This window comes from Saccopteryx bilineata, chromosome 3 (genome assembly GCF_036850765.1).
Source record: "Saccopteryx bilineata isolate mSacBil1 chromosome 3, mSacBil1_pri_phased_curated, whole genome shotgun sequence".
NCBI classification, from domain to species: domain Eukaryota; kingdom Metazoa; phylum Chordata; class Mammalia; order Chiroptera; family Emballonuridae; genus Saccopteryx; species Saccopteryx bilineata.
The window spans coordinates 4,435,701-4,507,086 of NC_089492.1; the positions used below are offsets into that span (position 1 = coordinate 4,435,701).

Genomic DNA, 71,386 nt, shown 5'->3' on the forward strand with positions numbered 1-71,386 from the left:
AGGTAAATTAAATAATAAGCTTTGGTTTATTAAATACAGTTATACATCACAATTATACATTTTTGTTATTTAAACTATAAATATCGCGAAATTACGGTTTTTTTCTCGAAGTGACACACCACCCGAGTTATACTTGTTTTTTTGGTGAATTTTGACACACCAAGCTCAAAAGATTGCCCGTCACTGCATACATGGTCTGGACACTGTATTGTTAGTAACGCAAGCTACAGTTCTTTTAATGTTTTGAAAATTACATCACACCCCTTGACCATATATAGATATCAATGCATTCTATCTATCTATCTATCTATCTATCTATCAATTTTCTATCTACCTATATATCTATCTACCTATATATCTATCTAGGTATCTATATATCTATCTAATCTTCTTTCTTCCTCTTATGTTTGAAATGTTGTTTGTTTGTTTTTTAACAGAGACAGAGAGAGAGAGTCAGAGAGAGGTTTAGACAGGGACAGACAGACAGGAACGGAGAGATGAGAAGCATCAATCATTAGTTTTTCGTTGCCCATTGCGACACCTTAGTTGTTCATTGATTGCTTTCTCATATGTGCCTTGATTGCGGGCCTTCAGCAGACCGAGTAACCCCTTGCTTGAGCCAGGGACCTTGGGTCCAAGCTGGTGAGCTTTTTTTTTTTTTGCTCAAACCAGATGAGCCCATGCTCAAGCTGGCGACCTCGGGGTCTTGGACCTGGGTCCTTCCGCATCCCAGTCCGAAGCTCTATCCACTGTGCCACCGCCTGGTCAGGCTGAAATGTTTGATATTAGAGACGCTGTCTCTCTTGCCTGCTAGTTTATGTCCAGAGCACAGAACATCAACTTTTTTTTTTTAAATTGTATCCCAGATGGAAAGTGATGCTTCCTTCTAAAATGACTTTAAAAGCCACATCTCATAATTCCCAGTGTAAGAGAAAATTATTTCAAGTAATCTTTATTCTTGCCTCTGCCTATATTGGACTCTCTCTCTCTCTCTCTCTCTCTCTATCTCCCTCCCTTCCTCCTTCCCTCCCACTGACACTGAAAGTATAGTCTTGTTTCTATGTATAGACAGCCCTCTGCTTATTCCGTGGCTTTTGTCTGCTCTTATCTCCATGGCACTGCTTCTGGAATGATCTCTTCTCTCCCGAACAACTCATTTTTTCCATCTCTTTCGGATCAGCATGCAAACAGGCAGACGTGACATTCTATCAGCGTGATGTTAGTTGTTCGTTATTCTTGTCCTCCTCATGTATGCAAAGTCTCCCAGATCACTTATCCACTCTCCTGTCCCCTCTTACCTACACCTCACTCCTTCCTCCATCCCTCTCCGTCCGACTTTACCCTGCCTTCCTGTGACACCCTCCTCGTCAGGGACACCAGTGACCCCTGCTTTGAAAAATCTAATGGAGATTTGAAGTTCTCATTTTAGTTCAATTCTAGAAAGTCTTCTGCGCGAGGACTCGCCACATCTTCCACGAAACATGGTCTTCAGGGGTCTGGGATGCTCTCGTATTCTCTTACCTGCCTGGACATGTCCTCTAAGCCTCGGCAAACTTTACACTCACTGTAGGATTTTGAACCCAGCCGATTATCAAGTAAGAATAAAAACAGGTGTATCTCACCCTCCAATCAAGCCAAGAATCATCGTTCCTTCTGGACCCCACATTGTGTCCCCCTTTCGTGTCACGTGTGGGGGGTACCTTTCAGGCAAAGGCACGGTGGGGCCCCAGCAGGAGAAGGAGGTGCCTGACCTGGGTGAGCTCCCCCTTTATCTCTGCCACCGGCATGGTCTCTTCTGGTCCCGGAAAGCCTACGGAGCAGGAATGTCTCGAGGTTGCTCCACGTGTCCTGGCTGCACGTGCATTCCTCCCAGAGACAGCTGGGGACCGGGGACCATTGCTGGGAGCATGGTCCCGACATGCTCAGCTTGCTGGTTAACCGGGAGAGGGACCCGCCTTAAAAACAGGCTCCCAGAGGCCACGCAGGTCCCCTCCTTCCCCCTTTCTGGAAAAAGTGTGTGTTGAGTATCAGAGTGATAGTTGACCGCATTTCTAAAGTTCACGTGCTGTCACATGAACACCGTATTGAAGGAGTTAGTGAGTAAAGTAACCGAGGAATGCAGGATGAAGGCCTTGCCCCCCTCCCCCCCCCTCCCCCCCCCCCGCAGGAGTGCAGCTGGAGTTTGTTCCTTAAGTGCAGGTGGACTCCAGAAACGATGAGACTGCACATTCTTCCCCAGTCACTTTCCGACGTCCAACATCTGACTAAGCAGAAAAGTAAATAGTCTATCAGGAGTCCAAATTATTCCTGAACAGGATGGGCAGAGGGGGTTGGCTAATTTCATTTCTAACCTGAAGCTGCCATCCAAAATTTCATCAACGCGAAGAAAATCTAATAGATCACGCACCGCACTCTCAGATTCAGAGACGCAGCCAGGAAATCCATACCGCCCGTCCCTGCGGCCCATGACCCTGGGCGTGGGCGCCGCCGCCCTCGATGGGAGTTTATAGACCCTCCTCTCAGAGGTGGGCGGGGCGCGCGCAGTCCATTGTGTGGTCAGGCTGAAGCGTCTCGGTTTGAACAGAATTTCAGAAATAGAGTGTTCTGTTCTTTTCTGTTTTGTTTTGTTTAACGAAGCTGCAAACACGAAGTCCTTCTGACAAGAGAGGCAATCGCGAGGCAACGGAGAGAAGGCTAGACACGGAGACGTCAGCCACAGTCCCCAGTGGGGGGTCCTTGTTCCTTTTCCTGTTTCCGTGGCTGCTTCCAAATCGGCAGAGGTGACAGTCGTCCTTGGCTCTCGGGCCGGTTGTGAAGAGCAGTGAGGTCTACAATCACTGGATTATCCATTCAGTAACGATTTTTTTAAATTAAATATATTCAGGTGACATTGGTTAATAGGTTTCAAGTATACATTTCTTTCTTTTTCTTCTTTTTACAGAGACAGAGAGAGAGAGGGGGTAGACAGGGACAGACAGACAGAAATGGAGAGATGAGAAGCATCAATCATTAGTTTTTCATTGCGACACCTTAATTGTTCATTGATTGCTTTCTCATATGTGTCTTAACCGTGGGGCTACAGCAGACTGAGTAACCCCTTGCTTGAGCCAGCGACCTTGGGTCCAAGCTGGTGAGCTTTGCTCAAACCAGATGAGCCCACGCTAAAGCTGGCGACCTCGGGGTCTCGAACCTGGGTCCTCCACATCCCAGTCCGACGCTCTATCCACTGTGCCACTGCCTGGTCAGGCCAGTAACAATTTTTAAGTACCAGGCACTAGACCACAGTCTGCCGTTATCATGCCCATGGGAGGGGGCAAGAGGCGTGGCGCCCTTCACAATGCCTGGAGGACATCACAGAGGAGGCATCGGTCTCAGTTTGGTCAGAAGTATCAGTGGTGGATAAGAAATGGGCCTCTCTGGACACAGAGGTTACTTTTTTTCCAGGAATATTTGTTAGAAGAAAATTATTACTGTATTTTCTACATGTTGTGATTTAGAGTCCCCACAGATTGAAGGGGAGGGTTCTGATGTACGGGGAGCATGGGGGGGGGAGAGGAAGGGAGAGACAAAGAGAGAGTCAGAGAGGTGAGCTGGGACGATGGCTCCAGACTCTCATTTTCACCTGCCTTCATGTATAAGGAAAGGAAAGGAAGAGGCTGCATGAAGAAGGAAGGAGACAGATAAGATGTTGTGAAGCCCAGTTTCCAGCCCCGGGATTGCTTTAACTAAATATGGCCAATAGCCAACTTTCTCCCCATGACATCTGGTCTGTACTCTCCCAACACCCTGCATCCCACATCTCTGTGCAAGGTGCTCCAGAGCGTCCTTCCCCTCCTTAGAATTGCTCAGCCTTGACCCCTCTGCCTTTACAGCCTGCTCACTGCCTTGTCACACAGAATTGGCCACCAGGTGGCTTTCCTAATAACTATTTGCATCTCAAATTGGTCTTCAAAACCTTATCCAAAGAAATGACTGTGGGGAGAAATCATGGCCGGAAGCCGGGGCTGGGATGCCCTCCTCATTCTGCAGGGGCTTGGACAGGCAGCGTCAACACGGCCCTGTGTGATGCCTTCTTCCCCTGCCCCGGATCCCACACTCTGTGCGGGACCACTTGCCCCGCCCGCCTCCTTCCACGGAAGCTGCCTGCCGAGCACAGCCTCTGCCAGCTGTCCAGTGGACAGGCCTGCCAGGCGTCCTGCAAAGCACGGGATCTGTGTGAGAACCCTCCGTCCCTGGACAACTCAGAACCACGGGTCACGTGGCAGGAGGACATGGAGTCGAACGCAGCTTCGCTTGGATGCTATCCAACCACGTGGCACATAAACTGAGTCTTCCCCGGAGGAAGCCCCCCAAACTGGGGGAGGGACATCCTCCCAAACCCCTGACCCATGGACCTTCAACAATGTCAGTCAAGGATGTCAGAGGAAGACGGAGAAACTGTTCCAGGTGCAAGGAAGTTAGAGACGGGACAAGGACATGCTGTGCCTGATTCTCGGCTGGGCACTCTTACTTCAAAGGACATTATTGGGAGGATTGGCAGAACGCAGGGTCGAGGCTAAGCTATGTCAGATAGACGTGCAAACAGGTCAAGGCTACTTTCTTGATTTTGAGCGTTGGTAGGAAATCCACGCGAAAGAATTCAGATTACGGAAGCATCAGATTTAGGGGGGAATATATTTGCACTTCACCTGCAAATCTTCTGTGAGTTTGAGGTTGCTTCAAAGTACATTAAAAAGTATAAACTTGTATTCTAATTTGGTAAATCGTGCTTTGCATTTTTGTGTTTGTAGACAACCTTGAATATTTTAAGAATAAAGGTACATTTTGAAAGCACGTGTTTAAATTTATATTTTGAATTCCATTTAATTCAGATTTATACTGTTTCCGATCTATACTGTTTCCATATCATTAGATTTTATTTTTTGATCCCTAGGTAATTAATAATGGGAAGAGTTTTTGATCCTGATAAAAATAGATATACCAAAGTGACTTGAGAAAAGAAAAATTAACAGTTAAAAGCAAAAGAATATCCTCAGGAGAATTCCGATTACATAGTTAAGAAATTTAGAACAGTGATAATGAGTAGACCTCGTTCAGCATGAGTCACATAAAATCTACCATCAGGATATTACAGATCCTTAATGAAGATTTAACTACTGATTAAAAACCATGAGGCTATAAAGGAGAATTATTCATATCACAAGTCTGGCTTCCCCCATTATAAGAGGAAGAAAATTAGACTCCGTTTGGACAAGGAAATCAACACCTTGAACTTCGCTGTTCTAATGAATGAGGGTTTCAGAGACTGGCCTTCCCACCTTCTAGAAGCCGGAGGAAAGGTCAGAAAAACACGATTTAATTCTTCTTTAAATTAGCGAGAAATTTTTTTTTCACTTGGAGGACCTGCCAAAAAGTCAAGTACTTAATTTTACAGAAAATATATATTTTTTTCAAATAGAGAAAGTAGGGGGCTTTTGTACACTAAGTTGAAAGAAAACATTTATTACCGCTCAAATATGTTTCCCAATAGATCTTCAGGGTAGATGTTCATCAGTGCAGATTTTGTGACGGGACACCCTTACAGAGTTGTGCAAAATAAAGCGCCCACAGGATTGATGGAATAGAAAAACAAAAGGCGGCCCTGGCCGGTTGGCTCAACGGTAGAGCGTCGGCCTAGCGTGCGGGGGACCCGGGTTCGATTCCCGGCCAGGGCACACGGGAGAGGCGCCCATTTGCTTCTCCACCCCTCCGCCGCGCTTTCCTCTCTGTCTCTCTCTTCCTCTCCCGCAGCCAAGGCTCCATTGGAGCAAAGATGGCCCGGGCGCTGGGGATGGCTCTGTGGCCTCTGCCTCAGGCGCTAGAGTGGCTCTGGTCGCAACATGGCGATGCCCAGGATGGGCAGAGCATCACCCCCTGGTGGGCAGAGCGTCGCCCCATGGTGGGCATGCCGGGTGGATCCCGTTCGGGAGCATGCGGGAGTCTGTCTGACTGTCTCTCCCTGTTTCCAGCTTCAGAAAAAAAAAAAAAAAAAAAAAGAAATGTGTTAGAAAAACAAAAGGCAGATAAATCGCAAATAATAATAACATGATTCAACCAAGACCCGTAAACACTGACCCAGAACACGGAGGGATTCAAAGACGAACAGTCACCAGGAAAGCAGAGCGAGCCCACTGTGCGTGGCACGGCCTGCCCCGCTATGTACAGAAAACAATGTCAGCTTTCTGGATTCGGTAGAATTGCTTTTGAAATCCCCCTCCCCAGTTTCCCTCCTTCCTGCCTCCCTTTCTCCCCACTTCCCCTCTTCTTCCATTTCTTCTTCTGCCCTGGCCTGGAGGCAACAAGTTAGCTCAGTTAAATCACCTGCCATCTACTCCCGGAAAGAATATGCACGACGGACAGTGGGGATGAGCTGGACCGATTTGAGGACATTGCTGTTGGGAAACCCTGAGGCTCTCTGACGGGGGTCAGCACTCATCCAGGAATGGGTCTGAGCGTGCCAGCTGACATCCACCATCGAAACATGGCCGGGCCTCTGCTCTCCGTCCTCGTCCAACGCTGACGTCTGCGCATGAAGAGATTTCGTTGGCAAAACGACCCCGGCCGTAATGCGGCGGAAATACATGCTCCATGTCCTGCCCGCCTCAAACAGACGTCCCCGGTGAATCTGAGACTCACTTAGGAAGTTGCTGCGTGGAGCAACCAAGGCGCATGGATTGAAAAAGGGGGTTTCTGCCTCATTCCCCGAACTTTTGCTTTAGTTATTAGTGTTTGTCGTGAGATGGCTGCACATGTAAAAATAATTAAAATGTGGAAATTTGCTCCAGGTCAAAAGAAATAAAGCGAGGTACACATATGCACCCGGGCAGGGTGCTGACAGCCTGCACTGAGGTCCCGGAGGCCCTGTCGGGGAGACTCCACCCTCCTCCCCGCTAACCCTTCTCGCCTCGGCGTGAGTGCTCCCATGCCACCTTCTCCAGGAAGCCCACTCAGATGCTCAAGCCGATGTGGCTTCGTGCCTTTTGGAAACCAGTTACCTGTAGAGCATGTTGCTCTGTACCGTGCCTCTGTACTTAGCCGGATATGGGGGCTAAGGTGATGAGAAGTCCGTGGTAAGAAGAGTCAGTAATGTGCAGGGATGTTTAGTGGGCAGGTGTCTTTCCCCTGTGCCTCTGACAGAGGACAGCAGATGCCTCGGTAAGGAGAGGAGCTCTGTGGAAACTGTCTTGTGAAGTCCCCAGAGAAATGCTTACCAGCCAGGAACATGACCCGGAGCAGAGAGGCCCTGACCAGGTAGCTCAGTTGGCTAGAGCCTTGTCCCAATACGCCAAAGTTGCGGGTTCGATCCCCAGTCAGGGCACAGACAGGAACAGATTGATGTTTCTCTCTGTCTCTCTCCCTTCCTCTCTCTCTAAAATAAATACATTTAAAAGAATAGAGCAGAGAGGATGATTATTCTGCCCTTCCTTCCCGAAGCCCTTTTCTCCTTTGCTTGTTGGGCCCCGTCTTCCTTTCCCAGGCCCTGCTCGCTCCTTAAATGTTGGCAACCTACACCCAGCCCAGCCCCTGACCGCGGGGACCTGCTGGCTTCTTACTCTTCTCTGTCCCTTCTCCCGGGGCGAACCCGCTAGCTGAGATCCATCTCTGAGTCCCAACGACTCCCCTCCTGAACTTCAGACACTCCCGGGAGAGATGAGGTGAGGGCAGACGCCCAGGCCCAGAACCTGGAGGCACCGTAGCCCCAGCGGAGCCAGCCGAGTGTCCGCTGAAGCGTGCTGACACCAGGTCCGAACCGAAGGGATGGAGAAGAAGGTGAGAAGGATGACCCACGGAGCCAGGTAGCCGGGGGCAGTGGTTCAGAAGGAGGCCCGTGGGTGTCAAGGGTGGACTGGGTCCTCCTCTTATAAGAAGTGCCCTTCCACGTGCTGGGTGGAAACTTCCTATCTGTGAACGCCCCCCTCGGTGTTGCCTGCTTGGTAGACAATGAGTCAGGGATGGTCAGGGAGGCCTTCTGGGGGGCGGAGGCGCTTGTAAACTCACCGGTTTGCATTCAGATGCATTCTTAAGGGAAATGCCAACTGCTGAGAAAACAGAAGTTGAGATTCTGTGCCTCAGGGAGTGCTGGAGGCCCCACAATGGGCTCACTCACCGCCCCCCTTCTCCCCACAAGGGTCACGGAGGAACGTGGTGGCATCCCACAGCTCCCGAGAAGCCCAGGGAAATCCTTCGCTTTAGAGTCGGCTTTATTACCAAGATGGTAACATTTCCTGAAAACAACAAGGTGAGCCCATCTCACTGCTCTGAAGGCCTCCAGCCCCAAAACAGTCTCCCCAACAAGGACCGAGGGGAACAGCTGTGTCGGTTACAGTCAGCTCTGCCAGCAGCATCTGAACACCTACTGGGTGCTCCACACCAGGCTAACGTGTGCACCTGCTCTTTCTTTCTTTTTATTCTTGTTTTTTGTTTGTTTTTTTATTTATTTATTTGAGAGACAGATAGAGACAGACAGGAAGGGAGAGAGATGAGAAGCATCAACTCACAGTTGCAGCACCTTAGTTGTTCACTGATTGCTTTCTCATATGTGCCTTGACCGGATGCTCCAGCAGAGCGAGTGACCCCATGCTCAAGCCAGTGACCTAGGGCTTAAGCCAGTGACCATGGGGTCATCCCTATGATCCCACGCTCCAGCTGATGACCTTGGGGTTTCTAACCTGGGTCCTCGGCATCCCAGGCTGACGTTCTATCCACTGTCCCACCACCTGGTCAGGTTGCATGAACTATTTCATTGACTCCTTATCACAGACTTGTAAGAAAGACTGTTCATATTTCCAGCACAGAGATGAGAAAACGGCTCAGAGAGCACAAGCCACTTGCGAGCGTTTCTGCAGCTTGAAGGGCAGGTTGGGGGTGGCTGGAGAGGGAGCCCGTGACTGCACATACACGGAGCGACAGGGGTCAAGGTGAAGGCGATTCTTCCTCTTCTTAATGATCTGCTCCTCAGAAAAAGGCTTCCCTTCTTACCTACCACCCCCACCTCCCCAAGTCCCTGAGGGGCCACCCCCAAACAGCTGGCATGTTCTAGAAGAGATAGATGATTAAGAAATCAGACAGAGATGCCTAACCTTCACTGTATGGCCTGGGGGTCGGCAAACTCATCAGTCAACAGAGCCAAATATCAACAGTACAACGATCGACATTTCTTTTGAGAGCCAAATTGTTTAAACTTAAACTCTATAGATAGGTACATTCCTTATCGAGGTAGCGCCTGCACGTGGTACTTTGTGGAAGAGCCACACTCAAGGGGCCAGAGAGCCACACGTGGCTCGCGAGCCGCAGCTTGCCGACCAGGAGCCTGGAGGAACGGAGCCAAGCTCCCTGCATCTCAGTTCTTCACCCTTACATGCCCCCAGTCTGGGCTGTTGGGACTCTAAATGGGACGGCTGCTCCCAATGCCCAGCTCATCACAGCCCCCATCAGCGGACTAGACCCCCCCCCCCGGCCCCTGGCTCTCCTCCAGGGCAGCCCATTCTGTGTGATTAGCAACCAGTTCATCCGGGGGCCACCACCCCAGATCCGGTAATAAGCTGCACACCCAGGCTCCATCGCCCCCTGAGCTGCTGGAAGTCACAGGCACAGTCTGTCCCATTAAGTTCAGTAGACGCTGACGTCGTCACGTGGCTCTGCCGTTTGCCTGATTTAGAGGGGAGAGAAAAGACAGGGAGCCATCCTGACGTGAGGACACCAGCAGGAGGCTGCTTCACGGAGCAGACACTCGTTCACAGCTCTCCGGTGGCCTTGAGGGTCGGTCCTGCAAGCCCCTTCCGGGCACCAGCCCTGACTCTGAACTCTTGGAAACCGGGATAATGAAAACAGCCACCACGGGGGACTCTGCGGGGGCCACCAGGGTCCGCAGGGGTCCCCGTGTACGTTCTCCGTCGGCCCCCAGGGGGGTCTGTGTGAAGCAGCTCTTCACACTCTTGTTCACAGCCACCGTGGCTCAGCCCTTTGCTGGTGCGGCGGCCAGAGCTGTCCTGGGGACGGGACAAGCTGCACTGCAGGGTTCACCAGGGCAGGCACTCACTGGACAGTCTTAGGGAAGCTGTCACACTGTTCTGAACATCGGTCTTCCTTTGCAAAAATGGCCGTGACCACTGTCAATCTTCACCTTGGACTTAGGCGAAGGTCAGATTACACAATGCACGTGACACCGCTTTGCAAATTGAGACGCGTCAGGCACGTGTGTTTGCTCTTTATTGTTTTCTTCTAAAATAGGGGGTTGACATCCAAAAGGGAGTGTGGGATCTGAGTTGCCACTGTGACAGATTGGCACTGACTTGGTGGCTGAAAACCACGTGAGTGGATCCCCTTATTAGTCTGGAGGCTGGGAGCCAGAGCGAGGACTCCATGGCCCCCGTCGCGGGGTCTGCAGACCCATGTGTCTTCCCAGAGCATCCGGGGAGGGTCTGTTTTCCCGCCTTTTCCCAGGTCCGAGGCCCCCACGTCCCCTGGCTTCTGGCCGCATTCCTCCCTCTTCAAAACCGGCCACATCGGGCCAAGTCCTCCCCACGCTGCCTCCTCTCTGGTTCCCTGTCTTCTGCTTCCCTCCTCCGCTGGTCTGGAATGGCCCTTGTCCGTACATGTGGCCCACCCACGAGATCTCACAGACAGCTGCTAGTGAACCTGAACCCACCTGCAATCTTAATTCCCCTGATGTGTCCACGCATTCTGTGGACGAGGGCACGGGCATTCTTCCCCGGGGGTGTTACTCTGCCTAGCACGAGGGTTACTGCGTGAGGTTACAAGCACGAGGCAGAACTACGTTCATTAAAAATTGCAGTCCTTTGTGGTTTGAGTCCTGGGCTTGACTCGGGTTCACTATTTCTTAGCTGTGTGGCCTTGAGCAGGTAACTTACCCTCTTTGAGCCTCAGTGTCTTCACCTGTGAAATGGGGTCATGACTCGAGTGTCTCTTTCCTATGGTTGCTGCTGGGCTTAAGGAAGTTATTACATGGAAGAGGTCGGGGTTGAGAACAGAGGCCCAGTGTAAATGCTCAGTGCTTGGTGGCTGTCATGACTGGTAAAGAGTGTATCTGTTGAGTGAGTGAATAGAGAGAGAAGAGTGTTCCCTAAGACAGGCTTTGGACGGCACGTCCTCAAAATTCAAATTCCGTTCTATGTGGGAACGAGAGTCCATTTAGACAGAATTAGAGAGGGCTCCTTAGAGAAATGGAAGTAAGTGGTGTGCGTAGACCCTGGACCCACTCTACAAAGGACTTTAGGGGCCTTCTCTCAAGGGATCTTTCTGTAAACCATCTGCCCGGGAACCGGAAGTTCAGAGCAGTTAAGAATGCTGGAAGTCCTGCAGCTGGTCAGTCTCACGTTCAAGGTTGCCAGCCCAGTTGTGTGAAACTCGAAAGCTCACCTTACCCATCAGTCCCTCCTCACTGAGAAACTCAGTATGGCCACTGTGATGGTTCATTGTCGGGGTCTCTTGGCTAGAGTATGGTGTCTTAGGTATTTGGCCAAACACAAGTCTGGATGTTGCTGCGAAGGCATTTTTACGATGTGATTGACATTTAGCTTAGTAGACTTTGAGTAAAGCAGATTGCCCTCCACAGTGTGGCGGGCCTTACCCAATCAGTTGAAGGCCTTAAAGAAAAAGACTGATGCTTCCCGAAAGACAATGGAACATGGAATTATTCTGAAGATGGCAATGTAGACACAACTGCCTGAGTTTCCAGCTGCTGCCCTGTGGGATTCCGACTTAAGGCTGTGATATCCGCTCTTCCCTGGGTCCCCGGCCTGCCAGCCTGCCCTGCACAGTTCAGACGAGTCTCAGCCCCACAGCTGGGTGAGCCAACCCTTAACATCCCCACTCTCTCTCTCTTTCTCTGGAGATCCCTGACTTTTTTGATGGTCAGACTGTCAATGCAGAGCCACATACTGAAGGTCAGCTTTAACAAGAGGAGGAAGAACCAGCAGATGAGCATCATTTGGAGAAGTGTGGACTGGCCTCTTGTCAGGATGCTTCCCACTGTCCTCACCGTGCAGTCCACCCCCTGTGTCCCCAGCAGGCCCCTGACCCCGGGAGGCCCCAGCATCCCTGAAGGCCATGTACCTTATCCAAGTTTGAGGAACCAGTGAAGCGGATTATCGAGCAGCACTGTGCACTGTGGCGAGAAATCACTCACACATTCCAGGTGCTTTGGAGTGTGGCACTACCCTGGATGTGACCTTTAGAACATTCCAGAGCCTGGATGATGAAGAAGTCTGTGGACTTAGGAAGAAGCTGACTGTTACTGCTCAAGTGATACCAGTGACCATCACTGCCCCCCAACTCTCTGTGTCGTATGTGAGCACTGGGAACCCAGAGGGCAAGTGACAGACCAGGGTCACCGGGAGCTGGTGGCAGTGGGTCAGAGCGGCTCGGCGCCCGCCGTCCCAGCGCACGCCCTTTAGGAGTTCCGCCGTGACAAATGAGGCCACTTCTCCAGCGCGGCAGGCAGGGCAACCTTTCATGTTGGTGCTGCTCCCACCTCCAGACTGGACATCTTCCAGGGAGACGGCCAGGAGGCTTCTTTCACGAGAGCTGGACATTCCCGGGAAATGCCAAGTGCTGACTCGTCTGCACGTGGAACCCGGTGCGGCACCTTCCAAATGTCAGCAGCTCAGGGAAGGACGGTGCCCAGCTCCATAAATCCAAGGCCCACTTCCCCGAATGGTCATTGTGCAGAAGGAGCCCCTTCATGAAAACGGGAGTTGAAGCTGACTTTCTTGACAAGTTTTTCCTTTAAATTCCTGCTTGCCGGGATGCTCGCTGCTGCACCTCGGTGTGGCTCCTTCGGAGGCCGGTTCCGCCGTGCCCGTCAGGACCGGGATGCTCGCTGCTGCACCTCGGTGTGGCTCCTTCGGAGGCCGGTTCCGCCGTGCCCGTCAGGACCGGGGCGCTTGCCGTCAGCAAATGCTGAGGGTCCGTGGGATCCGGCAGAAGGCTGACGGGTGCCCAGCCGGGCTCACGGTGGCAGGGACTGCTCCTGGAAACGCCTGACGGTGGGGCTTGACAAGAAGATACGGTGTCCCTGGGTCAGGCTGACAGGACTCTGAGGTGCAGATGTACGGTTTAGACAGTGGAGAAAGCGGGAGATGTGGGAGATAGGACGTCAGGGCGGGGTCTGAGGTGGCCACGCAAGTGCTAACTGTGAGGTCAGAGCAAGAGCGAGCCATCCATGAAAAGGGGGAACATCTGTCTCCGTGAGGCTTGTGCGTGGGTGCCGATTGCCTCAGGCATGTTCAGGATCCATTAAGGGCTTCTTCTTAGATGTGCAGCCAATGTTGCTGTCTGTTGTGTTTGGGGGTCTTTGTGAGGGGGGGGAAGGCTCCCAGACTAGTCCCTCCAACTGATAAGGAGGTGCTGTCTGAACCGTCTGGCCTCGCTTCATGGGTAGGGGGGGGCACTTTGACCACAAAGACCTGCAGAATGGTGAGGTTAATATAAATATTGGAAAACCGCCGCTATTAAGATTGTTCTGGATGTGTCGGTCCCAGGTTACGGGAAAACAACGGGCTGAGACCTGGGGGTCCCTCTAGGGCAGGGGTAGTCAACCTTTTTACACCTACCGCCCACTTTTATATCTCTGTTAGTAGTAACATTTTCTAACCGCCCACTGGTTCCACAGTAATGGTGATTTATAACGTAGGGATTTTATAAGTAATTTTATAAAATTTATAAAGCAGAGTTACAGCAAGTTAAAGCATATAATAATAATTACTTACCAAGTACTTTATGTCAGATTTCTGCTAAGTTTGGCAGCATAAATCTTTATAAAACAACTTACGATAGTTAAATCTATCTTTTTATTTATACTTGGGTTGCACCGCTACCGCCCACCATGAAAGCTGGAACGCCCACTAAGGGGCGGTAGGGACCAGGTTGACTACCACTAAGGGGCGGTAGGGACCAGGTTGACTACCACTAGTGGGCGGTAGGGACCAGGTTGACTACCACTAGGGGGCGGTAGGGACCAGGTTGACCACCACTAGTGGGCGGTAGGGACCAGGTTGACCACCGCTGCTCTAGGGCATGGCCAGTTGTTGTCATAGGAGGTCCTAGGATCGCATGCAGGTGTGTTGTGGAAAGTACAGTCCGAGGTTCCGGGTAGACAATTTGGGGTGGCATTATTCAATCCAGTACTGTGACTTTCTCTTTAATGTAGGTGAAGTTGGTGGGAGTTTGTGGAGTTGGTGAGATTTGTGGGGTTTTGAATGAGAAAGACAGAGACGAGAGTTTAGAATTCACCTGATTTTAGCCATATCCAGATCTTATCTTCGGGGGGGGCAGATAGTAGACAGCTAATTTCTACTTTGCTTTTGTTTTCATTTCTATCAATATAACAGAGATGTGATACAGTGCTGTCCAAATACGGGCACTTTGAGAGTCACATAAGAAGTCAGCTTGGCAAATGTCAGAGACTGTTTTGCAGGACGGACACACAGGTGCCGCTGAGGTACTAACATGACCAGGGCCCACTGACAGTATGTTTCATGTGACTTTGGGACACAGATGTGTATCATGTACGCAAAAGCTCCTGTGATGTCCGTTTAGTTATTGGCCAGGTTCATAGTAAACAGATACGCAGAGGCCACCAACTACAGCAGGGGTCAAGAAACTTTTTGGCTGAGAGAGCTATGAACGCCACATATTTTGAAATGTAATTCCATGAGAGCCATACAATGACCCGTGTACATTATGCATTATCCAATAAATATTTGATGTCTGGAGGACAGCTGTGATTGGCTCCAGCCACCTGCAACCATGAACATGAGCGGTAGGAAATGAATGGATTGTAATACATGAGAATGTTTTATATTTTTTTTTCTTTTCTTTTTTTTTTTTTTTTTTGTATTTTTCTGAAGCTGGAAATGGGGAGAGACAGTCAGACAGACTCCCGCATGCGCCCAACCGGGATCCACCTGGCACACCCACGAGGGGCGACGCTCTGCCCACCAGGGGGTGATGCTCTGCCCCTCCGGGGCGTCGTCCTGCCGCAACCAGAGCCACTCTAGCGCCTGAGGCAGAGGCCAAGGAGCCATCCCCAGCGCCCGGGCCATCTTTGCTCCAATGGAGCCTTGGGTGCGGGAGGGGAAGAGAGGGACAGAGAGGAAGGAGGGGGGGGTGGAGAAGCAAATGGGCGCTTCTCCTATGTGCCCTGGCTGGGAATCGAATCTGGGTCCCCCGCACGCCAGGCCGACGCTCTACCGCTGAGCCAACCGGCCAGGGCCGAGAATGTTTTATATTTTTAATGTTATTATTTTTTTTATTAAAGATTTGTCTGCGAGCCAGATGCAGCCATCAAAAGAGCCACATCCGGCTCGCGAGCCATAGGTTCCCGACCCCTGAGCTACAGTCTTCATTTCCTTTCATCTTTGCTTCTCTTTGCCTTGTTCCCGGTATTTTGGTATTGCGTGAGGCAGTTTCCCATGGTTCACACAGCCTGAGAGAGTCCGGCAGCCTCCAGATGTGCGCAGGTGGATGTTAGCAACGTACCTGTCAGAATACTTTAGATTGGGACTATGAAAAAGCTGCTAAATGATCCTTACCACACCTGACCTTGAAACTTAATTGTTATATGACAAAACAGGAAGGCTGGCTTTTATTTTTAAACAAAGAATTTGAAAGGAACATTTTTAAATGTCTGGTTTATTTTCAAGAAAAGTATTATCTGACAGATTTGCTATAACTTCTCCAAAAACAGGTGAAGACAAAATTATATACATATATATATACATATATATGTGTATATATATAATATGTGTGTATATATATATACATAATATTATATATTTTTTTAATTGAGAGCAGGAGAGGCAGAGAGACAAACTCTCAGATGCGCCCCTACCATGAGTCACCCAGCAAGCCCCCTATGGTGCGATGATTTGCCCATCTGGGGTCTTGCTTCATTGCTCAGCAACCGACTATTTTTAGCACATGAGGCAGAGGCCAGGGAGCCATACTCTGCCAGGGAGCACCCGGGACCACTGAAGCCAGTCAAGCCATGCCGTAGGAGAGAGGAGAGAGAGGAGGAAGAATGGAGAAGTGACAGTCACTTCTCCTGTGTGCCCTGACAGGGAATCGAACCCAGGACATCCACATGCTGGGCCAATGTTCTACCGCCGAGCCAACCTGCCAGGGCTAGAGTTAGACATTTTAATTTCTTATCTTTCCCATCGCTTCCCCAAAGTATTCATTTGTTCCTAGAAATCTACCAAGAGATAGTAATGACAACATCTGGCTTATATTGTAGAATGATTGAGAGCTGAATAGGTCTAGTTAGATCAGTGCCTAATACAGTGAGGCTCAGAAGGAAGGAAGGGATGGAAAGAGGGAGGACAGGAGAGAAGGAGGGACAGAGGGAGGGAGGGAGGGCTGGGGGGAGGGAGGGAGGTTAGATGTGCTACAGTTGAGAGAGAATAGATTTTGGTGCCAGGAAGACCTGGTTTCATGTGCTGTGCTGCGTGTGTGGAGCGGGGAGACTGGCATCCCTCTACAGCGCTTGTTCTGAGAATGGTCTAACACCAAGACTGGCTGTAGCCCTACCAATAGGACAGAAACACGGACAGCAAGCTCTCAGGGCAGCGAGGAGGAGACCCCCCCCCCCCAGGGAAAGTCAGGACCGGTGGGGCCGCGACAGGGCTAACTCGGAAAGGAGGAAGAGCTGTTCGCCAGGTAGAGGAGGGGAGACACATCCCAGATGGAGACCCCAGGTTAGGACCACGACGGGCAAAGCGCAGGGCACGTGTGGGAAAGGGCGTCGGGAAGAGAAGGGGTCGGGAACAAGGGTGCAGACTGTTCCCAGCGGCACTCGGACTTACTGTGTCAATGCGTCCTGGTCGGGCTGTAAGCACGGGTTGCGTGCATCCTTACCCCTTCGTCTTTCATTCGTTTATTCTCTGTGTTTCCTGGGTTGCTGTTAAGTTCCAGGTGTTTTCAAGGATGAAGATAATATTTAGAAAATGAAGTGGAATAATTCTAATAATTATTAATACCTAACATTGCTGGAAGGCACTCAAGGGCGAGTTATTGGGTAAGATCTCGTTGAAGTAACACAACAGAGCAAGAAGCAGTGTCAGCGGTCAGCCCTGGGAACAAGGAAAGGCCGGTGCAGAGAGAGAGGTGAGCGAGCCAACCAGACATCACGTCTCCGCGAGAGGAGGATCCAGGACTCGAACAGAGATCACGTGACACCAGCGCCTAAGATCTCAGCGGCCCCGTGGGAGAGAACGTGGGGGGAGGGATTATAGGTAGGGAAGGACTTCTGCTAAGGATTACTGCTTTAGTTCAACTTTAGTTCGCTGTTATCTTTTTGGTGGGAGGAGAGAACCGGAATGAAATAAGAGAGTGATCAGTAAAAATGCCTAGGTGGACTATCTTAGGAATAGTTCATAGTTCTCTTTGGCTGATACATGTGGTCTCTGGCTGGAAATGGTTCAGTCTCCTCAGTGGGAAAATCTAGACCCCTGTACACAGGGCTCTCAGAGAACCTGGGGTCAGCTGAAGAGGGAGGGAGAGAAGAAGGAAGGGAGGGAAGGAGGGAGGGAGGGAGGGAGAGAGGGAGGGAGGGAGGGATGGAGACAGGGAGGGAGAGAGGGAGAGAGGGAGGGAGAGAGGGAGGGAGGGGGAGAGGGAGAGGAAAAAAACACTATTTCATCTCTGGCAGTTTCATGCAGCTCATTTTAAATAAGGACTTTCAAAAGAGAGTGGCTAGCGAGTTTATACCAACAGATAAATTGAGATTGCACTTACAGGTTATGGGGGTTAGGAAGGCCAGTTTGAAAGCTTGTCGTGTGTGTGTTCTTGTAACTGGAGCTAATAAAATTGACATAAATCAAGAGTAAAGGGTCTTCTCTGGGGTGCACTTTCGCAGATTAAAATAGTGCTCAAGCAATATTGGTCTTCATTTCTAAAGGGCTTTGAAGATGAAACGCGCTGTACCTTTTAAGCTGTGTTTCTAATGAGAAAAAGGAAGATCTGTTTCTCATAGCGTTCTCGTGATAAGTTAAAATGAGGTGGTGTAACTATTAGTTAAAATTCTTCAGATTGGCTCTGGTCGGTTGGCTCAGCGGTAGAGTGTTGGCCCTGTGTGTGGATGTCCCGGGTTCGATTCTCGGGCAGGGCACACAGGAGAAGCGCCCATCTGCTTCTCCACCCCTCCCCCTCTCCTTCCTCTCTGTGTCTCTCTTACCCTCCAGCAGCCAAGGCTCCATTGGAGCAAAGTTGATCCGAGCGCTGAGGATGGCTCCATGGCCTCCACTTCAGGCGCTAGAATGGCTCCAATTGCAACAAAGCAATGCCACAGAGGGGCCAAGCATCTGCATGGATCCCAGTTGGGTGCATATGGGAGTCTGTTTCTCTGCTTCCCTACTTCTCACTTCGGAAAAATACAAACAACAACAGCAAACCCCGTCTCCTGGCTTTAAATTTTCTAAAATGAAGCAATGTCAAGTTTCTTACTCAGAGCACATTACTAATCAGCTTGCACATATATGTATGAGTCCTACTACAGGTTTGTTAATGATCTATGTGGGGAGACAAACGAACAAGGTCAATAAGTGATTGTTCATTGGAGAGCTCGTATCTAAAAGCAAAGTTTGTTAGAGAAAATTTATTGGATGAGAGAGCATGTTACATATTTGAGAATGATTTTCAAAACTGAAGGATGAAACTTAGGCAACTGATGAAAACTTACTGCTCAGTAAATTTATATTATCCATTTCAAGTACCTCCGTTCTGCCTGTCACTCTAAGAATGATGATTTTTAACTCTCAGCGCAGTTTCTCCTTTCTAATAATTAGGGACTTGTGCATTAAATATAGACTCCTATGTCTTTGTAGGACTTACCTTTATATTCCACTGCAAATGCTCTTTATCCAATCGAATATTAGTTAGTGAATGACCTTTTATGATTAGAGTCCCTAGTTTAATTATTATTCTTCCAAGATTTTAGATCTGTATCTTAAGTCTCTCTAAGCTATTGGCATATATATATATATATATATATATATATATATATATATATATATATATTATAGCAGAATACTGCTAAATTCCTTAAACTCCTACTAATTTTATGAAGATTATCAGAAGAGAAATATTAATAACAATGCACTGACTTAGCTCTCTGTTTTACAGAGCACTTGAACTCTCCCTATTTCATTCGAGGACATTCTTTTTGCTTACATTTTTCTTATGTTGTAATTTAGATACCTTTACAAAGTCTTCAAATAAAATCTAAATCATTTACTACTATATATTTAAGGGAGGGTATAAAATATATTGCATACCTATCTAACATAAATGAGTAAAAAATAGACACAAAATTAAATCTACTAAGTGGACAGGTAGAGAACTGATGAATTTCTTGTGCACTCAATGGCGCACTATTTGCAGAGACAGTCAAAAGTTACCCATAATCAAAAGGAGTCAAAGTTATACAATGTGCCTATTAAAACCTAGAGGTAATCTAATTTTAAAATGTGTTGGTGCTTGCTATTAATAAGGGTGTAATGAAATGTCAAATAAACATGCCAAGTAACTGAAAGAACGATGCATCCAGGAAAAATTGTTGATAGGATGCTGACACTTAATATGAGTTTGGTAAGAAAAGTTGGGATAGAAAATAAAACATGCATGTATAAGACAGTCATGTAAATTGTCATTTTGTTTATCTTTGTTTCTTCCCACATAACACAAAGAAGTAAACATAGACACCTGAGACAATGTGTATGCTAACAGACATGCAGGGGAAGCAGCATTTTACCTCTCCTCTCTTAGGCTTCTTAGGCTGAGCCTGAGAGTTAAACTGATATAAGAGTAACAGGAGAAATGTATCCAAATGTATCTACCTTTTACATGACACGGAGCCCTGGTAAGAAAATGAAGACCTCCCCCCAAAGGATGAAACCTCCAGGCTTTTATGTTCTTTTGAACAAAGAGAAATAACTGTAGAAAAGTCACTAAACCACGTGGGGAGGTGACAGGGCAACAGGAATTGTTTCACCGAGGTCTGTTTGGGGAGCATCCTTGTGGTCTCAGTTTCTCCTTTTTAATGATAAGAATGCCATTTTCCTTATGGTGTGGGGAGGACATCTTTTATGTGTGAGAGAGGTTTATCTCCTGTTTCCAGGAAGGAAAGGGGAGATTAGAATGCCCTTCCTGTAGCTTCTGTTTTTCAAGGTCTTTTAGCTCAGAGCAATCATCTTTTGGGGAACAGTTTCTGTCACCCTTCAGCATTACCTAGATGGCTAACAGAAAGCAAGGAAAATGATGGCATGATGTGAATTATTATGATACATTGTCCAGGTAAAATATTATAAAAACATGAAACATATTACAGTAGTGAAAATAGGACAGGAGAATGCTTTGAATAACCCTGTGCCCACAAATTTGATAAATTAGATTTAATGGACGAATGTCGTGAAAGACTGATACTTCCAAAGCTTGCACAAAGAGAAAGACATAATCGAAATTTACTTATGTCTATTAAATTGAACAACAGACTTTTAAAAATTTTTTTTTTATTTTTTACAGAGACAGAGAGTGAGTCAGAGAGAGGGATAGACAGGGACAGACAGACAGGAATGGAGAGAGATGAGAACCATCAATCATCAGTTTTTCATTGCGTGTTGCAACACCTTAGTGAACAACAGACTTTTAAAAAATCTTACAATACAGAAAACATCTAGTCCAACCGGTTCCACTAATGAATTTTGTCGAATATTTAAGGAAGAAATAATATTAGCTTAGCTGCAATCTATTTCAGAATATGAGGAGAGAAGGAATACTGCTTAATTCACGTGGGACCATAATTATTTGAAAACTGGCCAGTACATCCAGATAAAGATGTTACAAGGAAAAGGAACTAAAAGACCAAGGTTGCTCACAAATGCAAACAAAAAAAGTCCTCAACGAGATATTGGCAAATTGATTTGGCAAAGTTTTAGGACCCCCATGACCCAATATCAAGAATTATTACAAATCTGTGGTGTTCAGGACAACGTCCTATTGATGAAAGAGTAGGAACAAAGGTCAATGAAACAAAATACAGACATTAGAAATGGACCCCCTGATGCTTAGTAATGACACCATCCAGCTGTAGTCCACCGAAACGTACCAAAGGCACGAAGGCCGTTCGGTGGGGAAAGGACAGTCTTTTCAACAAATATGCTTTGACCAATTGGACATCTCTATGCAAATGAAACAAAGTAAAATAAAAGCCTCAGACCATGACCCGGCATCTTGCATGAGCATGATGCACCGTGAGCCTACATGTATGTAACATAAAAGCAAGCAGCGTGCACACTTGGGCGGGGAGGGCGTGGTGGGCGTGGTGGGCGTGGTGGGCGTGGTGGGCGTGTTAAACAGAAGTCTAGAAAAGAGCGGTGCTTACTGGGAATAATCGGTCCGTGCAGTCATTCTCAGTTCTTTCCAAATGTGCGCATCTTGCAGACTTTCTGTAATGAGTTTGTGTTATTATTATAAGGAGGAAATTATGCCAGACCTTTAAAAACAATATAATAAAAATCTTTAATTAAAACAAGGATGGAGAGTGTCGGAGCAAGCTGGTTCCTTACAGAGAGAGGTTTCCCAGGGTCAGCCGAGGCCTCAGAAACAGGAAGCGGATAATTGTGGATCCAGCAGGCAGCGGGACTGTGGGTCTTTCTCATCTTTTATGGCTGTTTTCTTTGCCAAGAAATGAAAGCGGGGTGCCAGTGATGATGGTGTTGTAAAAACTCCACATTTGTCCCTTTCCTAAAAGCAATGATAAAATGGCTGGGGGGGGGGGGTGATGCAGTCAGAATCAACGTTTTTGTTACTCTGGAAATGAATCAGAGGCTTGCGGCCACCCAAGGAGCCTCTAGTTAATTCTATTTTTCTCAAGGCTGATTCTTAGTAAGAACAGTGAGCTTTGTGGCATTTTGACTCACCCTACCCTGTCTTCCGCAGTCAAGGTCAGAGACAGCCTGCACTTCCTGCGCTCTAGGGAGGGGGATGGGCCTCATTCCGAAAGAGTCCTCATTCACTGTTGGCTCTGACCTGTCTGGTGGCGCCTTGTCAGGCTGGCTCGAATGGCTTGTCACGACTCGCACTAACTTGAAACTATCCTGGTGCTAAAGTCAACAGGAAGGCACCCGTGGACATGTCCACGGGCTCCTGCCCAAGCTGCCGTTGCCTTCACCGCCAGGAACCAGGAAGCTGGGGAGGAAAGCTTAGGGGATGAGATGGCCACAAGGGTTTTGAGAAAAACTCCGGGCTCTTCCAGGTTTATCTGGAAAACCACACGCATGCCCAGGAAGGACCTGAGCAGACCCCAGATGGATTGACTTATTCTAGCCCTCAGGGAGGCTGGCCAATGGGAAGGGTCTTTCTGGGTGCACAGAACCCTGGCTACCTATCAGAGAAGCACCACGGATTCCTAGGGAGTTAGGAATGAGGCAGGGCGGCCATCCTGCCCCGTCTGCGAAGGTCTTTGATTTTCCACATTCAGTGCTGGAAAGAAAGCCACGATACACCTGTTACAGGACACTCCGGTGAATGCGAAAGTGAGGCGTAGTTTTGAGGTCTGCCAGTGGTTGGCAAACTCATCAGTCAACAGAGCCAAACATCAACAGTACAACGACTGAAATTTCTTCTGAGAGCCAAATGTTTTAAACTTAAACTATATAGGTAGGTACATTCCTTATCGAGGTAGTGCCCACACGTGGTACTTTGTGGAAGAGCCACACTCAAGAGGCCAAAGAGCTGCATGTGGCTCACAAGCCACAGTTTGCCAACCAGGGCTTCATATCCATGAATAAATAGCACTGGAAATGATAACTAGGTCAGTAATTATAAAATCAGTATGAGAGCTTTTCTGTTTGTGAGTTTGTTGTTTTGTTTGTTTGTTTGTTTTGTTCCTTCGCCTCTCACACTCAGAGTTTCAAATTTGGTGCAGACTTTGTTTCAATCCATTACACGTTCCAAACATCATGGCTCGTCCCTGAGAAGACTCAAGAGCCCTCCCACAAATTCTGTGCCCCAGGTAATTTTAACGACCTGTTTCCTTCATATATCTTTGATGGTCTTGTTTCTCACTGCTCATGACTTGTCTATCAGTAGAGTGGATCTAATAGGCTCATTTGGGAAGTATAATTTGCATTGTTAGCTCAAGAAGAATGCTAAGGTCCTGGTCCAGTGCTCAATGTTATCGGAACAGTTAAGAATGTCTCTTCACTGACCTTATTTATAGCTATGATGCTAAAAAATGGAGTAGATGAAGAAATACTTTTAGGTGAATTTTTAAATTTTGGGAACTTCTCCCAGTCCTTACCGCCTCAACATGCAGTCCCTGCAGCCTGACACGAATGGAGAAGTTCTCGTTTCCCGCAGTGTGCGAACAGGCTGGGTTTAGGGCTGAGAAAGGTTAATAGACAAAGCAAGTTTGGGAAACCATCACTCAAGAGGGACCGCTGAAAAAGTCTGATAACATTAATCTTCGAAAAGAAGAGATTAAAATAGCGGTTTTCAGAAGCGCTTTGAAATTACTAGAAGACTTTGATGTGGTGACAATTAAAAGCCTCAATCACAAAGCCGATAAGGAGGAGAGCGACTGTGGCTGAAACGAGGTCAGAAACCCGAGACCTGTCTCTGGAGATGGAGCTTACCTCTCCGCTCCTCTCTCCTGGGGTTCTAGAAAATTCCACTTCTCTAAGAAGACGCTTTTGGATACTATACTATAAGATGCTATCAATTACATCCTAACAATGAATATAAATACATTGTAATGACCCTAAGATAGAGCTTTTAAGACTATTTTTAAAAAGTTTAACTGTCTTACAATAGAACATATAAGATACTGCGTGATCATTATATTAATAATAACACTAATGAGTTCTACCAGTTATTGAGTGATTACTGTGGTTCTGGCTCAGAACTTAGAAACCAGTATTCTGATGCCTCCACTTAGTAACTGTTTCATCTTGGACAAATAACTTTATCTGTGGTTGAGTTTTTCCATCTGTAAAATGGACATATAATATACCAGGGGTCCCCAAACTACGGCCCGCGGGGACCTGCATGCGGCCCCCTGAAGCCATTTATCCGGCCCCCGCCGCACTTCCGGAAGGGGCACCTCTTTCATTGGTGGTCAGTGAGAGGAGCATAGTTCCCAATGAAATACTGGTCAGTTTGTTGATTTAAATTTACTTGTTCTTTATTTTAAATATTATATTTGTTCCCGTTTTGTTTTTTTACTTTTTTTTTTTTCCATTTTTTTTCTGAAGCTGGAAACAGGGAGAGACAGTCAGACAGACTCCCGCATGCGCCCGACCGGGATCCACCCGGCACGCCCACCATGGGGCGACGCTCTGCCCACCAGGGGGCGATGCTCTGCCCATCCTGGGCGTCGCCATGTTGCGACCAGAGCCACTCTAGCGCCTGAGGCAGAGGCCACAGAGCCATCCCCAGCGCCCGGGCCATCTTTGCTCCAATGGAGCCTTGGCTGCGGGAGGGGAGGAGAGAGACAGAGAGGAAAGCACAGCGGAGGGGTGGAGAAGCAAATGGGCGCTTCTCCTGTGTGCCCTGGCCGGGAATCGAACCCGGGTCCTCCGCACGCTAGGCCGACGCTCTACCGCTGAGCCAACCGGCCAGGGCTGTTTTTTTACTTTAAAATAAGATATGTGCAGTGTGCATAGGAATTTGTTCATAGTTTTTTTTTTATAGTGCGGCCCTCCAACAGTCTGGGGGACAGTGAACTGGCCCCCTGTGTAAAAAGTTTGGGGACCCCTGTAATATACCTTCCTCATAAGTTTTATTTCTAATCAATTAAATAATTTCATATCTGTGATGCATTTAGAAGGATGCCTGGCCCCTCGGAGTACTAGTTACATATTAGGTATACAGGAAAATAAGAAAGTGAGCCAACAGAGAAATAAACAGTCTATGAGAAAACATTTACAGAGGCTGTTGTTTAAAAGTTACATATTTGTAACATTGAAACCACAGAGGTTCCCTGGCAAAGGAGGTTTATTTAAAATATCCCTGTTCTAGCTAAAGTAGTCAAGTTCAACATTGTATCTGATAATGGATTTGTGATATTTATCTCTGCTCAAGTCTGAACAATTTGGTAGACTGTTTCTCTTACCTGATTCTTAGTTTATTTAACTCCTTGAAAATGTATTTTCTCTGAAATGAACATCCAGGGTTAGGGTCCTGCTGTGTCTGGATTTATCTCTGGATAGCCAATGATCTGCTGTACAGTGAGTTATAGAAACAGGCTCTAGACCTAATATTAGATTGCAAGACAACAAAACAAGCAGAAAGGAGTCCAGATTCCAAGCACAATACCAAAATTGTGAGAACACTGATGCACGCCAGAAGGTGTTCCGAGACCCATGACAGCAGTCAGATAAAACACCCAAGTCATGGCAAGAATCTTAGGGGGCAGTGACATGGGAACTGAGTGTAGGTTTAGTGACTTTCCTTCTCTTTCCCCATCCCCCCCCCATGAGAACCAATCTGATATATGTCTGATGAACCAGCCAGTCTTCCAGGGACCCAGGCTGGGTCTTCCTGGCAGCGTCCCCAAATTGGATTTCTTTGCATTAACATGACAAGCAGTTTGCCATGAATTTGCCAAGGTCGCTCATCATCTCATAAAGTCTCCTTTGACATTACAACTGGACATGGCAACCCAACAGAAAGATTCCAGCATTCCTAAGGATGTTCTTGTGTTAGATGCCATTTTTAAAAGTTTATCCAAATGAAGGTTTTTTATCATAGGACTTCCTTGTGGATACCTTCCTCCCACATACATTATTGACATAAAAGAAAGGGAAATGCTAGCTACTTTATTTTCTTAGTAATATTTTTCAGCTAACCGGCCTCAGGGCTGGAATCTCAGAATGTAGGTTTCTCGTAGAGAAAATGCCACTCTCCCCCCCAGCTGTGGGGTGATGCGCAGAAAGTCCTTATATGAAGCTTCTAGGATCCTGCTGTTTTGGGGTGTTAGGACTAACCTCGTCCATCTGGCTTTAACAGTTGTGTTGTTAGAGCATCAACTAAAACAGATGGGTTCTTGGATTGATAGACTGAAAGGACCCGCTGATGTGCTATGCCGGCTCAGTGCATCTTACCAAATACAAGGTGCAAAGCGTGGGAAGTGAGTGTGGCAATAGTTCTGACCTAATTGTTCTTACCTTCAAGGACAGAAAAGCAATCAAATAGCTTAAAAGAAAAAAGAGAGGACCTCTTACGGTACATTGAAGGTCAGCAGGCTTGGGAGGGGTTAAGTAAGACAGCTGTGCTACTTCCTTTGAAGATACTCTGGGAAGAGTAAAACCGAGGCATTGATTAGTAAACACAGAGCAGAAGTCGCTGTTTCTGTGAAGGAGAGTGGAACCGTGAGGAGGAAAGGTTAGTGTTTGGTTGAACGGTTGACTCATTCCCGGAGCAAACGGTTGTGGGATATGAAAGGCAACATAGTTTCTTTTTGCACACCTGTCTCTACTCACTGGCATTTATGCTCTGACGGAGGGAGGGTGGGTGGGGCTTCTGCCGTTCTCAGGTTCTTCTTTCGCGCAGCTGATAAACGTGGGGCAAGGCAGAACAGCAGGAGAAAAATCCCAGACTTTGTTACGATTTTGCAGCATGCAGGGAGGAAGGACTGGAGTAGACTGCAGGTGTGGGGCAGTAACTTAGTATCACTGACCAGGGTTTGGTGAGGCAGGCCTCTCAGCTGGGAGTCTGTCTCTGAGGAAGGCTGACTCTCCTGGTCTGATGACTCCACAGTCCTCTCTCAGCAGGAGGGCTCCGCCCAGCTGGAGGCGGAGTCAAAGAGCTCCTCCCACTCCTGCTAATTAAAAGATTTTAATTTGAAATAGTCCGTTTGCTGTTGTGAATATTTTGGGGTGGCCTTCCCTGGGCTCCAACAGCCCCATGCTCTAACCACACTAAACGAATTACAGTGCCTAATAACTGTGCCGTCGGAGGTGTATAAATATTTAAGTATGTATCCGTTCAGAACACTCATCTTCTTACTGAAGATTTCCCTAATCCTAGCTTAAGACCTTGTTCAAATTTCACGTCTGCGACATGACCCAAGACTGCGTAAGGTACTTCTTAGTGTGGCTCTGCGACTACGTTCCTACAAGCTACAGCATTGCGGGTACAACGATACTCGAGTTGTGGGAGTCACATGTGGTACCTGTATGCAACCAACTCCTCACACAGACATTTGAAGAAATTAAGAGAGAAGAATCCATGCTGGGAAAAATTAGTCTTGGAGGTAAAAGAAAAAAAAAATTAAAATAAAAAAATAAATAAATAAAATTAGGGACTAGAAAAGAACTTTGCAATTATAATCAGCGTCCTCCCTGATCTTTATGACAATTCACCCATAAAAAAAGAACTGTGATTCCCAACAGAACAAGAGGCACACGTTCTGAGAAGGGCAGATGAGGTCAGATGGGCAAGCCAGGGCACGGGGCTGAGTGGGCCAGGCAGAAGGCAGAGCTGTTTGATCCCAGGAGCTAATAAAGGCTCGGAACCACCCTCCTCCCAGGCAGGTGAGCCGTTCTACCTTTCAAGCCCATTACAGCCCCGTTTAGAATGTCCAGGAGATGTATGGCTGTACCAGCTACTTTGCACCCTGAATGCACAAGGAGGGTTTAGAGAAATATATCCGCTCCCAATAAGTCACACTATGAATATTGATTGTAGTGCCCTCTGGGTGTCTAAAAGTTTTATGTGGATTATGGTAAAAAAACAAGTCAGTGACTGTTTCCATGGAAGGGTGTGGAAGGGAAGGAAGCATCTTGTTGAGAAAACAAATCCACAGACCTGTTCCGAGACCCGAGAGGCCAGTGTTGCCCTGTGAGAGGTGCGCATAGGACGCAGGATCGCCGGCTGAGACCCATTCATCCCACGCTGCCCAAGTGCTAATCTGCCTTAAATCAATAGTCTGCAAGACAGCCGAAGCTTGGGTGTGATAAGTCATCATCTTAATGAAATATAGATTATTCCGAAAACGATTAAACAAGCGGTGGGTGTCAGGAAAATTGTTCACTTGTTCAGAACTGAACAAAACCATCTATTTCAGGGGAAGGCAATCGATAGTCCTCTCTGGCCCGCCGTGTTGCTGGAATGTATAAATAAATGTATAGTTAAAAGTACTCAGGGACACCTAGTTGGGTTGTACTATCCTTGCTGTCACCTAATCTGAATAATAGTTTTCTGCGGAGCTTGCTGGAATGAAGAGGAGGAGAAAATGTTTGTCCTCTCCCTCGTCCTCATATTTCTCACCCTTTTCTCTCTCCTCCTTTTTTGGGCTTTTAGGCACGGAGCCTCTATCTGTGGTCATAGATCACTGGTATTGTCCTGGGAGAGTTCCGTGGGTTAACTTAGTGACTATTTAAAACAACACTGAGCGATAGCTACCGGACCTATGCCACTGTCTAGGGCAGTGGTTCTCAGACTATTTCAAATAACTGTAGGCACAATATATACAAATTTCTGAGAAATATATTATAATAATTAAGTCAAATATTAAAGAAAAAATTTAAAGTCCAAGCGTGCTTTTATGGTAATTAAACAAAATAAATACGAAAAAGTTAAATTTATTCTGACATTAAAAAACATTTTTATGTTACATTTTTGGAGTTATGCTTTTTAGAATTCATAAAAAAGAGGGGTTAAAAAATAAAAAAAACAACAAAAAAGTTATCTTTTTATATATATAGATACATTCTTAGTAAGATTTAGTAAATTCGGCAGGTCCCGGCGTGAATGTGTTAAGTTTTTTCATTCTTATGTTTATAAGAAACATGAGCCTGATGTGTCCTAGTGATTTCTTCAATGTTTGGGCATATATTTGAAAGGCAAACTTGCATTTCCTCGTCAATACATTAAAGAATTCCTCTCATTTTACTCTTAATTGTGTAAAACCCCCACCATACATATTATCTTAAAACTTTACACCAAACAAAGGATAGAAGAAACTTGCCTCCAGTCTTTCCGGGGAACATGGGGGGGTAGTGTAAACAATCCAGCACCACAGCTTAACAGCCTTTTGCAACCTAATCAGGCAAGTGAGGTGGGGGTTGGGCAGACTGTCAGCTTACAGCCAATTCCCCATACCTCTGTCCCCCAAAAATCTAAACTCCATAAAACCTGTTGGTTTTTTGGTTCCTAACAGGCACATATTTCTCTGGAATACCATAGGGCACACCTGGAAATCTTCTAGGGCGCGCCAGTGTGCCCTGGCGCACACTTTGAGAACCACTGGTCTAGGGAGTTAGTATTCTGTATCATTATGTGATCGGATGGACGGTAAACATTTAGGAAGTGGGGGGCGTGGTCTGGGGTGCAGATACCCAAAGGGTCTGCCTTACATGTGGTGGTCTCGTGAACAGTAAGTCGGTCTCCCCACATGGACACCAAGGGACTCCACGCAACTGCCCGCTTCCTCTGCACGGCTGCAGCAGTGCGTCCTGTTCGGGAGAAGTTCCTTTCCAAACAGGAGTCTCCGGACGTGGCCGGTCATCCTAATAACCGTGGGCGAAAGTCCGTTGTGAATACAGATTCCCCAGACTGTGCTGGGGTTACAAGTGAGATTGTAAAGAACAAGTCTGGGATTTTTTTTTCTGCCAATGGGGATTTCAAGGGTGGCAAACACTCACTAATACAGTATATCTCTTACACTCCTGGAGGATACCCTTAATTCTGAAATCTGCCACGAGAGCCTCCTAGTCTTGAATGATAGAATAAGAAGAAACGATTCATTTTTTTCTCTGTCAGTGAAATCTTTCTTTCTTCTCCATTCCATTTCCTCACTCCCTTCTTCTAACATTTCATTATGTATCCCTGACCCCCATCTTTTAATCATATTGTGGATATTTTTAACAGACTTCCAAGCATTCATTTACCCTTATACTCAACAGGTGTTCATGGAATGCCCATTGTGTGGCAGGCGTGGTGATATTGAATCCTCATGACAAAATTCTAAGAGGTTTCACAGAGGATGAGAGAGGACTCTTCCTTGATTTAAATGAAGCAGAAACTCCAGAATGTGATTTAAATTCTTGTGACTTACTTAGGAGATGGGCTCTTTCCAGGGGTGGCCGTATGGGTCAGTTTGCCATGATAGGGTGTTAGGGCCCTTAATAGCCCCTGAATGTCCCCTTTTATGACAGAGTTCACTTATTCATTTTTTTTTAAATTTTAAAGATGTAATTTTGTTTGTTTGTTTGTTTGTTGTAGGTGCCGGGGATCAAATGTGAGTGTAAATGAGACCTACCCCTTGGTTTCCTGAAGTATAGAGTCTACCGGGGAAAGCAGCAATCGAATAATTGTTCAAAAATATATACAATTATAACTTATAATAAATGTTGTAAAGAAGGTCATTGATTGCTAAAACATAAAGGGAAGAGGCATCTGTCTGGGTTAGTGTAAGAGCCATAAAGACATGATGATTGAGGTGACTCTTGAAGGCTAAGGTAACTGGATAAACAGGTGAAGCTCACTGAACACTCACAGCAGCAACAGCACAAGCAAAGGCCCTGGGGCAGCAGGATGCATGCCATCATGAAGGAAATGACAGAGAGCCACAGTGGCTGAGCAAAAAGACCCAAAAGGAAAGTCATCAAACATAGGGCTATGAAGACAGAAAGTGGCTAAACCATGATAGGGTGTTAGGGTGTTCAGTCTGTGTGAGCACATTGGGCTTTACCCTTAGAGATCCCAAGGAACCTCCTTCTCTTCGGTGGGATGCGACCTCTTGTCTCCCCTCACACTCACATTCACCTACTCGCTGCTCACCTCCACCAACATCACAGTTGTCTGCGGCATTCCTGGTAAATGGCAAAGCAAGCAAGCTAACAGCATAGGGTTCAGCCCTGTACTGTGAAGTGTGTACACAAGCCAGTGGGACCACCAGGGCTATAAGCAGGGGGGCTCCAGTCCCATGCGATCACCAGAAGCTCACTTTGGAGGGGGGTGAGCTCTCTCTTTTGGCCCCCGGTTTACACGAGTCGAACGTGGTGGGTAGGCAGCCATCTGGGGCTCATGATGAGAAGAGGTGGGGGAGAAACGGGAAATGTGGGTGAAAAGGTTCGTGTAAGCCACTTGTCAGACATGCTGAGGCGAGGCAATCAAATGCATGCTAATTAGGAGGCTGGGCTGGAAGGTGAAGCGGTCTTAAAGGGACATGGCACGGTGACAAATGACCAGAGGACGAATTGGAGTCTTAGAAGCAAATGGGGAGAGATGTATTTGGCCTTCAGACGGAGCTTGAGGATAGCAGCCCTTCCTCCAGTCGGGTGGCTCACTCCAGAGGCTCCGATGATGCGATCAGAGGCAATGCCTGTGACTCGTGAATCCTGGGAGTCCCTGCTCCCCCAACAGCCCATGATGGATTCTGTGATATTCTGGTACAAAGCCACACTAAATATTATAAAGTAGGACCTCCGAGCACATTTATCTTTCCCAGCAAACTGATGCTCAAGTTTTATTAAGTAATGAGTGGTAGGATGCAATCTGCTTGTGTCTTTACTTGAATACTGCAACGCTCCAAAATAAAGTTCAGTCTTTTCTGTTGTTTTCCCTGTTGTGGGATTTGGAGCGATGGATGTATTCTCCCCTGTTACCGTTATTGAAATAATAGAATTTACCCTTGATAGTCTTTAATGTTATTATTTTCAAAACTTCATGTGATTTTCAATGCGTGCTACTCCAGATCTTGTATGCTTGGAGATGTAATGTACACATATACACAAGCACGCACACACACACAAGTCAATGAGTGAGCTTCCATTGTCCATATCTGTCAAAGCATCTGTCCAGGTGTAGGTTCCATAGAATTTATGGAGAAATCAAGGACATGTATTGAATGACCTAGTCTAAGCCAGTGGATGGTGACATGTTTCTAAATTGGGCTTTAGTGTGTGAGGAGAGTGTTGGGCAAGGGAACCTTGGAGCTGTATGGCCTCAGGGAAGCAGTTTCACTTCCTGATGCATTCTCTCTCTCTCTCTCTCTCTCTCTCTCTCTCTCTCTCTCTCTTTCAAATGGGGACAACAGTGACTGTTACATAATTGGGAGGATTAAGCAGTGTGATGGTCCCCAGTAGGCTGTCATCAAGTGATACTCTTTTCTCTTTAATAATTCCACCCAAACGAAAGCATTGACTGATTCCAACAGAGCTAATCGCTGGCAAGACTTCTATTTGATTCCCACCCAGTGGTGCTGGTGAAACAGAGGAAGAGAATGCTAACGAAGACCCCCCTCTAATTCCTCAAGGTTGCTGGGTGGAGCTGGGGAGAGCAAAGCACTGGTGTTCTGCATAGGCCGCTTTTAATGCTTCCGCGTGTGTTTCTCCCCTGAAATACCGCCCCATCTCAGCTTCTGGGCTTTCCCTTCGCACTGAGAGTTCTGGGCCCAGCTGCAACTCCGAAGTACTAGAAGAGAAAGAATACAATGATTAGCATTTAAAATCATCAGCACTGTAATCTAGGATAGATCATCGCGAAGTGTTCTAAGAATAGTGGCAGGGTTTCTATAAGCGGCAACACTGCCTTCTGACGCCCCCACATTGCTATAGGGAAGGTAGGAAAATTGAATGCTGAGAAAATTTCCAGAAAATGAGTTTGCCTCCCGTCTCTGTGCACAGCGTGCCCTGTGTCTGGAGTATTTCCCCCTCCTCTTTACCTCGCAGACTTCCATGTGTCCTTCAGTTCCCAGCTCACCTGTCACTGCTCCTAAGAAGCCACCCGAGCCCCTTCTGCTCATACAAGCTGTTATTCCTTGCTCGGTGTTAACTTTATACCTACATTATAAACACTCCCTGTCTGTCCAGCACAGTGCTCAGTATTTCAGTTACATTATATCATTTCATCCTCATAAGAATCTGCCTGACCAGGAGGTGGCGCAGTGGAGAGAGCGTTGGACTGGGACGCGGAGGACCCAAGTTCAAAACCCCAAGGTTGCTAGCTTGAGCGCAGGCTCATCAGCTTGAGCCCAAGGGGCCACTCAGTCTGCTGTAGCCCCCTGGTCAAGGCACATCTGAGAAAACAATCAATGAACAACTAAGGAGCCACAACAAAGAATTGATGCTTCTCATCTCTGTCCCTTCCTGTCTGTCTGTCCCTCTCTCTGTCTCTCTCTGTCTTGTCACATACACACACAAAAAGAATCTCCATGGTGCAGTTGTTGAAACCCAAGCCACTTGGGTTAAGTTATTTGCCCAAGGTTAAACACCTAGCAGCTGGCTGGACCTGCATTGCAATCCAGGTGAATGTGGCTGGCATATTGAGCCTCTGACTTACCCTCCTCACTGCCTTTTCTCAGAATTCCTTTCCCAGCCTTGATGGGGGTGGACAGACTACTCACATCTGTTACGTCCCAGGGGATGTCAACTGAGAGAAGCAGCTGACCCCATTCCATCACACGAGAGCACTCGATGTAGACAGGATTTTCAGGAAAACAAGCCTACGTTCCCCCCCAAGTTCTGTCCCATAGCTTTGTAGCTTTGGCTAATTAGTTCGACTTTACGCTGCAGTTTTTCTTACGTGGGTAAAAGGAACACCTGTCTCATGCACATTGTTCTTCTACGGCTTTGTGAGAGTCCCTCCCTCGAAATATCGATATAGGGGGAGTAATAAATGCCTGCCCCGCAGTGTTGATGATGACAGCCATGCACACGATGGTCGTTATTATCATTAGTACATTATTACGAGAGATGTCAAATGAGAAAGGAGAATGCATTAGGAAACCTCAGTGCAGTACAACAGTCTGGGCGCGTGGAGTCCCTCTCCTTCCATGTTCTTCTCCCTAATATTCATGCTAATGTAGCCGTTTGTTACCGATGGAGACGGAGTTTTCTTATGGGGTTGCAGAGAAAGCATTTTACAGGGCCCACATATGGAAAATATTACGCTTTTGCAGTGAGATTTATTCAGGGTTGAACTAGGGGGCTGCCCATAGGTTCCCAGAGTCTCATCTCCGTCTGTCCCACCAGGGGACAAAGCCCAGTCTTGTCTTCATCAAGCCCAGCATAAAGACCAAAGTCCAGACAGCCTGTGCCCTGGTTTAGCCCGTATCAAAGGCCAGTCCAGGTGATGCTCAGAGCCTGTGCTTGGGAGACTGCCCAGCTGCCAGGCATGCAGCATGGCTGCTGCTTGGAAAACGTGTGAGTGAATGAGCAGGGCAAGCTTGTTCCCCATCAGGAGAGAGGGAGAGAGAGAGAGAGGGAGAGAGAGAGAGAGAGAGAGAGAGAGAGAGAGAGAGAGAGAGAGAGAGAGAGAGAGAGAGAGATGAGACAGAGAGACACAGAGCACTTTCCTAAGCCTGTGTTTATATTTTCCTTAAGCCAACCAATCAATTTCTTTGAAATCTCACTGACTTGCGTTGGTTCCTCCCACTAACCAATCAGATCCTTCTTCTAGTCTAAACTGACAGGCCTGTGTGGCTGCCATCTTGGCTTCCACTGCGCATGTCCAAAAGTTCTGCATGGTCTGATTTCTGCTGTGCACGTGCCCAGTAGAAGACTGTCCCCTTTGCTCCCCATGACGGTCTTTACCAGGACCGGCAGTGCCTTTGGAGACTCCTCCCAACTGGCTCGGGGACGGAGTCCCGGGGGCACAGTGGACTCCTGGAATGCGCAGAGGAGCCCGTGCATGTGATATAGCCCCCTAGCAAATTAAGCTAATCGGTATGCTTCAGCTTCCTCCTGAAGCAGGTCTCCCAAGTTTTATTAACTATAATGTCTTACCCCTTTGCTCCCTCTCTCTGTTAATATCCAGCTACCTGCCTACATGAACACATTCATTCAGCAAATATTTATTAAGCAGCTGCCAGATGCCGGGAGCTCTTCTGGCGCAGGGCTTGACATTCTTAGGCTTTCTGTTTAATTTCTTTTTCTTTAAGAAAGCATTTCCTGACCACCCTACCTATAAAAGGTGGTGTGTGTGTGTGTGTGTGTGTGTGTGTCTGCTGACTCTCTCCTTAGCCCGTGTGTGTGTGTGTGTGTGTGTGTGTGTGTATGTCTGCTTGACTCTCTCCTTAGCCTGTGTGTGTGTGTCTGTGTGTCTGCTGACTCTCTCCTTAGCCCATTTGTGTGTGTGTCTGCTGACTCTCTCCTTAGCCCATGTGTGTGTGTGTGTGTGTGTGTGTCTGCTGACTCTCTCCTTAGCCCGTGTGTGTGTGTGTGTGTGTGTGTGTCTGCTGACTCTCTCCTTAGCCCGTGTGTGTGTGTGTGTGTGTGTGTGTCTGCTGACTCTCTCCTTAGCCCGTGTGTGTGTGTGTGTGTGTCTGCTGACTCTCTCCTTAGCCCATGTGTGTGTGTGTGTGTCTGCTGACTCTCTCCTTAGCCCGTGTGTGTGTGTGTCTGCTGACTCTCTCCTTAGCCCATGTGTCTGTGTGTCTGCTGACTCTCTCCTTAGCCCATGTGTGTGTGTGTGTGTGTGTGTCTGCTGACTCTCTCCTTAGCCCATGTGTGTGTGTGTGTGTCTGCTGACTCTCTCCTTAGCCCATGTGTGTGTGTGTGTGTGTGTATCTGCTGACTCTCTCCTTAGCCCGTGTGTGTGTGTGTGTGTGTGTGTCTGCTGACTCTCTCCTTAGCCCGTGTGTGTGTGTGTGTGTGTGTGTCTGCTGACTCTCTCCTTAGCCCATGTGTGTGTGTGTGTGTGTGTGTGTCTGCTGACTCTCTCCTTAGCCCGTGTGTGTGTGTGTGTGTGTGTGTGTCTGCTGACTCTCTCCTTAGCCCATGTGTCTGTGTGTCTGCTGACTCTCTCCTTAGCCCGTGTGTGTGTGTGTGTGTGTGTGTCTGCTGACTTTCTCCTTAGCCCATGTGTGTGTGTGTGTGTCTGCTGACTCTCTCCTTAGCCCATGTGTGTGTGTGTGTGTCTGCTGACTCTCTCCTTAGCCCATGTGTGTGTGTGTGTGTGTGTGTCTGCTGACTCTCTCCTTAGCCCATGTGTGTGTGTGTCTGCTGACTCTCTCCTTAGCCCGTGTGTGTGTGTCTGTGTGTCTGCTGACTCTCTCCTTAGCCCATGTGTCTGTGTGTCTGCTGACTCTCTCCTTAGCCCGTGTGTGTGTGTCTGTGTGTCTGCTGACTCTCTCCTTAGCCCATGTGTGTGTGTGTGTGTCTGCTGACTCTCTCCTTAGCCCATGTGTGTGTGTGTGTGTGTGTGTCTGCTGACTCTCTCCTTAGCCCATGTGTCTGTGTGTCTGCTGACTCTCTCCTTAGCCCGTGTGTGTGTGTGTGTGTGTGTGTGTCTGCTGACTCTCTCCTTAGCCCATGTGTCTGTGTGTCTGCTGACTCTCTCCTTAGCCCGTGTGTGTGTGTCTGTGTGTCTGCTGACTCTCTCCTTAGCCCATGTGTGTGTGTGTGTGTGTGTGTCTGCTGACTCTCTCCTTAGCCCATGTGTCTGTGTGTCTGCTGACTCTCTCCTTAGCCCGTGTGTGTGTGTGTGTGTGTGTGTCTGCTGACTTTCTCCTTAGCCCATGTGTGTGTGTGTGTGTCTGCTGACTCTCTCCTTAGCCCATGTGTGTGTGTGTGTGTCTGCTGACTCTCTCCTTAGCCCATGTGTGTGTGTGTGTGTGTGTGTCTGCTGACTTTCTCCTTAGCCCGTGTGTGTGTGTGTGTCTGTGTGTCTGCTGACTCTCTCCTTAGCCCATGTGTGTGTGTGTGTGTCTGTGTGTCTGCTGACTCTCTCCTTAGCCCATGTGTGTGTGTGTGTGTCTGTGTGTCTGCTGACTCTCTCCTTAGCCCGTGTGTGTGTGTGTGTGTGTGTGTCTGCTGACTCTCTCCTTAGCCCGGGTGTGTGTGTGTGTGTCTGCTGACTCTCTCCTTAGCCCGTGTGTGTGTGTGTGTGTCTGCTGACTCTCTCCTTAGCCCGTGTGTGTGTGTGTGTGTGTCTGCTGACTCTCTCCTTAGCCCGTGTGTGTGTGTGTGTGTGTGTGTCTGCTGACTCTCTCCTTAGCCCGTGTGTGTGTGTGTGTGTCTGCTGACTCTCTCCTTAGCCCGTGTGTGTGTGTGTGTGTGTGTCTGCTGACTCTCTCCTTAGCCCGTGTGTGTGTCTGTGTGTCTGCTGACTCTCTCCTTAGCCCGTGTGTGTGTGTGTGTGTCTGCTGACTCTCTCCTTAGCCCGTGTGTGTGTCTGTGTGTCTGCTGACTCTCTCCTTAGCCCGTGTGTGTGTGTGTGTGTCTGTGTGTCTGCTGACTCTCTCCTTAGCCCGTGTGTGTGTGTGTGTGTGTCTGCTGACTCTCTCCTTAGCCCGTGTGTGTGTGTGTGTGTGTGTCTGCTGACTCTCTCCTTAGCCCGTGTGTGTGTGTGTGTGTGTCTGCTGACTCTCTCCTTAGCACCATGTTGTTTTGAGTTGTAGTTTTGCTTTTCCATTTACTTTCTCGATGTCCATCTCCTCCATGAACCCCCAAAACCAGGACTGAGCACAGCACGCAGCACACTGGAGTCCGGCCATCACACTGAAGGACAATGGCGGGGCTACCCGAGGGCTCTACAGGCTGTCTGCTAGAAGGGGCCGGAGTCAGGAACCACACCTGGAAGATGCACAGCAAGATGTAAATATGATTTCAATAAAAGCAAAGAAAAACAGGTAAAGGGGAGATGAAGTAGGAGCAGGTTGAAAATACATCACAAAAATATTCTCCCCTCTCCAATACCTGAGAAATAGGCAAATCAGGGTAAGAAACCAGTGAGGTTATTTAGAAACAAAGTTAGACAAGGAAAGAGGCCTGGGCTAATGGGTGGTGAAGGACAGAAAGGAAGTCCTGTGGAGCAGAAGAATCGCATTTCTATCCGGAGTCCACGCCTTCCCCACCCCCACCCTGGCGTAGCCATCTTCACCGAGAGAGGCCAGCAGGGCGGGGCCTGGAGTCTCTGGAGGTCACTGTGAAGTAGTGCATTTTTTTGCAGTGATTTTTTTATTTTACTTTCATTTTTCTTAGACGTTTCAGTGTTTTACTTCCATGCAATTTTTATGAAACAATAACCTTATTTTTCTTTAAAAATGAAAATAAGCCTCCACTAGATTCCAACAGCGATTCTCTTTGGGAGGAGAGGATCAGGATTACTGTCCTGCGTGTCTGTAATTTTGAGTATGTCTTTCAATTGACATTGAAACATTGTTTGGTTGACAAACGCAGAGCTGCTGCTGACCCACCTGGGGCGACCATACACAACCGTCCAGCGGTCCCCCAGGCGCGCTCAGGCGCCGGCCCAGTGGGACGAGTTGAAGGATGTGGCGGTCAAGTTTGCAGAAGTGGGGCGAAGTTTTACACCTTGTTTATTGCTTCATTTTTGAAGTTAGGATGTGGCATGATGAACGTATCTCTTTCTAATTTTTTATTTATTTATTTATTCATTTTAGGGGGAGAGAGAGAGATAGAGAGAGAGAGAGAAGGGGGAGGAGCAGGAAGCATCAACTCCCATATGTGCCTTGACCAGGCAAGCCAGGGTTTTGAACCGGCAACCTCAGTGTTTCCAGGTTGACGCTTTATCCACTGCGCCACCACAGGTCAGGCCGTATCTCTTTCTATGTCTGTTCAACAAGGCTAGGAGGCCCTCAGGACAGGAAAGCCGCCTTATTTCTCCACTTTCTACAGAGCCTGGCATTAGATGGGCTTAAGAACCGATGATGAGAGAGCGAGCTGTCTCCGCTCTGCCTCTCCCCCGCTGTGGAGGCTTGGCGGGGCCGCGGAGCTGCCCTTTTCTCTTCTCCGTAAGAACGTTTGCTGTTCTTTTTCCCGTCAGTGACCTGACGTGGGCTGCATTACTCTAAGCATCATGGTTGCAGATGCCAGGAAGCCTTATGTACCTGGATGCAGGTGAGACACTTGGGTCTCCTCCCAGTAGAGAAGGGCTCCTCCTGGGCTTTATTTAATTAGTTGTCAATTCAGTGTTGAGTTTCTTATAATGCTAATGGACCCCAGAGAGAGAGAGAGAGCTGAGATCAAGTGTCCTGGCATTTTAATGGGGTCAGGCTTGGGGAGGTGTTAGATAGAATTTAATCTATAGGAACTAATAGCTTTTGAAATAATGATGCCTCGACTATCAAGTAGAACGCTACTCAGAGTAATTGAACACTTATTCCATCTCCGAGAAATGTTGCTCATTTCTGGGTTCTTGATTTAAAGGCTGCAATAGTTGGTTCACACTTTGCGAACACCAGTGGGCAGCACGCAATTACGGCTAAATTCAGTTATCACTTTGTCTTTCTATTTTAGATTCATGTAAGTTTTAAAAAAATGAATACATCTCTAGGGATATGCCTTCATAGTAAAGTGACATATGTCTTAATGTATTAGCATATCTATTTATATATAACCATATTACATTTTTTTTTATTTTAAAGGGGAGAAAAATATGAATAAAAGGTCTTGGGATTTTCTTTTAACATCCCAATAGATTGATTTGGGGACCCACAGCCCGAGAACGCTTCACCTTTGGGACCAGTCACTAATGAGCAGCTTGAATCAGACTGTGTGGGGTAAGCCCCCAGCCCCCTCAAGTTAGTTCTGAGACACAGAAATAATTTTATCTCCTCTGTGCTTCATGTCACCACTATAAAACTGTCTTCCTTAGCAACTGCACGCAGACCTCTCACGGACGCACCTGCAGTTAGGGACACCGCACACCCCTGTCTTTGGCTGCTTTTGCATTTCCTGGTGGCTGTATGTCCATCTCCCACCCTATGCCCCCCAAAAATAATTCCTAGGACTCAGTATTTTGCTTTAAACCCCATTCTGATGGGCTCTAGGAAGTTCCAGGAAGGTCAGGGGATAACAGGAATAGTTATTTTGTTTGCTTGGTCTTGTGTTTCTTTTCATTTAAAACATATACATACATACATATACATACATATATATGTATATGTATGTATGTATATATATTGAGTCCATTCTATGTGCCCATGCCTGGCTTTCGGGAAGCACTCGGTAAATATTAGCTGCTACATTGTAGACAGAGGTATCTGGGAGGATTGTAACACCCCGCTAGCAACAGTGTTTTGAGCGTGTTCTGGTATCCCTTGCGCTTGGCATCCCATCACCTAAGGATGTTTTCTTGCAGATGTTCTAAAACAGACACTATTCTGTTCAGTAAAATGCCCACCTTAAAATTACTCTATGTCTATTATTCATATACTTTGTGGTACATTTACAAGTTTTCAATTAACAAGAGCTAAATTGTGGCCTCGTACACTCTCCTGGTATCTGTTCTTCTTTTTTTATTCTCTCTGCGTGGTTACCTCCCAATTATCCTAGTAGTCAGATCCCTACACAGAACAGCTAGAGGGATACAACATTTGAATGCAGCAACATGTCAGACACCTATACAAGTACATAGTTTGAAACAAGGCGAGCTAATTGAAATCACACAGGGAAAGAAGAGGCGCTGAGGGTCTGAGACCAGGCAGAAGCTGATGAATCACAGAGCACTAGCACATGAAGATTCAAGGTGTGCTGCTTTTGAAACTGACCTCCCAATTCTTTGACCGTCCTCCCATAGAAAGATAAAACCTAACGCCTCTTCCCTTGGCCGTGGGCTGACCTCAGGGACCCTTGAAGTGAATGGAGGCAACACGGACTCTAGATCAGAAACCAATACGTCTGCTACCTGTGTTGCTCCGTCTTCCCAGCTCTCTTGAATTTGGCCTTGGAGCCACGTGCTGCTGTGTTCCAAGTGCAGCCATGCTGAGAGCAGCCTGCCGGAGGGAAGCTGGGGTGGGGTCCCAGCTGTCCACCCCCCAGCCCCAGCGGAAGCCACGTGGGGCAGCGATGGCCTGCCCCTCCAACCCCTGTCCCTGTTGGAGATTCAGGATTGCTATAGTTTCATGTAATTAGCAGCGTGGTTTGTCACGCCAGTGAGTAGGATGCAAGGGGTCTTCAGGGAAGCAGGACTGTCAATGCACTGCTGAAAGCTGCAGAGAACTTTCAAGTGCTGTGATGATGATATTTCCCTAACTGGCTTGGCCCCTGCCTGTCTCCTGGGCTTCGGACACTTGCTCACGGGAGACCCCAGACCTTTGCTTTGGTTTCATCATCTTCTATCGCAGCTGTCCTGGTGAGGATCTGGCTTCAGGGAGGTCTCTCCTGCGCCCCCTGGAGACAGGCAGCTGCGTGGGCTTCAGTGCTTGGGTGTGCGCTGGCCGGGTCCGCTGGCACCTCCAGCTCCTCCCGCCATACCTAAGCCAGGAGAGAGCTCTGGCTATCCCAGGACTTAACAGACATGAGAACTCAGAGGGTGGGATTGTCACTCTACTAGCTAACGGTATTTCTGCTGCCCAGCTCCTATTCACTCACCCTTGGTAACCTCCACTTAATTTTCTTTCTTATTTTACTACTTGGAACATAGGGTTTATTAAATGTGGGCTCTTCCCTAATCTAGATATGAGGGAAACAAAGAGATATCTTCAGTGACAAGTGACAAAGAAACTCCAAAAGCCTAGATCCATAAAACTTTTTTCTAGGCTTACAGGTAAATGCTTTATGTTAGAATATCCCCTAAGCTACGAGGAGAAGCTACATAATAGCATGTCTGCATCTTTCTCGCTACACACTTAGTACTTGATCATGGGGAATTGTAGCATTATGATGGTGTCGGGCTGAGGAATGGATTATCTTGGGAATTTCTTATGATGTGCTGAATGGGGAGAAAGTAGTAATTTTGTAGATTTATACACCTTTATCAAAATATCTTCCTTGTAACTAATTTTAAGTGACGCAGCAGAAGGGATGTCAGTAATAACACTTTTTTGAAATATTTATGTCTATTGTCCAACCTAATTAGTTTTTACATTATATAAACATTTTTTAAAAAGCCACAGAAGAGAGAGGATGAGAGAGAGAGAGAGAGAATAATTGCAAAATTTTACAGGTTTTGTAGCCTAGCCGTGTGTCACTCCGAGTAGCTTTGCGTGGTTCTGGGAAGAGAAATACGTCTTTAAAGCAATCGAGACTGTGACTTCTGATGGTGGGGTTAAATGGAATTGAATTTACAGAAGGCCCATCAAATATATGAGGGTTCTCCATGGCTCCCGCCCTGCCTGTGACAGCTTAGTCAAGTTCTGATTGGGGTTTTGGCAAAATCCTACCTGTGGATGAGCTATCACTTGCAGGTGTGTCAATGTGCGTTGACTCACCTGTGAAGCAGGGTTGGGATGCAGGGCTTAGGGAGGTGCCCCTGGGTCTTCAGACGTCACACACACCATTATTATGAGGGGCAGCCATGCACCTCCCAGCCCTCCCCTTGCCTGTGACTCATTGCACGTAAACCAGCAAAAGCTGCTCCCACCAGACAAGGGTGGAAAGACAAGGGGCAGGGAACCAGGACTCACTCAGTGGCTACTCTTGCTTTCATTGCCGTTCAAACAGAAATCTGGACCAAAGACAAGCAGGCAAACGGACACCCAGCAAGCAAGCCAGCAGCCAACAGAAAGCCGGGGAGTCCTGGGGCCACTGGGCTTCCCACCCCGTGGAGCTCGGAGACGCAATGCCATCCCCTGTGGCTGAGCCCAGCACCGTGGCCACGCCCAGTCTGGCTCTGAGCAAACAGCAGTAATGGAAAAAACAAAACAAAACACGAGGATGGAAATGAGCAAAACCAACAGATGGTGGGGTGATTTGACCGCCGCTTGGGAGCAGGTCTTTGTGTGATAACACTCTGGTCTGTTACATTTAATAAATCTCCTCCTAACACAGTGCCAGGCATTTGCAGCTGTGAGAGCGTCCATCCACAGGCCTCAGAGGGGAGAGTTATCTCTGAGTGGGGCTCCCCGATGGCCGTGAACCCCGCCACGCGTGGCTCCCGCTGAATAGTCTCGGCCGTTTGTACCACTCGACTTGCTTTATCGGCGCCTCCCAGGCAGAGCAGCCAAGTGCTCGTCCTGCCGAGGGCCACTGCGGGCGCTCGCCCTGCGTCCTGCAAAGGACATAAGTGTACTTCTGCACCCCGAAGGCTTCAGACAGTTCCATTAAGTCATCACTGGTTTATCACACATCTCCCTTTGCCTGTGCTCTGCAGGGCTCTGGAGACGTCAGAATTTAAAAGCGGGGAGGGGGCGACAAGCTCTGCCCCCAAGGAGAGAATAATGTGGCCACGGAGAGAGTTTGTGGAGTCGGAAGAAGCGAAAGGGGATGCTCGACCGCGAGGCATGCGTCACGAAATGGTCGTGTGGTCCCGCAATGTAACTCGTCTGAGTTAGCAGCTTCCGATTTCTTTCCTTCTCTCTTTCTGTGGCATCATCGGAGCATGGTGCTTTTCGTACACATGTGAAACAAGTGTATATTTATGTGAAGGCACATTTAAATAGATGTGCTATCTATAACGAGTAGATGATCACACACATGTGTCAGCCGTACAGGTCTGCCTGCCTGAGAGACGGAGGAGCACCTGTCTGTGCTGAGCACCACAGTGGGCGTCGGTGACAGAGATGAACCCACTGCTTTCGAGAAGACTCAGTGTGGCAATAGCTATGGTGGATGCAGGGGTGCTTTTCGGCGGGGCCTCACAGCAAGAACACACCACTCACACTAAGGGGGAGCCGGGAATGAGGCTTCCTGGAGGAGGCGGGAGCAGATGTTGTGTGAGGCGCACAGTCTCCTGAACAGTGGCCGCCAGGAAGCAGACACGGTGCCCCTTTTCCCTTGGTGACCTGGAGAGGCCATGCTAGCAGCTAGAAATATATATTTATATCCAACCCCAAAACAAAAAGCACTGCCGGTCCAATTAGGTCCATAAGCCACCAAGTTGTGACTGGCTTCAGTGTTTGCGAGATGGAGCAGGAGGCAGAGACACGCGGCCGAGGCTCAGGGTCCAGGCCTGAGGGGCAGAGGGAGCTGGCCTGGGGCTGGGGGTGTTGGGACGGCCAAGCAAGGCCTGGGCTGGGACGCTGTGGAGACAGCAAGCCACGTGTGCTGGAGGTGGACGCTGTGGAGACAGCAAGCCACGTGTGCTGGAGGTGGCCGTGGCCTCGCCCCCTGGACACATGGACTCGGAACACCCGTGGGACTGGACACGTCACTGGTAGGACAAGTCTGGGTCCCAGTTCCTATCTGATGTACCGTGATTATCTTCTACGAGTTTTCTTGCCCTTTAAGCTTAAAAGCTGGCCGGGTTGTATCCTTTTTTTGTTGTTGTTCATGTGTGATTAATCCTCCCGGTCCTCTCAGAGACTCAGTTGTTTGCTGGGTGGAAAGGCTGCATCAAAGCAGGTGTTGAGAAGCAGTTGATTCGATGCACTGTTCTGTCCTGCTGGCTGTCTAGAATCCTCCATCTGTGAGCTTGGAAGTGAACGTGGACACGTGCGGTTTATGGACACCTGTACCCCGCGGACACAGGGCCCCCCGGTGTGCAGCCCCCTCCCCTCGAGGAGCGGGGCGAGGAAACGCAGCCCGACACCGACCCCGGAGGTGGTCTGTCTGCTGCCCTGCTCCTGCCCCAGGCCTGTCATGGGTGCTGAGTCTCCTCACGACCTGGCTGACCTTTGCTGCCCCCACACCGATCCCGGAGGGTGTCTGTCTGCTGCCCCGCTCCTGCCCCAGGCCTGTCATGGGTGCTGAGTCTCCTCACGACCTGGCTGACCTTTGCTGCCCCCACACCGATCCCGGAGGGTGTCTGTCTGCTGCCCCGCTCCTGCCCCAGGCCTGTCATGGGTGCTGAGTCTCTCCCAACCTGGCTGACCTCTGCTGCCCCCACACCGATCCCAGAGGGTGTCTGTCTGCTGCCCACTCCTGCCCCAGGACTTTGTCATGGGTGCTGAGTCTCTCCCGAGCTGGCTGACCTCTGCTGCCCCCACACCGATCCCGGAGGGTGTCTGTCTGCTGCCCCGCTCCTGCCCCAGGCCTGTCATGGGTGCTGAGTCTCCTCACGACCTGGCTGACCTTTGCTGCCCCCACACCGACCCCGGAGGTGGTCTGTCTGCTGCCCCACTCCTGCCCCAGGCCTGTCATGGGTGCTGAGTTTCCTCACGACCTGGCTGACCTTTGCCTCCCCAGATGCCTCACGACACACGCGGTCGGCCGCTTTCCCACCAGCAGCGTCCTGAGCTGGTCCTTCACCTTTGACTGAACCAGAAGAAGACAAGTGTCCCTTACAGCCGAGAGTGACACGCCATCCCCTGAAGGCGCACATCAGAGGTCTCCCCTTAGGGAGGGGATGCATCTCTGGTTGACTCATGGTCTCCCAACAAGCCCAGAGCGGGATTTCTCAGCCCACGTCGATTCCCACCTGCCCCTCGGGAAGTATCTGTTCTCCGGGGAAGCCGGATGCTTTCCCACCTGAGTCTCTGCGCGGTCCACCCTCCCAGGCCCTCTTCCCCTTGATCTGCAGAGCTCTGCCTCTTGGGTCTGGGTCCTGGATGTCTCTGAGGGTCCGCCCTCCCAGGCCCCAGAGCTCCGCCTCTCAGGTCTGGGGCCTGGATGTCTCTGCGGGGTCCGCCCTCCCAGGCCCTCTTCCCCGTGATCTGCAGAGCTCCGCCTCTCAGGTCTGGGGCCTGGATGTCTCTGAGGGTCCGCCCTCCCAGGTCCTCCTCTTCCCCTTGGTCTGCAGAGCTCTGCCTCTCAGGTCTGGGGCCTGGATGTCTCTGGGTCCCACTCGCTGGCCCCTCCCCTCGCAAGCCCCTCCTGATCCCGTCAGTAGCATTTTCTTGCCTCAGGAACACAGTGTCAGCGAACCCTCAAAAAGCCAGGGAACTGATGATGCTTAAATAGAGCAAAAAATAGAAAATTTAATTAAGGGAAGCGTTCATTTCCCATCCGTCTTACTAAGCAGCCGGGCTTTGTGCGTGCAGCCCTGCCGTCCCCGTAAGACATGTGACGACCCCGATAATAGTCGGCCTCAGAGAGAGGACATCTGAAAATATGGGGAGCAGGTAAGACACTCAACACTTGTATTAAAATAATCATTCCTAGAACGTTAAATGGGCTACAAAAACCGTATTTACATGGGAGGTAATATTCATGTGAGAACTCAGATGTTTATGGTATTCTCTAATTTTCCTCTGTGATTTTAGGTTGCCGAAAAACTTTAAAAACTGAGTGACGTGTTAACACCCCCGCCTTCACCTTTGGTTTATAGATGTGAATCCTGCTGGTGGAAGGCGAGGTCACTGGGCTAGGCATCCGTGCTCACAGTAGCATCGCTGCTGCCACCAGGCCTGACAATGTGACTCGATTGGATTAGGAGAATGAACGGAACTTGAATGAGTCACTTCAACGGTAAAGCTTTGTGAGTCAATGGGATTTTTTTTCTCCTTCCCTTCACCTTTTTTTTTGCTTCTCACATTTTTTGACCTTTTTGTGTCACGAGGAAGCTGCTTTGGCCGTGGGGTGTGACTGCAGTCACCCTGCTTTCTGAAGTCGCTGGGTCAGGTTCTTTGTTCCGGTAGCAGAACCTGACGTACCTTGACCAGCACGAGGGTTGGCAGCCGAGATCAGGAGAGGGAATCGTGGCACACAGGGTGGTTTTGTGCCAGGTAGCACACGCTCCATCCAGTGTGGAACGATGGGTAGGTTGTAGAATGGCAGAACTGAGCACTGACTCACGGCCTGTTTGTTGTCTGCGGCGTCTCTGAGCGGTCAGGGCTCACCCGGCGCCTGCTGTGTGAGTGTGGGACTATTCGGCGGCTGAGGGGCTCCCAACACGCCACGCCCACAGCACGCTCCAGTGGTTTCAACCTTCCCAGACTTACTCCTGAAACACACCTGAGCCCCTGAGTGCGTGTGGCAGGGTCGGAGTCTGTAAGTGAGAACCCTGAAAATTGATCTTCATGTGGGATACGATGTTTATATAAGATATGTAATAAAAATAGGCTAATTTGAAGCAAATATATATGTGTATACGTGGGGTGTGTACTCTGTGTACTTAGAACTCAACGGTGATTGCAACGGTTCTTTAAAACTTGAACCAAAAATGTTGTGTGTTTGTTGTGGGTTCATTCGGGGAAGAGCATCTGGTCACTGGCATTGTTTAGAATTTCTAAGGCAGACTGACGATGGGTCACCTCATTGTTGTTTCTACATTTTGCAAGGACAGTGAGCACCCTGGTGTCCTGCCCTCTGGTCCCACACTCCCCCTGCCCGGCCTCAGTACCTGCCTGCCCCCAGGGTACTCTGTACAGGTCCCCCACTGTGGGTTCCTTGCTGAGGGGTGTGACCGCCCTCTCGCCCTCTCCTCCTCATGATGACTCATCCATCCCTTGGGTCCCGACACAATTAGGCAAATCCCAGAGTCTTCGAAAATGTCTCTTGAATCTTTGCAATCACTTCCAGCTACCACTGTCTGGCTCATGTTATCCAGGTCGCTGGGAAGTGGCAGAAAACTGAGGCCACGCTGTCCCACCTCCCTTGCAGCCTGCCTCTGGACCCTCTGCCCCGACGCCTCCACTGTCACACGGGTACAGAAGCAGGTCTCCGTGCACAGGGGTGGAGGCGCGTGTTGGCTTAGGTGTGCGTGTGTGTCCAGTGTGGGGGGAGGAGTGGACAGCAGCTGGAGAGAGGGTTACAATAGACGAGGAGCAACCAGCAAACACCTGCGGTCCCACGAGCCCCTGTGACGGCCCCTTTGTCACACCGCGCCACCTGAGAGAAATCTATACAGCACAGACGTGTACACATCTGTGCAGACATACACACGTGCAAGCCTTAAAAACTCAATTGTTCGCTTCCCTTCCAAACATCTGGGTATATAGAAAAGAATGATAAGGGGGGGGGGGAAAGGCACAGGAAACAATGAAGTTAATCACGGCTTTATTGTCACACGTGTACAAGCCAGAGCAGCTGTCAGCATGGTGATAAGAGTGTGACTTTGCTACCCAGACAGAAGTGATGTGTCCCCCTCCGCCTCCCTCACCCCCCTTCCTTCTTCGGCTGTTATTCACTTCAAACCCCCCAAATCCAGACGTGATTAATGGCCATGTTAGAGTTTTCAAAGAAAAGCCTTCTGGACAAAAATATTTCATTAATTTACTTTTAGCCAAAGAGAAACAGGTGATCACCTCTTTAAGTAGATGGACTGGTGGGGAAGGAACAGGAAACACAAAATAAATGAATTAGCTCTTTTCATTTGATAGTACTTTTTCCCTTATGATATATATTTTTTTAATTTTTGTCTTCTTCAACATCAAGAAAGACATTGGACCATAAATGTGAAAGGGGACAGAGCCTCTCACTAAACACAGGCACCTGCGATCGAGTTCTGGGGGTGCACGGGAGACAAAGGGACCGTCTCCACCCGAGACGCGCCGTGAAGCTCTAACAGATTAAAATAGAGCTTAGCGGAGACGTTTTAATTAAATCCCTTAATCTAGCATGATTGAGAGCTAATAATATTGCTGCACCTCTGACAAAAATCAGACAGCTTCGCCATCTTCCGAGATCGCCAGGCTGGGAACGGGGTGGGATGGGCTGGGACTGCCCATGGTGGCGTGTGCCAGGCGTGTGCCGGGTGTGTGCTGGATGTGTGCCAGGTGTGTGCCGGGCGTGTGCCGGGCGTGTGCTGGGTGTGTTCTGGGCATCAGGATGTTGCCGGAACTACCTCACTTTACCTCCGCAGCACTCCCGAGATGTTGACGTTCACGCCCCTGGTTCGCGGTTGGGGGCAGCAGCGTCTAGACATCTGAGGGGGTATGGTGTCCACCACGCAGCTTCTCGGCAGTCACGCGAGGACTCAGTGAGCCACACGCACACGCGGCTCAGTTGTCGTGGGCTTTCAGAGCAAGGACAGGTCACATCTGCCCCATGGGGGGGATTTTAATGCAGCTTCAAAGAAGGGATGGCTGTTTAGACAGATGTCAAATGCTGTAGAGGTTTGATCAGGAATGGGGGGAGGTTGGTGACAGGGAGATGGGGGAGGAGAGAGCATGGTACCCAGAGAGGGAACGTGAGCGTGGAGACTGGGTTTGACGGAGTGTGGGGCGCAGGAGCGGGCTGGTAGGACAGGAGGAGAGAGGTGGGTCTGGTGAGGTCACAGACAGCGGCCACAGTCTGAAAAATTCAGTTATTTCAGGCAGTCGCAAAGCCCTGGCATTCGGGAGCTCAACACTGCTGTGAGCAGTATTTGCTTGGGACGGCGCGGTCGGTCAGCCACGCACAAACTCCTCTGCGGTGAGAAGTCCCCGAAACAGCTGCTCAGGCACCCCAGTGGTGACGAGACTGGAATGTCCTGGAGACAGGAGACATGTAGCCGAGGGAGCTTGAGTCACACCATGGAACTCCCGAGTTTACGGCTGTAGAGGAAGGCACCAACTGACCTCCACAGGAATTCACACCATGGAACTCCCGAGTTTACGGCTGTAGAGGAAGGCACCAACTGACCCCCACAGGAATTCACACCATGGAACTCCCGAGTTTACGGCTGTAGAGGAAGGCACCAACTGACCTCCACAGGAATTCACACCATGGAACTCCCGAGTTTACGGCTGTAGAGGAAGGCACCAACTGACCCCCACAGGAATTCACACCATGGAACTCCTGAGTTTACGGCTGTAGAGGAAGGCACCAACTGACGCCCACAGGAATTCACACCATGGAACTCCCGAGTTTACGGCTGTAGAGGAAGGCACCAACTGACGCCCACAGGAATTCACACCATGGAACTCCCGAGTTTACGGCTGTAGAGGAAGGCACCAACTGACCTCCACAGGAATTCACACCATGGAACTCCCGAGTTTACGGCTGTAGAGGAAGGCACCAACTGACCCCCACAGGAATTCACACCATGGAACTCCTGAGTTTACGGCTGTAGAGGAAGGCACCAACTGACGCCCACAGGAATTCACACCATGGAACTCCCGAGTTTACGGCTGTAGAGGAAGGCACCAACTGACCCCCACAGGAATTCACACCATGGAACTCCCGAGTTTACGGCTGTAGAGGAAGGCACCAACTGACCTCCACAGGAACTTTTTTAAAGAAATATGCCCTGTTGTGTTAAACCACTGGAACTGTAATAGGTGGGTTAATATTTGCATCATAGATGGTTCTGTTGAGAATGATGGAGATGTGATTTGCATGAGATTAAAAGTCATTCACATTCTTTTTACTCATTTGGCCTGTTTTCTAGTTAATGTCCGGTTTGTGATAGTCCCGTTTGGAAGGTAAGTTCTCGATAAATACTGAGATCCGTTGCTGCCCTGAGCACGGAGTGTGACACATCCACACCAGCCATGTCTTGGTGGTGGGCGGGAAGGATTTCCCTTACACTTGGCCTCTGCACTTGGCCACTGGCTCCCTGGCCGGTGGCTTGTTGCAGGCACGAGGCCATCTGAGGCTTAGCATGTGCTTGTATGGTCACAGCAGCCTGTGAGTCCTTCTGTCATTACTGTGGAAAGACGATGCCGCACTTCGCCCCTCGACCCAGAAGAATAAGACAAAGGGGCCAGACCTGGACCCAGTTCGCAGCCTGGAGATGGGTCCCAGCCAGCCCTTGGCTGACTCACCAGCACGAAAGGCAGAGGTGAGTGCTGGACCTTCGTGAGCCACCAGATCGGTGGTGGTCGGTATCAGCACGATGGCGGCACGAGTGACCAGAACAGCCCGCACCGTCCGAGTGACCAGAACAGCCCGCACCGTCCCAGTGACCAGAACAGCCCGCACCGTCCGAGTGACCAGAACAGCCCGCACCGTCCCAGTGACCAGAACAGCCCGCACCGTCCCAGTGACCAGAACAGCCCGCACCGTCCGAGTGACCAGAACAGCCCGCACCGTCCTGTGGGCTTTCCTGTTGCCGAGACAGTCAATGTCCCCTTCTTCCCCCAAATGGCATCTTCCCTAAGAAGGGATCTTTTGCGTCTTTCCATCTTTGTTACTTTCTATCTCTCTAAAAGGTGTCCCATTGCACTGGGTGCAGTGGACGCAGGGATGAACAAGAAAGAGTTTGTTGGTTTCTTTAGACCAGCGGTTCTCAACCTGTGGGTCGCGACCCTGCCAGGGTCGCCTAAAGCCATCGGAAAATACATCATGCATATCAGGTATTTACATTCCAAATCATAACTGTAGCAAAATTACAGTTATGAAGTAGCCACCAAAATTATTTTTTTGGTTTGGGGTCACCGCAACATGAGGAACTGTATTGCGGGGTCACGGCCTTAGAGAGGTTGAGAACCACTGCTCTAGATGCTCACATCACCATGGGATGGTTCTGCAGCTGATCTGTGCTCAGTAAGGTTTCCCCTTTCACCACAAAGGCGCAGCCAGGACACGTTTATAGCTCCGCCCTGAAGACTGCCCGCACACTGCATCAGGCTGAGGAGACGCAAGCTCAATCGTCTTGGGTAATGTGTTGACTCAGCACCTCTGTGTCTCTGCTCCGAGCAGAGAAGCCCCTGGTTCCTGCCACGAACTCTGTCCGCGCCTAGCGTAGGGAGGTCATGTTCTATACCCCTCATTCTAAAATAGATATGTAAATAGTTATACATACAATGATGCCCTATTTCTAATTGTTTTCCTACCAGCTGGCATTGGGCCTGTCATGTTCAAGCTTAAAATAGATGCTTTTAAAATAAAGGTATGAAAGACACAAATGTTCTGTAATGAGTTTAGGCCCTGGCCAGTGGCTCAGTGGATAGGGTGTCACCCAGTGTATGGACGTCCCAGATTCCATCCCAGTGAGGGCACACAGCAGAAGTGACCACCTGCTTCTCCCCCGCCTTCTCTCCTTCGTTCCCTTCCACAGCCAGTGGCTCATTTGGTTTCAGCGTGGCCCCAGGCACTGAGGATGACTCTGTTGGAGCATGACAGCCTCAGGTGCTAAAAATAGCTCAGTATTCAAACATTGGCCCTAGATGAGGTTGCCTGGTGGATCCCGGTTGGGATGCATGCGGGAATCTGCTTCACTGTCTTCTTCTTCTTCTCACAAAAAGAAAGAGTTTTAAGAAATGGATAAAATGTGTGGGGGAAACCCATTTATTTCCCCAAAAGAACTTTCATTTTAATTTCTACTGAAGTTGATTTTTCTCTCTGCAGCATTCCACAGTGATGTGTAAACTAATAGAAAGTAAGTAAGTAAGTAAATAAACAAACAAACGTGTTTTCCAAACCAATTATGGAGTAAGACATTAATGCTGAAGTAAAGAAGAGCCAATATAAGTGACATTTCTTCTCTTCCCGTTTTTGCCCTCGAACCACAAACTCTATTACGTGGTCCTCTTTAATCTCTGGCATTGTACAAACGGAGGAAGCAATTCCGAAGGGCTCATGCATAATTTATGAAAGGGTTCCCCGTGTAGTGCATGTGCCCTAATTCAATAACACCGCACAGTTATAATTCTACTTTTAATATATTATGTTTATTTATTAAATTTTTAATTAGTCTCAAAATTGCTTTTAGCAGACTCTGAAATCCATTTTAATAACACAGTGTACAGAATGAACTGTTTTAAGTCTCTCATGCCTTTATGAAAATCTTTTGAAAGTGCACTCGAGTCCACAAGTATAAAAACCCGTGCACATGACTCCGGGGTGTGCCACAGCCAAGCTCACGCCCAGAGGAAAGGCGCACAGCCACAGAGCGTGTGCAAAGCTCTCACATTCTGGGCCGGGACCGATTCTGCTCTATACAGAAAATGCTCAGGCCTTCCTGGAATGTATTGATATTCTTAGGGGAAAAAGAAAATGGCTTTCTTTATTATTATTATTTTTCTCTACAAGTAAGTCTGAGATTCACAGCAGGAAGCCGGACTAAGCCAGAGCTCTGTTTCCATAAACATACCACCGACAGATAGTCTAATTCGGAAGCGTATCATTACAACACACATTAGAAGCCCTGCTTTAGGAATTCACTGCCCCCCGCCCACTCTGTGCTTCGGCGGTGTTGGGGTGAGGACCACACTGTGTGTGCGAGGAGCCAGCTCAGCACAGAGCACAGCAGGAAGCCAGCCCCACCGCCCAAGTGACTCTGGAAGGCTTGCTCTACTCAGCACTCGGGACATTTTAAAAAATGCATTGATGTGCTTCGTCTCAAAAGGTCTATTCCATGAATTCTCTGTTCGAAAAACACAGTTATCACACACCCTGGTTCATCACATGAACTCCCAACTCCTTTTGGTCATAATCTGGGTTCTGTTTTCTCCCAGCCACCTCTGACCCTTGGTTCATTCTGTGGATAAATTCCTTCTTGTTCTCCCTGTCATGTGTCTCTAACCTGTCTCAGGAGTTTCTGCCTCACATAAGGCTCTCTCTCCTACTGTGAGAACTCAAGGAAAAGCAACCGTCCTTCTGGAGCCTCGGCTGAGCACCCTGTCAGGATCGAGTCACTTGTCGTCAGGGTGACTGCAACACCCTACCTGAACCCTGTCATAGTGGAGTCCCCGTCCAGCATCCTGGTCATCTGTGCAGAGGGATCAGAGCCACGCTGGGTGTGGCACTATGAGGGCCAGAGACACCTGCATGTGGGTCAGCAACACCCGATACAGTGATGTTACAAAGTATTTGATAAATGATTGTATTGAAACTGAATACTGAGCAGTGTACATACAAAGATACATGGTTGCATTGATAAATGTAAAATTGCAACTTAAGATCTAGAAGTAGATTTTTGATCTAACAACCAAAACAAAACAAAACAAAAAAACCAATGAAAATAATGCCCTCAGGATGGTATTTCATGGTGTTTGACATAAGTTTCTGTGGCTGACGATATGCATACTTGGACTGGCTATGTCTTACGATGTTTTATAAATGTCAAGATCTTTGATATTCCAAATTTTAAAATATGTTGACCACAGAATCCACGTACTTGTAAAAAGCCATAGGTTCCAGAATTGTGAGATCTCTGTGTGGAAGTCGCCTGTTCTTACCGTTTTGGCCATTCCCGTACCTTTTCTTTGCCCCTGGTCACCATCACTGAGAATCTCCTCCCCATTCTCCTGATCATTTCTGGACACTCGGTTACACACACGCTGCGCTTCCAAGTGGAGGCATCTTAAAATCCTCCCCAAGGCCACGGGGCTTGTGTTTCTTGCTGAATACCTAGGCTTGATGATTCCTTTCTAATAGTGATAAATGTACTAAAAAACGGCTCATTTGCGCTAAAAAAGAAAAAAAAAAATAGTAACCTTGATTATTTCCACTCAAGTGCTCTCTGTCTTTCAAGACCTAATTTAGATGAGGACCAACCTTATCTCTGAACATGTGAATAAATTGGTGTCCCGAAATCATTTTCATAAAGACTCAGAATCAGAATTTTCTCAGGGTGTCCTGGCACACCCTCCCCTGCTCCGTCACCCAGCGGTGGTCAGGTGGCTAGCTAGGTGTCTTCACTGAAAGTAGTAGATGTCTGCAAATAATGGGCTTCAGTGGAGTAGCCATTTGCACTATATACATGGTAAACATTGTATACATTTACTATATACATTGTAAACATTGTATACATTTCTCCCCTCTGTATCCATGGTGGTGCTCCTCACTCTAGCTGAGGAGCCCTCTTATTTCCTTCAAAAGAAAAACCCTCATATTCCAGATATGTTTTTTTAAATTTTATTTTCAGAGGGAAAGTGGGGTAGGGAAGAGAGGGAAGCTTCAACCTGTGGTAGTTGCTTCTTGTATATGCCTTGACCAGGCAAGCCCGGGGTTTTGAACCGGCGACCTCAGTATTCCAAGTGCACGCTTTATCCACTGCGCCACCACAGGTCAAGTTTGTTTTATTTTTTATTTCCTGGGATTTCTGTAGTTTCTGAAAGGAGCCTACTGCCTGTCTGATACATGGCAGGTTTAAAGAAAGTGTACACTGTATCTGAAATGGAAAACACGGCCGCCTTCCAGAAGCGTACCTGTGTTTCAGGTGGGATGTTGGGATGTCTCACGAGCCGGTATCCTCCAACAGCTCGGTCTGGTTCTTGAAAATTAAGCCCTCACTCATTCTTTAAAAGACCCTCCTCACCCAGATTTCCATAATGTATTCTCAGAGCACCTTTCATGTGAAATAAGTCCCCAGTACTCAACTTCGTTATCACAAAAATGCCAGCCCTTCTGTCGTGAGGAGATCCGATGATTTATGACTAATATGTTTGGGGGAAAATGACAAAACCAACTGTTAGTGGAAATAAGTCCAACGTTCTCTATAACTTCACAGGTTCCCATACAGCTCCATGAATAAGGACGCTGGAACCCCCAAGAGAGGTGGCTTGCAATGCGTAGCCCGTGCTCAGGCCTTTCTCCGATTCCGCTTCTTGGCTTCCGAGAAGAGCATCATCAGAGCGAGAGCATTCCCGATCGTATTGTCTGTTGGATTAATGCGTGGGAGTTGAAAGTAATGGCGGCGTTAACGAGGACCAGGAAGCAAGATCTGTCACGGAAGAGAATCCTTTTCGGGGTGATATTCACCAGATGGGTTTAAGGCTTTGGATGTCACAGGACAGCTATTGCATCATGCTTGACCGCATGCTTCACTGTGGACAGCCCACCCAGATCCATCCGCTCTCTGGTATCTCCTCAGAGTCATGAGGAAAAGAATGGCACTGCCAGGTGGCATGGGTAGGGAACGGTCACCAAACCCATTATTGCCTGACCTGTGGTGGCGCAGTGGATAAAGCATCGACCTGAAATTCTGAGGTCGCCAGTTCAAAACCCTGGGCTTGCCTGGTTGAGGCACATATGGGAGTTGATGCTTTCTGCTCCTCCCCCTTCTCTCTCTCTCTCTCTCTCTCTCTCTCTCTCTCTTTCTCTCCCCTTTCTAACATGAATAAATAAGATCTTTAAAAAAATAGACGCATTATTATATGCAAAGTTGCGTATGCAGCCAAGCACATTTTAGAAGTCCAATAGGCAATTTCTATCACTAAAAACAATTTCATGTTTGGAAAACAAAGGTATGTTCATGGCAGGCCGCTAGATCTAGGTTGAGACCTGCATTTGCTGTTTGATTTTGAGCAACTTAGCTAACAGCTCTGCTCCTCGGGTTTGCTGGTGTGAGAAACAGAGGCTCTATGTCTCAGTTCCGAGATGGCCGTGAGGTGAATGAGACTGTGCCCAACCGAGATGTCTGGTGCCTGGGCAGCATCAGGACCTTAACTCACTCCCGTTTCCCTTAAAGACGGAATCGTCCTCTGCAGGTGGGAGTGCCGACCCACTTCTAGTCTAGGTGGGCTCGTTGTCCGAGCGAACAGAGTATCCACCCACAGCACTGACCTTCCCGTGGCCTCAAAACTCAGGGAACCAATTGCCATCCTACTCTGACTTTTCCTTGGTGAAGCTTTCTATTAAGAATCCCCAATTTCGGCCCTGGCCGGTTGGTTCAGGGGTATAGCGTCGGCCTGGCGTGTGGGGGACCCAGGTTCAATTCCCGGCCAGGGCACATAGGAGAAGTGCCCATTTGCTTCTCCACCCCCCCCCTTCCTCTCTGTCTCTCTCTTCCCCTCCCGCAGCCAAGGCTCCATTGGAGCAAAGATGGCCTGGGCGCTGGGGATGGCTCTGTGGCCTCTGCCCCAGGTGCTAGAGTGGCTCTGGTCACGGCAGAGCGATGCCCCGGAGGGGCAGAGCATCGCCCCCTGGTGGGCAGAGCATCGCCCCTGGTGGGCGTGCCGGGTGGATCCCAGTTGGGCGCATGCGGGAGTCTGTCTGACTGTCTCCCCGTTTCCAGCTTCAGAAAAAAAAAAAAGAATCCCCAATATCAATGTCTCCATCTGACAGAGAAGATTTCAGGGGTCTGATCCAAGAGAAACACAGACCTTCCTAAGAAAATGGCTGGGTCATTTATTTGTGAAAGTCTCTGGGAGGAATCAATCCTCCAACCTGGTCCCTGCCCATGGCTCTAGGGAAAGACACTATGGGTTTACAGAGCTTTCTGAGACCAGCTCTCTGGCTAAATGATTTTAAGATCCTCACAGCCCGCAATTTTATGGCTCTAGGGTTCTAACTCTGTGGTCGTAAAGATTAGAATGTTTAAAGTCTGCTCACCTAAAACTTTAGCACGCTGCAAGTCTTTGATTGATTCTCTTATTTCCACACCTGACAGGGCTTTGGATAGTCCCCTTAAGTATCTCCATTCTATGCACCTTACCTGACTGGCCACCTTCCCTCCGGGCTTCCTAGAAAGTCTCTTCTTCCTCTAATCTAGACCCTCAAAGCAATAAATCCCTCATCATTCCAGTATGACTTCATGCATTTTTAAATGGACGCTGCTACTTCTTCCAGGACCAAAGCCAATTTTAGTTTGCAGCATAACCTAAGGGGATGAATGCCAGATGCAGAAATAACCGGGGTTTTAACCTGAGGCAAAGGCAACACCTGGTTTCTCTATGTCTCCTTCCATGCTCTCATTGTTCACATCACAAGTCTAGGCTATCTTCCTCCAGGAAGCCTGCCTGGGTTAACCAGAGATAATTTCCACTCACATGAAATCTCAGCAGAGATTTTTCCCTGTAATGAAGCTAGGGTATGGGAACTTTTGCACCTGTGCCCTACTCTTTCATGGGTTTGTTTGGAGAGCACGTTCCTAGGTGGGGAGATCGCAGTACAAGTAATAGGCAAGGACAGGTGTGCAAAGCGGTGTGCACACAGGCGTACTCACAGTCTGCCAGGCTGTGCACAGCTTGATGAAGGAACCACTAGGTGGGGGTGTTGCCCTGCATTGTAGGACGGGCTGGTTCCATGCTCACCCATCCACCGTTGTCAGGGCACGGTCAGTGAGCCTTTCCCAGCAGGTACAGTGGTTCCTGGAAGCAGGTGAATTCACCTGTAAACTTCCACTCTGAGGAGGTGACGTCTTATCACAAAGGGCACTAGACGTGAACATACCTGACCTTGCGAAACAAAGAGAGGGGTTTTCCCAAGGGAACTGCCCCTCACCCCGCCCCCCCCCCAGAGAAAAGATATCGGTGGTTTATTTTGATGTGGAATTTGAATGTGGAGTATAACACCAGTCTCCCTGCCTTTGCAGTGTCATTAACTTCTACAACCATTTCAAACAGGGTATGCCATACGTCTCAGTTTCCGTATCGCTGTTCGTGAAGTGGAAGAATTCGGTTTGTGCTGTCGCCCCGGTGACATCTTAACCCCAGGCCGTGTACCCCTCAGGTGTGATCTGCAGGACCTGCCGTCGGGCCTGAGGCTCTGTCAATGCGCATCTTTTTGCCAATGGCCCCGACAGACAACCAGGGACTGTGAGATGAGGGGTGTGGGGACAGCTTCCGGCTGACCCAGCCGAGGCACTGTGGCTCTGAGCGTCGTCCGCCAGGACACAGGACTTGTGTTTCAATCCACGTTGTCCAGCACCAATAGGATGCAAAGCCGCATAGCATAATTTACATTTTCCTAATAGTAATAAATCAATATATATATTTAAGTAAAACCCGTGGGTAAATTAATGTTAGTAGTTCGTTGATGTTACCCAGTATACCGACACTGTGGCCATTCCGGCCAGCGGTCCACAGGAACACGTGTGGCCGGGACAGCGCACCTCTCTTCCCGTGTGCCCAGCCTCAGTCGTCCGCGGGCGCGCTCCCTGTCAGCACAGCTCCGTCGAGGCGCCGCGTCTTCTCGGGGGAGGCGTGAGCTCTATTTAAATTTCACGAAGATGGCCATGGTCCACGTCGATCCGTCCACCCAGGTTGTCGCCAGCAGAACTCAGTGTTTTCCGATAGCTGGGTGAGGGTCCAATTTCTAAAAATTCAGGTGAGATCAAGTGCAAGGAAATAAACCTGCAGATTCAGTTGTTCAGGTGTCTGTGACCTGTGTCCACCGCCCCAGAGCCACGAGAGGCTAGAAGCTGCTGCGGCTCAAAGGGGTGGGGCCGTCATGTGCCTGTGACCTGTGTCCACCGCTCCAGAGCCACGAGAGGCTAGAAGCTGCTGCGACTCAAAGGGGTGGGGCCATCATGTGTCTGTGACCTGTGTCCACCACTCCAGAGCCACGAGAGGCTAGAAGCTGCTGCGACTCAAAGGGGTGGGGCCATCAGGTGCCTGTGACCTGGGTCCACCGCTCCAGAGCCACGAGAGGCTAGAAGCTGCTGTGACTCAAAGGGGTGGGGCCGTCATGTGTCTGTGACCTGTGTCCACCGCTCCAGAGCCACGAGAGGCTAGAAGCTGCTGCGGCTCAAAGGGGTGGGGCCGTCATGTGTCTGTGACCTGTGTCCACCGCTCCAGAGCCACGAGAGGCTAGAAGCTGCTGCGGCTCAAAGGGGTGGGGCCGTCATGTGTCTGTGACCTGTGTCCACCGCTCCAGAGCCACGAGAGGCTAGAAGCTGCTGCGGCTCAAAGGGGTGGGGCCATCATGTGCCTGTGACCTGTGTCCACCGCTCCAGAGCCACGAGAGGCTAGAAGCTGCTGCGGCTCAAAGGGGTGGGGCCATCATGTGCCTGTGACCTGTGTCCACCGCTCCAGAGCCACGAGAGGCTAGAAGCTGCTGCGGCTCAAAGGGGTGGGGCCATCATGTGCCTGTGACCTGTGTCCACCGCCCCAGAGCCACCAGAGGCTAGAAGCTGCTGCGGCTCAAAGGGGTGGGGCCATCAGGTGGGTCCGAAAACCATCTCTGTGGGTCCTGCTAGTTCTAACAAAAGGCGGCAATCATTCTGTAAGACCCTGGGGGTTCCCTGAGCCGAGAACAGCTGTACCGTGAGCGCAATGCTTCTCTGCCCCACGCCCGGACGTGGCTTTGCAGAGCCGGCCCCTCCATTTCTGGATGTGTTATTTCTCCCGACTCTCACACAGTGCTTGGCGGGCTTCAGGGACTTAATAAATACTTGTCGATTTAAACTGCATGATGCATCTCTTTGCAGATGCAATCTATTCTGTGCAAATGAATGAAATGCGTTAATTATTATTAATATCTTGCTGGCGTTCATCAAAGACTACGGCTGGTGGACTGGTGCTGAGCCGCAGTCTCCCGACTCAAACGCAGTTCACGGAAATGACCACAGTCGGTCCCTCCGACCGAGAGACAGAGAGGGAGAACCTTGCCTGTGACTACATTTATACTCTTCCCCTGACAGTCATCGAACTTGACGAATCTCAACTTCATTACCTCTGGATGGGAGCCAACTGACTTCCGGAAGGAGTGCTAAAAATTAATGACGGTGAATTGCTGGGGGCGGGGGCAGCTGCGGAGAGGAGGCATATGGTTAATGATGACATATTATTGCAGAGAAGTGCAGCAGTGTGCGCCAGTGCTGGGACAGGCACTGGACAGGGAGCGCGCTGGCTCAAGGGGGCAAAGCCGGGGACGCGCAGGTCCCCGGGAAGCTGCCTTGTGACCCGGCTTTCGGTCCTGGTGCTGTTTGGCAGGCACCACGGCTTCCTGGCTGGTGAGGGGCGGCCCCTGAGGGGCCCCTGCCACAGACAATAATCAGAGAGAATCGCAGAGGGAGGGGATCTTCTCTGTCCCCTTTAAGCGGAACCGAGCTGTGTCTGAGTTCGGCACAAAGGCGAGGGACCTGTGGACACCCACCCCGCCAGCTCGCCGTCCTGGGTGCGCTCTGCGAGGGCTGCGTCATTAAACCCTTTGCCCACAAGAGTGAGATTGTTTCTGCTGTAGTCCAGGAATAACGGCATCTGAATGAAAGACGTTTCCTCTCTAAAGGTACAAATGGTGACCCAGCCAACGGGCACCAGGGGCCAGCCCCCCTGTGTGCGGTATTCAGAGCCTTTGTGCTCTGGAGTGGATGGAGGGCTTCACACTCACTCTGAGGATAACGAGATGAGAGGGCTTGATGTGCGTACAAGCAGCAAGAATTAAAAAACAAAGCAAAGCAAAACAAAAAAAAACATGTCTACTTTGCCATGTTCACCTTGACTTCCCCATAAATCTTACGAGAGCGACGGGGTCCCAGTCGTCACTCTCTCCTAAGTCAATTATTAAAGCCTATTACTTTATCCAAATGGGAGATGTTTATGGGGGAAAAACGATCATTAAAATTAAAGTGGAGCCTGACCTGTGGTGGCGCAGTGGATAAAGTGTTGACCTGGAATGCTGAGGTCGCCGGTTCAAAACCCTGGGCTTGCAAGCTCAAGGCACGTATGGGAGTTGAAGCTTCCTGCTCCTCCCCCCCCTTCTCTCTCTCTCTCTCTCTCTCTCTCTCTCTCTCAATCTCTCTCTCTCTCCTCTAAAATGAATAAATAAATAAAAAAAATTAAAAAAAAATTAAAGTGGAGTTAGGGAAGGAGATGGCAGAAATAGCCCTCGTCCTGCCCACGACCACAGTCACTTGACACGGCAGAGTGGAATGACCGCTACCTCAGAGGCCTTTCATGGCCAGCAAGCTTGGAGACCGTACCTGCCACAGAGGCTGCGTCTCAGAGCTCACCGTGTGTTTTCTAGAGTCTCTTCAGAACCGGGTCTAGGTCAGCCCCAATCCAGCGTAAGTTGGTGGAAGAAACACACACACACACACACACACACACACACACACACACACACACACCTATGAGCAGAGATTTTATTATGTGGCTGCTCCTGTCACTTGGAGCTCTGACCTAATCCCTGTCTAGATTTGACCAACCCAGCCATCCCGGGTCACGTGGCTGAGGAAGGTGTCCTCTTCCGTGTGTTTCCACGTGGTTGATAGAAGGTCGGGGAAGATGCCTCCCATTAAATCACACGCCAGACTGCCGAGGCTTAGAATGGGAAGGACAGTCTCCGAGGACTAAGGGGTCTTGCGTGTAAGCCTAGCCTCACATCCTTCGTGGGGCTGGGTGGGTTGGGGAGGGTGATGTCAACACTGGTTGCTGCTGCCATAGCTAGTCTGGCCCCTGTGGGGAGCTCTCTCTTTCCCCCTGGTTTGGCTCAATCATCCCGCATCTTCCCTCTCCCCCCACGCTCAGCAGGGCTGAGGTGGATGGCACACCTAACCTTCCTTAAAAGGTAGCAAAGCCTCGGAGCAGGGTTGTTTGATGAGACTAAGCGTCTGCATCTGTGCAGGCCTGTGCGCCAGTCTGGGACTGCGTGGGTGGAGGTCCCACGGCCTTTCTGCATTTGCAGACCCCTGACGCTTGGGCGTGAGATGGTGGATACCACCATGGAGGATGCTTGTCACTTCTGTAAGCACCATCATCTCCACCTGAAATACCTGAGTCGGTGGAATTTTATAGTGTAACTCTTTCATTTTCATACAGACCTTCAATTTCGGCCAAGTGACGTGCAGATCCGGACCTGTGTTACTGATTTCTTTTTTTTTTTTTTTAAGACTTTTTTTATTTTATTCATTTTAGAGAGGAGAGAGAGAGGGAGAGAGAGAGACAGGCAGACAGAGAGAGAGAGAAGAGAAAGAGACAGGGGGGAGGAGCTGGAAGCATCAACTCCCACATGTGCCTTGACCAGGCAAGCCCAGGGCTTCGAACTGGCGACCTCAGCATTTCCAGGTCGACGCTTTATCCACTGCGCCACCACAGGTCAGGCAGTTACTGATTTCTTTACGAGGGGAAGCGTTCACTCGCACTTTCCCAGGTGGTTACGGGGACCTTATGAAGGAACAGTTGAGACACAGGGAGGAGTCGTCCCGTTTTCTAGATAAAAAAATACGGAGGCTTGTGAACCCGTTCAGATGGCGTAGGAAGGATTTGAACTTAGAGCCTCCAGTTCTAAAGACGTAGCTGAGCTCTGTTTACCCCAAGATCCTTCAGAAGCTGACCAATGCCAGCAAGTGGGTTCGTGTGCCCCCACTTCAGCCCGATTCTGGGGGGAGGGGAAAGACGAGGGGACAACAGAAGGCAGTGGCGCCTTTGAAGCAGAGCCCCCCCCCCCCTCCGGGTAATTTCTGATGGAAACTGCTAGTCAAGCACAACTTCCAAAGTGCTCGGGGCTCACGCTCTCTGTAAGAGGTCATTAAAAGAAACAGAGACTGACAAGTGGGACGTGGGGGACCCTCTGGGAGCAGTTTACGGGGCCTGACGACACAGTCCTCCTTCTTCATGGATGTCACGTCTTACTCCCCCCCACCCCACCCCATCAAGCCAAGATGATAACCATTCCGTGCACCAGGCTGCAGGGGACGTGTCGCCTCTTAGGCATGGCAGCCACTACTGGTATGTGACGACGCACAGTAACATTGGAATGATTTACGATTGATTAATTAATAAATAAGATAGAAGCTTCCGGCCCTCGGCTGCACGGGCCACATTTTAGGACCTCGACAGCTACGTGTTCTCCTGGACTGCGCCCATCATCGCAGGACGCTCCAGCGGAAGGTGCTGCTGTACCCCTGGTACCGTGAGCTGCTTGCGGTGGAGTCTGGGGCGCGGTACACACATACCAAGAATTCAGCCCCCTTAAAGAAAATGCGCGGGCACAAGACCTCTGGTAGGTTTTGAGCTCTCGAGGCTGCAAATCACGGGCTTGTTGATGTGTTTTGTTTGCAGAGCCCCGTGCTGGCATGATCTACACCAGCTATCTCAGAGATGCTGGAAGAGGAACAAATGTCTGGATAGATTTGTTTTCCTTTTAGTGCTGGGACATGTCATAGTTCTCCAGCCGATTCTATTTTATTCTTTCTCTTTTTTTTTTTTTCTAGGAAATATATTCAACTGCCAAGAAAAGAGACCAAAAAAGAAAAAAAAACAAAACAGTATTGGCTAGTCAGTGCTTAACCATGCATTAGGTTAATACATTTATTATTTAACTTTATTTCCTACACTAAGCCTACTGAAGACAATGGTATTGACGTGTTGGCCCAGAAATCATGAATGGTTGTTTATAACCAGGATTCACACACTCAAGTCTGTCAAAGAGAAACCTTCTGTTTACACCCTCCAGCCCGGTCAAGACTTCACGACATCGTGAGAGGACCAACAGCAGTAAGCTCGTATTGGGAATACAATGGGTGGCATGGGGAGGGGGGCCCTCCCACAGTAACGGAGGGAACTGTGTCAGGGACAAGGAGCTTCCGGGCAGAAGGACTCGCTGTAGCGGTTTCACTCTCCCAGGCTACCCCGGGCAGGAGGCCTGGTCAGGGCTTTAGGACCACTAGCCAGGTCCAAAATATTGGTCTTTGTTGTGAGTCGCTCTTCCGTGGCTCCGTTAGCCAAAGATTTTATTTTGCAGTCTTGACAAAACAAAATAAATGAGGAGACCGAAAGCAGCCACGTCAGATACATCTTTCAAGGGTGCTGCCAGGATCTGTCATCCCCCGCCTCTAAATAAGCAGTGACAAATGTTGTGTTGACATATTTCTCCATCTCCCGGTGAATAATTAACAGCGAGTGTCAGGGAAGGCTGGTGAAATCGTTTCAGACGAACAGAAAGCCCACTCCCGACTCATTGCAGGCGTCCGTGGCCCCTTCCACTCCACCCCAGACACGCTGGAGAGACAGAGCAAACTTTTTGCAGGATCATCAGAAAACGGGGGACTTCTCGGCACGGCGGCATTCTTTTCTCTTCTCACTGTCACAGTGAAAAGCCTCAGAAAAACACAAGGGGGAAAACGGCTGAAGACACTTCACGGAGGGCCTTTGGTTTCGGCGGCTACGCGGGCAGTGTGGTGCGGGCCGAGCGGAGCCTCATCAGCCCATGAAGTGAGTGCCAGCTCAGATCTGGAAACCAACAAGTCCTTGCATGGTGACACGCTCCTGAGGGCCGTGTCTCGCTTGGTTCCCCCTCTGTGAGACAGAAGGAAAACCCCCTAGGTTACTTGCCAGGCCATTGGAAGTTTGAAAGAACAAGGATGCATCATTGGAGAGTGAGGGCTCACGGGAGGGTCTTCGCGAGTGATGAATACTCCAGTGGGTCTGCTTGCTACCGCCCATCACGCCTTGCTCACAGGGGCCACCCACAACCTGTGCTTCCTCCACTTCTTTTTGCATTCACACCTCTCCTTTGGAAACCGTGTGTGTGTGTGTGTGTGTGTGTGTGTGTGTGTGTGTGTGTATTTTTATTCCACGTCATAGTGAGAAGAGTGGAGGAATGCAACTTTCTGGGCTCATTATCCAACTATCAAATGGAAACTTTGGACTCTAGCTTGAAGGGTGCCTTGTGTATTGAATGCAACTGTAGTTAGAATGTTACATTCCATACTCAGTCATCGCTCTAAGAGTAGTCACTCAGCCAACATGAATTAACTTTGAATCTGATCTGAGATTCAGAGCTTTTTCCCGATCACCGAATCTGGTTTCTTCTTCTTAAGGGTTAAAAAGAAGAGTTCTTTTCTGAGCAAAACTAAGTACCTTTCAGCCTAAGGAAAAAATTGTAAAAATGATCGTCACCTTGGTAGAGATGTATTAATTAATTTGACGTCTACTCCTAAGTTGCATAGTTTGCACAGACTTCATAGCAGAAGATAATTAGCAATAAAGAGTGCAGTGGAAACATTATCCTCACCTCCTCCTGCAGACCTCATGCTCACCTGTGGCTACTCTTTGCCCTGTAAGAGGAAGGGAACCATACTTTTAATTAAACAGATGATTTTAAGGTTTATCTCCATAGCTGCCTTCTTGAGGAAGGTAGACTCCCTTTTTGCAGCTCGGTAAAATAGCCTCTGTATTTCAGAGCGGAACTTCTCTGTGTATTTGTCTGTTCATTTTTAAAAGTTGGCTCAGCTGTAAACTAACCCAGACAAACCCACTTTTACTCAGTGTCACGAGGACGCGATCATAAAGCACTCTTATTTTCCGTTTACGCCTTGTTGTATGCCTCACACACCCCTACGCTGGGAGTGCGTGCACAGACGTGCCCCCGACCACCGCGTGGAAGACGGCAGACCAGGGCCCCCCTCTTGCTTCTCCATATCCCTCTAAGCAAAGAAGGGCTCTCAAGCTTTTAAGTGGTTTCTAAAAACCAAAAGAAATACAATTTTTGTGTGTGTGTGTGTGTGTGACCAGTAGTGTTATACAAAATTCAAATTCTGATGTCCACAAATAGAGTTTTACTGGAACACAGCCATGCTCGGTGGCTACACAGTGTCCGTGGCAGCTCTCATGCTATCGTGTGTGGCCACGTCCCATGGCTGTAACACAGACCCTGTGACCCGTGAGGCCTAAAATATTTGCTGTCTGTTCCTTTACACAGAAATGTTGCCAATCCCCGCTCTCTTGGATATGAAACGGCTTCCGTATATTCAAACGTAGATTGTGATCCCATCTGCCAGTTGAGTCCCAGGAAATTGGTGCCTCCTCTAAAGGGACACCACTGATCAGGGATGTGACTGGCATTGGAAAGTCTAGCTCCTCGTCAAGGAGTTCGGTGAATAAAGATATGAAGCAGCAATGATATCATTATGTTACACATGCTTCGCACATCGCATGGGGAACTCGTGGAAATTCAAGCCTGCGCACTGTGAGTTTATCTGAGAACGCCTGGGGACTAGTGTGCTTGGCAGAAGAATCAGTTCCCAATTCAAATCAAATGTGTTCTCTTCTGTGTGCATTAAACATTTATGAGGTATAGTTGTTGGATCTCACGCCGGATTTTCAGTTGCTGATGGTGCAAGCGTGTTCCCAGCCAAGGGTTTCACCTGATGGATGCACGTCCTCTCCCGCCCCTCCCCCTCTCCCTCCAAGCTCCCTCCCCTCCCCGCTCCATCCTTCTCCCCGCTCCATCCTTCTCCCCGCTCCCTCCCCCTCCCTGCTCCCTCCCCTCCTCTTCCCCTCCCTGCTCCCTCCCCTCCTCTTCCCCTCCCCACTCCCTCCCCTCCCCTTCCCCCTCCCTGCTCCCTCCCTACTCACTCCCCTCCTCTTCCCTCTCCCTGCTCCCTCCCCTCCTCTTCCCCTCCCTGCTCCCTCCCCTCCTCTTCCCCTCCCCACTCCCTCCCCTCCCCTTCCCCCTCCCTGCTCCCTCCCTACTCCCTCCCCTCCTCTTCCCCCTCCCTGCTCCCTCCCCTCCTCTTCCCCCTCCCTGCTCCCTCCCCTCCTCTTCCCCTCCCCGCTCCCTCCCCTCCCCTTCCCCCTCCCTGCTCCCTTCCTACTCCCTCCCCTCCTCTTCCCCCTCCCTGCTCCCTCCCCTCCTCTTCCCCCTCCCTGCTCCCTCCCCTCCTCTTCCCCCTCCCTGCTCCCTCCCCTCCTCTTCCCCTCCCCGCTCCCTCCCCTCCCCTTCCCCCTCCCTGCTCCCTTCCTACTCCCTCCCCTCCTCTTCCCCCTCCCTGCTCCCTCCCCTCCTCTTCCCCCTCCCTGCTCCCTCCCCTCCTCTTCCCCCTCCCTGCTCCCTCCCCTCCTCTTCCCCCTCCCCACTCCCTCCCTACTCCCTCCCCTCCCCCTCCCCGCTCCCTCCCCTTCCTCTCCCCCTCCCTCCCCTCCTGCTTTCTCCCCTTCCCCTTCCCCTCCCCCTCCCCGCTCCCTCCCTCCCCCTCCTGCTCTCTCCCCTCCTCTTCCCCTCCCTGCTCCCTCCCTGCTCCCTCCCCTCCTCTTCCCCTCCCCCTCCCCGCTCCCTCCCTCCCCCTCCTGCTCTCTCCCCTCCTCTTCCCCTCCCCGATCCCTCCCCCTCCCCACTCCCTCCCCTCCTCTTCCCCTCCCTGCTCCCTCCCTGCTCCCTCCCCTCCTCTTCCCCTCCCACTCCCTCCTTCCCCTCCTGCTTTCTCCCCTTCCCCTCCCCCTCCTGCTCTCTCCCCTCCTCTTCCCCCTCCCTGCTCCCTCCCCCTCCTGCTCCCTCCCCTCCTCTTCTCCTCCCCCGCTCCCTCCCTACTCCCTCCCCTCCCCTTCCCCCTCCCTCCCCTCCTGCTTTCTCCCCTCCCCCTCCCCGCTCCCTCCACCTCCTGCTCTCTCCCCTCCTCTTCCCCCTCCCAGCTCCCTCCCTACTCCCTCCCCTCCCTTCCCCTTCCCTCCCCTCTTCTTTCCCCTCCCCCTCCCCCTCCCCACTCCCTCCCCCTCCTGCTCTCTCCCCTCCCTCTTCCCCTCCCTGCTCCCTTTCCTCCCCCACCCATCCACAGGGCAACCCCTTGGGCTTCTCATTCCCATTGTCTCTTTGTCTTCATCCAGAAAATCTGCTCTTTCCCCACCCACCCCCAAAATGGGGGCCCTTGAGACACAAGAATCATTTCAGATTTAAAAGTTGACATTTACAAAACTCTTTATAAAACAATAAGACTTTTAGATTAATTATTTTTTCTGATGAGGCAGATCACTGGAGTTTTCTTACCTCTTAGCAATCCTTCTCAAAGTCACCCACAGCATCAGTGAAACAGCCCAAGCTCCAATACCGTTTGTGTGGGACGGAGTTTTCCTAGTGCCGTGACGGAGGCAGGGACAGCGTGCAGATGGGTGGCATCAAGCCTCACTGCCGAGAGCCTGGGTGGGCCATCCATCAAGCACCAGGTCAGACTGAGCAGACACTTCACAGGAAAGGCGTGGAGAACTCTCCTGCCCTGAGCACAGTGAAGACAGTCTTGAAGACGCTCAGAATTTAGATCCTATGTTTCTAGACGATGGGATCATAATTTTATTGTGTCAACTGGGCTGGGCCATGATGCCCAGATACTTAGTTCAATGTTATTCTGGATATTTCTGGAAGGGGATTCTTGGATAAACATTTAAATCGGTGGATTTTGAATAGCAGATATTTCTACACAATCAGTTGAGGGCCTGATCAACATGAAAGACTGACCTCCCTAGAACAAGAGGGAAACCTGGCCTTGAACCACAGCATTGGCCCTTTCCTGGGTCTTGAGCTTGCCAGTTCAGCATTGAGATTTTTGGACTTGCTAGACTATAATTTTATGAGCCAATTCCTTAAAATCTCCCTCCCTCCCTCCCTTCCTCCCTCCCTCCCTCCCTCCCTCCCTTCATCCCTCTCTCTCTCTCTCTCTCTCTGGTGATCATTTCACACTATATAGAAATAGTAAATCATTCTGTTCTATATCTGAAGCTAATATAGTCAGCCCTCTGTATGTGTGGGTTCTGCATCCATGAATTCAACCAATGGCCGAATTTCCAATTGACAGTTGATTGAATCTGGGGATGTAGGACTTGCAGATACAGAGGGCTCACTGAAGGACTCGAACAACCAAATTCTCTGGCATCTGCAGGGGCCCTGGGACCAATGCCCACAGATACCAGGAAAAGACTCACATCATGTTCTATGTCAATAGTACCTCAATTTTTTTTAATTTCAAAAAATATTAAAAGAATAGAGAGTACCTCGGTCCCAAACACATAGCAGTATTTGGTCTAATGATGTGTAGATAAGTATTTGTAAGGGTGTAGGTGTTTATAGAACTGAGAGAAAGGAGAGCATCACCGATTGGTGGAAAGAGTCCCCGCCTTCCACAGGGACCATGTCTTTGCTATTCAGCAGGTGTGAGAATTTCAGGCTTGATACAGAAGAAGAAACATAATAGAAACGCCTTGTCACCCCGGGGCCAGCTGGGAGGAAGGCAAAGAAGAGGAGTTCATAATCTGGTGCGTCGTTTCTGGAGGCCCCTCCCTATTTTTAATAGTAGGGACCGCTTGAATCATCATCCTATTTAGGATTTTCAAAATGACAGCAAGGCACCCCAAGAGAGACTGCTATGAGGTCCTGTAGAATTCCGCCAAGGTAGCCCGCAGGGAAGAAGATAAATGGCTTTTGAGGATAAACACACTCCTCCATGCCAACAATTCTGGCCTCTGATCCCTGTAGATTCAAGATTGTGACAAGTGGAGCCAGGGACAAGGTCTTTGCAAGCAGGTGGCGAGAAGGACTTTGGATAGAGATGTCTATGATTATTTCTAGACTCGAAAGGGTTGTGCTTGAGACCGTTGCTCCACCACAAGGCAGAGTTTCAAAGACAGGGACCACCTGATAGAATTTAGTAACCAACGGGCCGTAATTGATTGGTGGAGGGCTGCGTGCCTCTAACAGGTACGGTCTGCTGAGGGAGGTGTGGTGGCCGGGTGGAGACATCCATTACAATGAGGCCAATAATATCCCTTTGGAGAAGAACACAAGCTATAGAATCGTAATCCCGGCTGACCTCACAATCAATACCTATTTGCAGCAGCAGATCAATCTTTTGCAGATGAGAAATAATAATACAATAATAAAAAAAAATCTTAAAACTTAAATTCCATTTGCTCGGTGCTCTCCAGGTGTGGCTGTCTCTGTTTCTGTGGCTCAGCGATTTATCAAATCCTAATTTGGCCACATGCCTCTACCATTCATCTTGCCTACCACATTTATGGGGAGACCACAAATTCTTTCAGACGAAATCTCCCTGCTCACTTAGAATCACCAAGCCCAAAAGTAGCCCTGACACTCCACTCTGCCTGAAACGTCTCATTGTGAAGCTGTGAACAACAAAGGGACTGACTCTAAGGATGAAGCTATCTATCTGAAGCAAACTTCAAAGTGCTCTGAACTGAAGTTGAAGGGGAGAGAGAGCGAGGGAGGTGTGCCCTGGGTCAAGGCAGTCAGCCGCGTGCCAGCCTCGAATTAATCTGAGCAAAGGAATACACCCCAATCCTTTGAGTGATTTTGCCCAATCACAGGTCAGAGAAGCAGGGAGTCTCCCTGGCACTGGTCTAGAATGTTGCTGTCATGTGACAGCTGGTAAGACATGCACTGAGGTAGCTGTCTCATTTCGCCTGGAGCAGAGATCACAGAATTGTCTACAAGTGTTGCAAAGTCCCGCTCTCGGCTCTCAGCTCTGTGCTTTGCTCAGCCAATGTTTTGAAGTTGAAACTGAGATGTTATTCTACTATCTATGAGTCTTTTTCACAAAGAAAGACAAAACCATAAACAAAAACTTATGATTGCAGTGCCTCCCACATTTTTTAAAACTATATTTTTATGTTTTTGAGAATATCTTGGACCTGGCTGGTGGTTCAGTGGATAGAATGTTGGTCCAGCATATGGCCATCCTGAGTTTGTTTCCTGGTCAGGGCACACAGGAGAAGTGACCATCTGCTTCTCCATCCCTCCTTCTTCCCCTTCTCTCCCTCTTCCCCTCCCACAGCCAGTGGCTCATTTGGTTTCAGTTTGGCCCTGGGCACTGAGGAAATCTTAGTTTGTCTGTGGACATCAGCCTCAGGCACTAAAAATAGTTTGGTACTCGAGCATCGGCCCTAGATGGGTTTGCTAGTTGGATCCGGGTCAGGGCACATGCAGGATTCTGCCTCACTGCCTTCACTTCTTTCACCTGAAAAAAAAAAGAAAGAAAGAAAAGAAAAGAAAATATCTTGTAATTGCTTCAGAAATGCCTATCTTAAGCTCCAAGAAAGCCAAAACAAAAATTTGGGAATGTCTTTGGTTGTTTGACAATATGGAAGAAAAGAGGCAGGAGGGATGCCTTGTGTACTAAGCTCAGAAGTTAGATTCAGGGACTACATTACATTTTTAAGCTTGGGTGTCAGAAAGAAAATAATCTTGGAAGAGAAAGAAGAATAAAACCTCAAAGCTATGCATCCCCTTCTTGATTACTGAAGCACAGGTATTCTCTAAATGTGGCCAAATCAGCAGCACCTTATTCTCACAGATCATCCTCATATTTGTTCTCTTGGGAAAGAATGAACGAAGGGTTGGAT

General features: G+C 49.1%; 2 long non-coding RNA genes across 3 annotated transcripts; one reads left to right on the forward strand and one right to left on the reverse strand.

The window, feature by feature from the left end:
• Nucleotides 1-12,279: 12,279 nt before the first annotated feature.
• LOC136328452 (uncharacterized) lies at nt 12,280-25,279 on the reverse strand. Its single transcript, XR_010730037.1, has 6 exons — nt 25,172-25,279; nt 23,360-23,442; nt 21,624-21,801; nt 21,440-21,503; nt 16,866-16,960; nt 12,280-15,540 (listed from the first exon to the last, which is right to left on the reverse strand). It is a non-coding gene; the product is annotated as an uncharacterized lncRNA (long non-coding RNA).
• Nucleotides 25,280-34,886: 9,607 nt separating this feature from the next.
• Nucleotides 34,887-42,927, forward strand: LOC136328453 (uncharacterized). 2 transcript variants are annotated; one of them, XR_010730038.1, is made up of 3 exons: nt 34,887-34,977; nt 37,464-37,636; nt 42,414-42,927. It is a non-coding gene; the product is annotated as an uncharacterized lncRNA (long non-coding RNA). The 2 variants fall into 2 exon arrangements; XR_010730039.1 differs by lacking the exons at nt 34,887-34,977; nt 37,464-37,636 and adding exons at nt 38,654-38,867; nt 39,448-39,529.
• The last annotated feature ends 28,459 nt before the right edge of the window (nt 42,928-71,386 follow it).